This window comes from Chanodichthys erythropterus, chromosome 3, assembly GCF_024489055.1.
Source record: "Chanodichthys erythropterus isolate Z2021 chromosome 3, ASM2448905v1, whole genome shotgun sequence".
NCBI lineage: Eukaryota > Metazoa > Chordata > Actinopteri > Cypriniformes > Xenocyprididae > Chanodichthys > Chanodichthys erythropterus.
In genome coordinates, this window is record NC_090223.1 from 2,993,986 (window position 1) to 3,066,074 (window position 72,089).

At 38.8% G+C, this 72,089-nt stretch overlaps 3 protein-coding genes and 1 long non-coding RNA gene across 6 annotated transcripts in view; all 4 read left to right on the forward strand.

The window, feature by feature from the left end:
• The window catches only part of LOC137015788 (uncharacterized), a 9,167-nt gene extending 1,278 nt beyond the window's left edge, over positions 1-7,889 (forward strand). The window contains exons 2-7 of the mRNA XM_067380729.1: positions 1,450-1,501; positions 1,819-1,836; positions 2,226-2,272; positions 4,715-5,100; positions 5,505-5,621; positions 5,764-7,889. Of these exons, the coding sequence (XP_067236830.1) occupies positions 1,826-1,836; positions 2,226-2,272; positions 4,715-5,100; positions 5,505-5,621; positions 5,764-5,931 (729 nt within the window). The 5' untranslated portion in view covers positions 1,450-1,501; positions 1,819-1,825 and the 3' untranslated portion in view covers positions 5,932-7,889. The remainder of the gene's footprint in view (positions 1-1,449; positions 1,502-1,818; positions 1,837-2,225; positions 2,273-4,714; positions 5,101-5,504; positions 5,622-5,763) is intronic.
• Positions 7,890-13,168: 5,279 nt separating this feature from the next.
• On the forward strand, positions 13,169-18,077 carry LOC137002497 (GTPase IMAP family member 9-like). Its single transcript, XM_067362200.1, has 3 exons — positions 13,169-13,222; positions 13,314-13,370; positions 17,245-18,077. The coding sequence occupies exons 1-3, from the start codon at positions 13,210-13,212 to the stop codon at positions 18,075-18,077; spliced, it is 903 nt and encodes a 300-aa protein (XP_067218301.1). The 5' UTR covers positions 13,169-13,209.
• A 6,846-nt stretch (positions 18,078-24,923) lies between these two features.
• LOC137015830 (uncharacterized) lies at positions 24,924-52,601 on the forward strand. Of its 3 annotated transcripts, none has more exons than XR_010894059.1 (10): positions 24,924-24,982; positions 25,101-25,828; positions 29,245-29,390; positions 38,760-38,888; positions 39,830-39,964; positions 40,151-40,175; positions 41,834-41,884; positions 42,042-42,129; positions 51,363-51,752; positions 52,573-52,601. XR_010894059.1 is itself a non-coding variant. In XM_067380732.1 (10 exons), exons 3-10 carry the CDS (start codon positions 29,265-29,267, stop codon positions 42,616-42,618), a joined length of 711 nt encoding a protein of 236 aa, XP_067236833.1. In that variant the 5' UTR covers positions 24,924-24,982; positions 25,101-25,828; positions 29,245-29,264; the 3' UTR covers positions 42,619-43,022. The 3 variants fall into 3 exon arrangements, 2 of the variants coding, with proteins under 2 accessions (XP_067236833.1, XP_067236834.1); XM_067380732.1 differs by lacking the exons at positions 51,363-51,752; positions 52,573-52,601 and adding exons at positions 42,330-42,383; positions 42,516-43,022; XM_067380733.1 differs by lacking the exons at positions 24,924-24,982; positions 25,101-25,828; positions 51,363-51,752; positions 52,573-52,601 and adding exons at positions 32,019-32,069; positions 42,330-42,383; positions 42,516-43,022 and having other exon boundaries at positions 29,254-29,390.
• Positions 52,602-63,522: 10,921 nt separating this feature from the next.
• On the forward strand, positions 63,523-64,297 carry LOC137016960 (uncharacterized). Its single transcript, XR_010894522.1, has 4 exons — positions 63,523-63,557; positions 63,720-63,798; positions 63,952-63,993; positions 64,176-64,297. It is a non-coding gene; the product is annotated as an uncharacterized lncRNA (long non-coding RNA).
• The last annotated feature ends 7,792 nt before the right edge of the window (positions 64,298-72,089 follow it).

Sequence of the window (72,089 nt, forward strand, 5' to 3'; positions counted from 1 at the left end):
ATAAACAAGTAATGATGCAATCCTTTAAATCTTAATTCTTGAGTGTAGCAGAATTCAGTGAATGTAAATTTATTATCATGTCACATATGACATATTTTATTTAATGTGACAGATAAAAAACAGTAACACCAGTGACACAATCAATCACCAGTGACGTATATGTAAGACCAAATATCCTTATTCTTCAACTATAATTCGGTAGATGAGACTAAATTTTTACATCTGGTATACTATCATTGACACTTAGTGAAAGCAGTCAGAAAAAGATCATAAACAACATTTAAAAACTGCCTGTAAAATACACTGTCCGTAAAATCACTGCTCTGAATTTACCCATATCTGCCCAAAGGAGGATTAACAATGAGAAAGAAAAGTTAGAATCATGTCATCTTAGTGCAATTTTTACAAAATAACTTAATGAATAGCTTTGAATAAAGTTTATCTGTAAACCGGTAACACCAGTGACAATTTTCATGAAAAATGCATTTTACAAAATGGCTGCTGCAAGGAATCAATCCACATGTTGTAAGTCATGATATATTCACTAAATCAAGTAATTTAATCCATATTCTAGTTTTTTTTTTTTTTTTTTAATTCCCTAACAATAAAGTAGGTCACACCAGTGACTTCAACTAAAAGATTCATATGAAATTATGATTTTCATATTAAAATTTCTGATAACTGAAAAGAGATGGCAGATTTTCCATTGGCCTTTCTTCACTGATCTTCAGGAAACAGGAAGAAGGAAATTCTGCCACACTCAAGAATTCAGATGTAAAGGATTGCATCATTACTTGTTTATAACTGTTTTTCAAATATTTTCATTGTTATATCAAATACATGGTATGTGTCATAATGACATATGTGTCATTTTTTATTTCAAAATAAGATATTTTTGTTAAAGGTAACACCAGTGACACAACTCCAGGGGGCCACTACATTCATTATATATTTTATAATATTTATTCAGTATTTGTTTTGTTTTTTTAATGTCATTTACATCATATATTTGATAGTTATGTATAATTATTGTATTTGAAATGGTAGAAAGCCTGTTTCTGAGCTCAAAATAAAGCACTTTCCCTCTGTACATGACTGTGGGGACGAGCACTTCTGAGAATTTTTATAATTAATTAAAAAACAAATATTGCCACATTGATGCTCAAGAAGGTTTAATTGTTCAATAACATATTGTTTCATATTAAAATATATAAAAAATTATAATCCTAAAGTGTTTTTCAAGTGTAATATTTCTGTAAAGTCTAGGGACAGAAAAGTGGACACAGCTACTGTATACGCTCTGTGGTATCAGAGCATTTTAATGAGTACGAGTACACAAGTACATCTCTACTTTGTTATTATGAGTTTTCACAACATGTCACCGTTAAAAAAAAAAATAATAATATAAAAATAATAATAATAATTGTGTTGTTGTTTCTGTTATTGCAGGACTGTGCCCATCTTTCCAGTTCACTGCGTCCATTTCCGCCCTCTCAGCCAGGTAATGTTTGCTCCTGTTTATTTCAAATTATTTATAGTACAACTCAAGTCATTTTGTTTAATGTTGATCATGTTAATTATTTGCTAAAGAAATTGCATATGCAATTAAAATTTTAAAACAAGTAATATCTTAAATCTTCTTTTATATTATATGTGCACATATCATGAGTGAAATGTAGGCCTAATAAAATAAAATTGCGCCAGGCTAAGATTTATTGATGTGATAAAAATATATTGCAAATTTTTACTTTTTTTTTTTTTTTTTTTTTTACCATGTACCTCAACTTTTGAAAACTTGAACAACTTGAACGACTTCAGTCGAACTATGATAACCAAGTAAGTGTATTTCCATAACAATATTACACAAAAACATGAGCCATCACTATTCATCTGCAGGACCATCAGACAGCAAGCTAACTGGTGTACAGGGATCTCTTCTTGTACTATAAACAAGTCAAAGTTTCAAAACAAATAATGAGATGCTTATGCAAAAGTATTTTAGCTTATGGAATTCAGATGGAAGATACCTTTTAGTTCTCTTATAGTTTTTGTTTTATGGCTATAACCTCTGTATTGGTAATTACACTCTGCAATGCAAAATCAACAAAGATAATAGCTAATAAAAATAAATGATCAAGAATTATTATATTAACATAAATATACAGTATATCATGAATATTCAATTATGACTGTTAAAAAATGTCATCCCACCCTTTTTCCATCAGATCCCCAGACAGAATCAAGGAGGAATTTCTGTCGTTCATTAAAGAAGGTAAGGACAAGTTAAAAATGTCTGAGCTTGGATAAACTGTTACATGCCTGGTTTTACCAGCGTAATCTTTCTTTGAATGTCTAAGGAAAGAAAATACAAACCCGATTCCAAAAAAGTTGGGACACTGTACAAATTGTGAATAAAAAATGAATGCACTAATTTACAAATCTCATAAAATTCATAAACTATTTTATTCACAATAGAATATAGATAACATATCAAATGTTGAAAGTGAGACATTTTGAAATGTCATGCCAAATATTGGCTCATTTTGGATTTCATGAGAGCTACACATTCCAAAAAAGTTGGGACAGGTAGCAATAAGAGGCTGGAAAAGTTAAATGTACATATAAGAAACAGCTGGAGGACCAATTTACAACGTATTAGGTCAATTGGCAACATGATTGGGTATAAAAAGAGCCTCTCAGAGTGGCAGTGTCTCTCAGAAGTCAAGATGGGCAGAGGATCACCAATTCCCCCAATGCTGCGGCCAAAAATAGTGGACCAATATCAGAAAGGAGTTTCTCAGAGAAAAATTGCAAAGAGTTTGAAGTTATCATCATCTACAGTGCATAATATCATCCAAAGATTCAGAGAATCTGGAACAATCTCTGTGCGTAAGAGTCAAGGCTGGAAAACCATACTGTTCTGTGGTCAGACGAATCAAAATTTGAAGTTCTTTTTGGAAAACTGGGACGCCATGTCATCCGGACTAAAGAGGACAAGGACAACCCAAGTTGTTATCAGCGCTCAGTTCAGAAGCCTGCATCTCTGATGGTATGGGGTTGCATGAGTGCATGTGGCATGGGCAGCTTACACATCTGGAAAGGCACCATCAATGCTGAAAGGTATATCCAAGTTCTAGAACAACATATGCTCCCATCCAGACGTCGTCTCTTTCAGGGAAGACCTTGCATTTTCCAACATGACAATGCCAGACCACATACTGCATCAATTACAACATCATGGTTGCGTAGAAGAAGGATCCGGGTACTGAAATGGCCAGCCTGCAGTCCAGATCTTTCACCCATAGAAAACATTTGGCGCATCATAAAGAGGAAGATGCGACAAAGAAGACCTAAGACAGTTGAGCAACTAGAAGCCTGTATTAGACAAGAATGGGACAACATTCCTATTCCTAAACTTGAGCAACTTGTCTCCTCAGTCCCCAGACGTTTGCAGACTGTTATAAAAAGAAGAGGGGATGCCTTTTCTCAGTTTAAACATTTGATATGTCATTATGTTGTATTCTGAATAAAATATTGAAATTTGAAAATTCCACATCATTGCATTCTGTTTTTATTCACAATTTGTACAGTGTCCCAACTTTTTTTGGAATCAGGTTTGTATAAACATTAAACTCTTTTAAGATGGCTAGTTGTAACAGAAGGATTCATGAGATTTCAAGCTGCCATTACTCTCAGTGTTTGAAGCTGTAATGGAGCATGTGCTGTTCACTGACAGACACACTGCGTTAAAGAAAGAATCGCCCGCTGATCGACGACAATGTTGTCATGTTTTGGAGACTGCCATTTTGTAGTAATGGGACTGTGTAGAGCACGTGCGCAAATACTGAAAGCAGATCTTGACCAGTAACAAGATCTGTGGCATTTGCACAGAGCGTCTATACAGAGTATTACTGTAAATTGAGAGAGATTCCCAAACATGCCTCTTACATTCGGAAGAACCTGCGATCACAGCAAACCTCGGCTAGAGAAGACGCGTCCCACATGGATCAGCACTTGGACGAACGTGAGTTTCTCCAACAAATCTTCATAAAGAGACCAAGGCATCAAATGGCTCAAGTGGAAGAAAGGTGACCCTCAGTACACTTAATATAAATGACTGACGTCAGAAACACACAAAGCATCATATTCACAAATGAATTTAAACACCACATACGGTTTTAGTATAATTCCCTGTCTATTCGCTCAAATGCTGTTCAGTCAGATGTGTCAAGTGGTTCAATTCTAGAAAGAAAAGTAACAAATGAATTTCAAATTGGAGAGCAAGAATAGGATCTGTCCCTGTTCATGGAGAGGGAAATGCGGATGAGAAGACATTGCACAAATCTCGTGAATATCATGATGTGTTCTGGACTTATTCACTGGCAGATCCATCAGGATTCAAGCGAGAGTGTGAAGACTTCTCTTATGTGGGACGAAGAGTCACAATCAAGACAACGAGCGTGAGATGATTTATGATATGGTTAATAGGATTCATCCGTACCTCTTATTCCTGGACACTTTACAAAACTTGAAATAAAATTGATTGATAGAGATTCATGAAATCTGTGTGTAATTTACATTCTGTGTGCAAAAGTTGAAATAAACTCACTGTTGCACACTTGCTGCATACTATAACACCTCATAAATGTCCTTGTCTGCATGTTATTTCTCTTCATTTCTAATCTGTTATTAACTACTAATAATTTGGCTTTAGATGCCGTGGACCTCAGTGGGATTGCAAACTTTGTAAAGCGTAATCGTGACTTGAAGATCCCACTCCTGAAACCAAGAGGTTCTGCTCTGAGAATTTGTGGGCAGGAAGGAACCGTGTACGAAGGGGATGAAGAACAGCTTGAAGCCTGGAAAGATTATTACCTGCCAGAACGGACGGAAATGGAGGTGATTGGTGCCATTGATGACTTCCCATGTGACGCGTTTGGTCTGCAGTTGGTGCTTCTGTTGGGTGAAGATGGAAGGGTCTTTGCCTACGAGGATGAGCTTTTGCACCTCGTAGCCGTGAATTTGAGGGACCTGCTCCAATGCCAGATGGTTTTCCCTGGAATGGAGACCTTCAAGCTTGGAGAATGTTTTGAAGAGCCGGTGAGGTCATACGCTGTACCAACATACATTTATAACATTTCAGTGAAGAAGAGGTTTGAGTAACTATGTCTCTGAGCAACAGTGAATTCATAGATTGTCACCTACATCTGAATTTGAGATTCATTGACTCCCTCATAAAACAGTTACTTGATGCTAAAAAGTGTGTAAAGCACAGATAAAAACTATGATATGAGTTGTGACACAAACACTGAACAGTCCTGGTGCTGCTGGACTGTACTGGAACAGCCAATCAAATTCAAGTGTCACTCAGATCAAGTCATAAGATGAAACCATAATGATGAACATTCATGTTCCAGATATTTTGAAGTGGTTAGATAGTCAGTATCTATATATCATGTTGATTATATTCAATTTTTAAACATATTCATACGTTTGTTTCACAGACTGCAGAAGAATACCATGAAATGATGGAAAGTGACGAGGTCAAAGAAATGAAGAAATTACACAAGGAGTTCAGACAATCTCTGGAGCATGAGTTTCTAAACACACAGAGCTGTAATGTAAGATTACAGATTGTTCTTTTACAAAAATTGTTCTTTTTATTTATTGTCATGAATACATGTTGTGTAATAATAGTAGCCTAATATACAAAATATAAAGATATTTGCTAAGTTTAACCAACCCTCCTTTTTTGGAAAACAGGTTCATAAGCAAAATCAAGTGTGTTCAGACGATTTCACTTCAAGCCCAAAACAAAGAATTCAAGAACATTCTTTAAAATGCAATTGCAAGCTGGAGAATGGAGACAAGTTCCAGTGTCCTTACAGGACTTTTCACCAGTCAAGTTATGGGCTTATTTTGTCAAGTTAAATGAATCCTGTTCAAATGAAGCCTCATTATCTGCCCTATAGCTTTCAAATCACATTCACAGTTCTGCCTTATTTATCTTTTAAAAGGATAGTTCACAAAAAAATGAAAATTCTGTCATCATTTACCTCACACTCAAGTTGTTTCAAACCTGTGTTCATTTCTGCTAAACACAAAAGGAGGTTTTTGGAAGAATGTTTGTAATCAAACAAAATAACTGTACAAAATTGTATTTTTGGGGTGAACTATCCCGTCATTTTTTTCCTTTTAAATATCAGAGGATGTAAACAACACTTAATTAGGACATATTTCTTAATGTCTTTTAAAGTTTATTATTATGGAACTGTACTTCTTTGATTAGCTGAAGATATTTGATCAAAGTGGCTTCATCACGTGCTGCACATTTCCTGTGACGAGTTTACATGCAGCAAATTAGCCAACAAGCAATGACTGTGAATACTGACAAAGTGGGACAATTACACTTAATCAGCTTCATCATAATGTAGGCTATTCTTTATGTGTATATATTACAAAAAATGCATGTGATGATAAATGAGACATTGTGTAAATTGTAAATGTGATGTATTTTGATAAGGCATATAATAGCGAATCTGATGTTTTTATTTCACATTATTAATTGTTATGCAGCTTTGATACAGTCTCATTTAACCACAGTGCATTGGCAAACTGAAAAGGTATATTACTGGTAAATTATTAAAGCCATGTATGTATACATTTCTGTTTAGCATTTGCCTGTCATAAATATACAATTATTTAGTTCAGCACATAAGGTTAAAGAAATAGTTCACCCAAAAATGAAAATTTGTTTATCTGCTTACCCCCAGTGCATCCAAGATGTAGGTGACATTTTTTCTTCAGTAGAACACAAATGATGATTTTTAACTCCAACCGTTGTCGTCTGTCAGTCAAATAATGCATGTCAATGGGAACTCCATCTATAAGAGTCAAAAAAACATGCTTAGACAAGTCCAAATTAAACCCTGCGGCTCGTGACGACACATTGATGTCCTAAGACAAGAAACAATCAGTTTGTGCGAGAAACCGAATTATTTATATAATTTTTTACCTCTAATACACCACTATGTCCAACTGCATTCAGCACTCGCTTAGTGAGTTCTGATCGCGCTCTGACAGCGGAAATTATCTCTCACACTCATTGAAGTATATGCGCGAGACATCACTTCAGAACGTGTTTTCTGACCTCACACACCGGATGTGCAGGGTAGCTAGACATAGTGGTGTTTTGGAGATAAAGAAATATATAAATACTGTTTGGTTTCTCGTACAAACCAATCGTTCTGTGTCTTAGGATATCAATGTGCCGTCATGAGCTCCAGGATTTAATTTGGACTTGTCTGTGCATGGTTTTTTTTGACTCTTATAGATGGAGTTCCCATTGACATTATAAGACTGACAGACGGCAACACTTAATATAATTAATTCAGCCACATAAAAAGACAAAAAAAGAAATAAAGTTGTTGTCCTTATGAATTGCCAGTCCATGTTTCCAGTCCTGAGTTTGTAGAACTCATAAATGTAGAACCCAGTAGATTGCAGTGACTCCCTCTGATCTTTACATTTGGGTTCCTCTTTGTATTCTTTATTTTTTCTTCTGTTCTACTGTCAATGTACAATAATGTACATAAACTTTGTTCAGATTTTTTTACTCTTCACCTGGAATGAATATAAACGAGATGTAATTAAATTTTTCCTCACATTGTTATTACTTTTGTTGTAATAAACTTAAACTGTGCTCAGTTTAACTGTAACACATTGCAGTTTACATTTATTGTAAAACATACAGAAAATGAATATTGTTACCTTCAATAACTTAAATGGTTACTTCACCCAAAAATTAAAACAATGGCATTAATTACTCACCATCATGTCGTTCCACACCCGTGAGACCTTTGATCATCTTCAGAACACAAATTAAGATATTTTTGATGAAATCTTATGGCTCAGTGAGGATTCTATTGACAGCAACTTTCAGATGCCCAGAAAGCTACTAAAGACATACTGTATTTAAAACAGTTTAACATTCCAGGATTTTTCATGGAAAGGTGTCATTAAAACATATTGTAATAATGTCAAATTTACCGTCACATTTACCTCAGAAAAGCCCTTCAATGTCCAAAAACGCATCAGTCAGCTACAAAAATGAACTTCGAGAGGAGCATTTTGCTAAATATATGCACTATTGCATATTTATTGTATTTGTGCTTAACATGTGCTTCAATATTGAATGTATAAATCTGTTTTATGACAGCCACCATTTAAATGTTTAGGTCTATATAAAAATGAGTAGAAATATAATTGTCATAATTTTGTTTTTATTATAACGTTATTATAAAAACTGTGTAATTTATATGTAAGTAGCTTACAAATAAATTCATCTTTAATATAATAGTGATGTAGGCTACCAGCTGTGGTTCCCTGTATAGTTTACAGTGTTGAGAGAGATTTTTTTCTTTGAGGAAATTTGCTGTACCTGACGGGCCCCAAATTAGTCAATAATGAATCAAGAAAATCAAATCAAAATCAAACCACAAGCTTCAGAATCAAAATCAAATCCACTGGTGAAATTGGTGTCAATGCCCAGCCGTCAATAATTGTTTTGTTTGTTTTGTTTTTACTTAAAGCAAATGTTGTTTTTTCCAATTATTTTCTTGTCAGAGTGCACCAGAATGCGTCTTTAAAATCCCGAAAATGGGGGAGGATACTCCCAGACCCCCCTACAACAATTCACTTTGTCCGGTTGCACATTAATCGGACAATAAATATGGCACACCCAGTTTTTCTGATGCACACCCAGAGTCACTTTTCTGGCTACGCTGCTGACACACACACAGTTAATTTAACTTAGTGAAGACTCTCACAAGACTCTCTACAAATACTTTGAAAAAAAAAAATTGCAAAATGATGTTAAAGAATGATTTTAATAAAATTAATGAATGTTGCAACCGTCCCCTCTTATGGGGTCAGGTGAAGAAATCGAAGGAAATGCAAAAAGTGTTGCAACCATCCCCACTCTCCCCTACTTTTAAATTTCCGCTGCTGTTCAATAAATCTTTCTTTTTGCCATTACCACAAACATGCCGCGTAGCTGCTTGAATCTGAGCGTGACACTCGTAGAGTTGCAAACAGCGCTTAACACGCACTATGGCCGGTACAACCTGAAATAGGCTGTCCTATTATTATAAACTTTTCATCAACTTAGGTAAGCTTACAGCAAAGGAAATGCTGATCTCTAGTAATGTTTATTTGATCATTTGTTGGTAAAGGGTGAGGCCTGGTGAGCCACATGATTTTTGTCAAAGAGCCAGGAGTGGCTCGCGAGCCATAGGTTCCCGACCACTGGCCTAGGGGACGAAACAAAACCTCGCCAGAGACATGATGCGCCACAGAAAATGGCATTTTCTATATACAAGGACCTATATATGGAGTCAAATTAATGCCTTAAAGTTTTGCACACAAAAAAAGTTTTGCAAAACAAAAAAAAAACAAAAAAAGAATTGAGCAATAAAAAAAGTTTTGCAAACAAAAGTAAAGAATTGCAAAGGAAAAATAAAGTATTGAGCAGAAAAAAGTTTTGCAAGCAAAATTAATAAATTGCAAAATAAAATAACGTAGTACAAAAATAAACAAAAATAATCAATTACAAAAATCAATGACAGCTGTAATCCTATTTTATCTTTGCCACATATTTTTCATGCTCAAACCTACTAAATCATTTGCAACGCTCATTTTATTCTGCGTTTCAGTCAAGCGTGCGCTCACGATACCGGTTTTCCTTTGCGCTGCACTTTTCTGTGCGGATCTCTTTATGGCACTTGTTTGACGTGGGGGTGGAGTCAAGAAACAGGGGGCACGCCCCCGCGAAACACGTCAACAGATCAAGCATAGAGACAGAGCGCATTTATTATAATCTGAAAACCACGCCCACCGGGGGAAAAACAATTCAACCGTCTCCATTGACTTTGTATTGCGTGAGGCTGCCTTCTTGTCTTTTCTGACTCGGAGGAGGAGGAAGAAAGCCGCTCCAGTCTCTCCAGAGCCCGCTCCAGTCTCTCCTGAGCCCACTCCAGTCTCTCCAGAGCCCGCTCCAGTCTCTCCAGAGCCCGCTCCAGTATCTCCATGCCTAAAAGCTGCTGTGTGACAAGGTGTACAGCGAACAAGCTAAAAAAAACAGAAAATTCCCTTTGCAATTCTTTGTTTTTGTTTGCAAAACATTTTTTTATTGCTCAATTCTTTTTTATGTTTTGCAAAACTTTATTTTTGTGCAAAACTTTAAGGCATTCATTTGACTCCATACCTATATATATATATATATATTGTTACGGGTGGCTGGTAGAGAGATGAGGCAGATCACGGATTTCCACAATCATATACGACTTTAATATAAACAAGGGCAAGAAACACAGACAGACACCTTAACAAAACAGAGAACGGACGAGGAGTGAAGGGAGTGAGTGCAATATATAGGAGTGCTGACAATAGAGTCCTGGTGCAGGTGATGAGTGATGATGAGGAGCTGACGAGGGAAGTGAGTGCAGGTGTGGAGAACAGGAGGATCATGGGATATGGAGTCCAGGGAAACAAGGGATCCGTAACAGTACCTCCCCCTCCCGGTAGGCGCGTCCTCGCGCCGTAGATGTAATAACCGGGAGGGGGGCGGGCGCCCTGGAGACCTCAAACCGGAGCAGAGGGAGGAGTCGACTGGAGTGGAGGTCTCCAGGGCAGGTCCAAAAACCATGGCGGGTCAGGAGCCGTGGGCAGCCATGGCGGGTCAGGAGCCGAAGGCGGCCATGGCGGGTCAGGAGCCGAAGGCGGCCATGGAGGGTCAGGAGCCGAAGGCGGCCATGGAGGGTCAGGGGCCGAAGGCGGCCATGGAGGGTCAGGGGCCGAAGGCGGCCATGGAGGGTCAGGGGCCGAGGGTAGCCATGGCGGGTCAGGGACCGAAGGCAGCCATGGCGGGTCAGGAGCCGAAGGCAGCCATGGCGGGTCAGGGACCGAAGGCAGCCATGGCGGGTCAGGAGCCGAAGGCAGCCATGGCGGGTCAGGAGCCGAAGGCAGCCATGGCGGGTCAGGAGCCGAAGGCGGCCATGGAGGGTCAGGGGCCGAAGGCGGCCATGGAGGGTCAGGGGCCGAAGGCGGCCATGGAGGGTCAGGGGCCGAAGGCGGCCATGGCGGGTCAGGGACCGAAGGCAGCCATGGCGGGTCAGTAGCCGAAGCCTCCACGCCGTCAAGCCCAGTCGGCGCTGAAGGACCGGCGGGAGATGGCGGAAACCAAGGCTCCGCCGACCGAAGCGCAGCCGGTGCTCCAGAAGGCCGCAGTGGAAGACAGACGACATACAACAAAGTGAACACTGGGGAGAGTTAGGAGGCCAACTGGAGCTGAGGGACGGAGTGACGGAGCAAAGATGGAGGAGTGCAGTCCAGAAGTGAGGGCAGGCCGACGAAGGAACAAGGTGTGAACGGGGGCAGGATGGAGACTGGTGACACTAGTGGACTGCTGGACAACGGTGGAGCAGAGGGAGGTTGGAGCCGGGGTGAAGGTAATCGCCCAGAGGTCCGAGGTGGAGATCTGGGCGAGGGGGCTTGAGGTGGAGGTTCAGTGCTGAGACATATGGACGGAGGCGGGAGAGGGAGGCAGGGAGGGAAAACAGTCTTAGGGCTGTATGTTTCAACAACAAAGTTCATCATAATAAAGGGCTCGGTGGAGGTAGGAGCGGCTGGCTCGGCGGCAGCGGCTGGAGCGGCTGGCTCGGCGGCGGCGGCTGGAGCGGCTGGCTCGTAGGCAGCGGCTGGAGCTGAGGGCTCGTAGGCGGCGGCTGGAGCTGAGGGCTCGGTAAAAAAGTCAATAAGCCAGTCCACATCTGGCGGCTCACACAGGGTTGGAGCGGGCTCTGGAGATACAGGAGCGGGCTCTGGAGATACTGGAGCGGGCTCTGGAGATACTGGAGCGGGCTCTGGAGAGACTGGAGCGGGCTCTGGAGAGACTGGAGCGGGCTCTGGAGAGACTGGAGCGGGCTCTGGAGATACTGGAGCGGGCTCTGGTGATACTGGAGCGGGCTCTGGAGATACTGGAGCGGGCTCTGGAGAGACTGGAGTGGGCTCAGGAGAGACTGGAGCGGGCTCTGGAGATACTGGAGCGGCTTTCTTCCTCCTCCTCCGTTTTCTGGGCCCAGTAGAGGAATGTGGGTCCAGCATGGGGCAGGCAGGGAGTTCGCTGGAGGGGCATGCGGAGGAAGACGGAGGTTGGCAGACTGGCCGGGCTGACCGTGTTTTTGGAAGGACTGGACGAGAGGAACACTCAACATTCTGAACCTCTTGGACTAAGAATTCGGAGCAATTTAAATACAAAACTAAATTTATAGCATCAGTTAAGGAAACATAATCGTTAGGTTCAATAAAGCGAATAGTGTTCTCATCCAGTCCATCCAAAAACAGGTCGATCAACTGAGCATCCGACCAATCTGTCAAATAAGCGAGCTCTACGAACTCCTCCACATACCTCTCCAGCGAACGACCCACCTGTAGGAGCCCGATGAGTAGATCGCCAGCAGTTAGAGGTGTTGGAGGAGCAGGAGCCAGGGAGCTGGTCAAAGTCTCCATCCTTGGTTGTGAAAATCCGGGTCAGTTTAAGGTCCGTTCTTCTTTTATGGGTGGCTGGTAGACAGATGAGGCAGATCACGGATTTCCACAATCATATACGACTTTAATATAAACAAGGGCAAGAAACACAGACAGACACCTTAACAAAACAGAGAACGGACGAGGAGTGAAGGGAGTGAGTGCAATATATAGGAGTGCTGACAATAGAGTCCTGGTGCAGGTGATGAGTGATGATGAGGAGCTGACGAGGGAAGTGAGTGCAGGTGTGGAGAACAGGAGGATCATGGGATATGGAGTCCAGGGAAACAAGGGATCCGTAACATATATATATATATATATATATATATATATATATATATAAATTGCCACATACACTGTATTAGTTTTAGTATACCAGTTGGGTTTGTGTACAAAAGGGAAGTACACATACACAGTTTCAGTTCAATCATGATTGGTTTATTCTTACCATATCTCCTTTTATGGACATTAGGGGAGTTTCTACTAAAGCAAGAAACTCCACCCTCCACTCTGCTCCACCCTGTTGTTATAAAGTTGACTTTCAACAGTAAGATAGGGCAGATCATTTACAGTGAAGCTTATACACAACATTCACAACTAAGAAATATCCAAAATAATTCAGAAATGACTGATACGGGTAAGTAATTTATTGACAGTATTTTTTTAAGTGCAATTACATGCAATAAGTATTAACTTTAATCAAGATGTTTTGTTTTGTTTTTCCACAGAGGCATTACTGTCAAGTGACAATTTCAATGTGTTCTATAACTCACATATCGCATTGAGTAAGTGACTTAATTTCCCCCTATTTATTGATTTATTTATTTATTTATTCTGAAAGTGATACTAACAAGTGTAATGATTCTAAGAGGTTTCAGTATTGTTAGGTTTTCATTGTACAATATTATTTACAAGAAATATGTAGACTCTGTATAACACTTTATGAATTTCATTAAAAGGTGGTATTTGATTCCTAGGCTGGTTATCAGTCAGAAGTTTACTGACAGTTCAATTTAAAATGGAAATATTTTCAATATTGCGACGTGGCATTTTTTCTTTATCACCAATTGCTCACAAAATATAGAAAAACTGAATTTCTTTATAAAACCTGACAAAAGGCTTCTCTACACCTTCATACACACACATATTTTTAATGTACAGTTCATGTCATTTTAAATAAGATTACTAAAGCAAATATTCTTTCCTTCTTCTTACACCATCATGTGACCATGTGTCAGAACAGGATGTCCCACCTTTAAATGGTGCTTGATAGTGAGTCCCACACCGTTCTTTGGTACTTTCTCGACCTTTCTAATTGGTTGTAATCATTTAAAAAACAAACAAAAAACAAACAAACAAACAAACAAAAAAACACAAGGCTTAAGAAACTTTCCGTTAAGTGAAAAGGAAATATATTTAAATTGTGATTTTTTAAACACACTTAATGTATTAAAATTATACTATACTAAGTGCATATTAAATGTATTATTTTGAAAAAAAAACAAAAAAACTTTAAGGTCCAGTTCCACAGACAGGGCTTAGACTAAGCCAGGATTAGGCTTTTAAAACGTGCTTAAGCCTTGTCTGTGACAAAGTGTATTTCAAGATGTACTTAAATTCATTTTTAAGCTATTTGCAATATATTACATGAATTGAAACTGTGTTAAAATTGAACCACTTTAAGTACATTTAGTGTAGTTTAAGTGTATTTCTTTAAATACATTTAAAATTACAGTTAGATTATATTTGAAGCATAATTTTTATGTGATAAAGCAATAAAGCAGCATTTAATCTTTTGACCAAAATTCATTAAAAAATAACATTTCAGTTATACCTGTATTACTGAAAAGTACAGAATTCAATGAATAAATTAGAATTACAATGCAATTTTTTGAAAAAAAAGTCACTGAAAAATAAAGTTCAGAAGTGAATATTAGCTTACGTTTTTTTTTTTTTTTTTTTTTTTTTACAAATTTTTAAAAAGAAAAAAAAGAAATAGAAGAGTATAAATGTCACATCTTCATTTTTCGTAGAGTTTATTAGAAACGCTACCTGTCTGATATGCAACGAAAAAGTCGCCGTTCTAAGGGGCAATTCACATTTCACGTCACATAAGCTTTCTCCTTCTTGCCCTCCCGTGGCATCTGTCATTGCTAAGCAACCATGAGCTGCACTCTAATAACAAGATGTTTTCATCTCGCCGCGGCATAGGCGCGCCTGGAAAAACGAGCTTCTGTTATGAGGGCGCTTGCTTAAATTACAGTAAAGCCTCGATTACAGTAAAGAGCGGGAGTTTACACAGGGTGATTATTTTGACTTTATTTTGTATTTGAGCTGCGCGTCTTGGACGCGGCATATGTCAAAAATAGGCTTGGCGCCTATCTTTAGTGAAGCGGCGCAGGGAGCCGTCGAAGAAGAGTGTGTAAAGAACGATTCAAAAATAAGACGAGTAAACTCAAAAGCATACTTTCTCTATCGTTTTGTTGATACCTGTTCTTGGTGTATCTAATGAACTATGTTGCAATGGTGGATGCACTATTTTTCTTCTCCGATCCTGCCCAGCGAGTGTCCCGTTGATGACACGATGTCTGGTCCAAGTATAGAAAAAATTGTACTGCGCATGTGTCGAACTCAGTCATCTGCGCGCATCCGTGGTTTAGTATATTTGAAAGATGCGCGTACGCGACTGCACTGGAGGGCACGGAAAGTGAAGTATACCCGGGGCTTAAGCCTCGTTTACACTGCACACTTGTGCGGCGCGTTACGGCTCCGGCAAGGTTTTGTTCCGTCCTCTATACACTTCAGACGCGTGCAGTGTAAACAAGGCTTAAAAGCACTCGTGCAACCAATAAACGTTACTGATGCTCAAACGGCATCTTGGGCAAATGTGGCTCAGCTGTGTGAGCACAAGCGCTGCAGGTGTCTGGAAAGAAAATAGAATAGTGTACAAATGTATTCAGGGATTGCAATTGTTCAGTACAGTGTTGTTCAGTGCAAGATTTTGATGTTATTTAAGCTAAAATAAAGTATGGGAAAATACTTCCACTAACTGTTAAAAACTAATACTGTATGTAACAATGATAGAGACACTGCTGTTTACATTTTTTGTTAAGTATGGCAAAAAAATATTTTAGAAATGAAATTTGAAGTAAATGAGAAATAATGCAAAGGAAAGTAGTTTTTCATAAATTTTGCATTTTTTTTGTGCTTGAATGTTAAAATGGCCCTCCCATGAGGTGTTAATCACACCAACGGCCCCCAGCCAATTTGAGCTTGAGACCCCTGATTTAAATCATAAAAGAACATTAAACACTAACAGATCTCTCAAGATCTCAGCAGAGGAGGATTAAACAACACAAACAGCATTACCAGCTTCAATTATTACTAACCAGATTGATTTTATTTCTGTCAGATGTCTACAGAAGTTCTTATTGAGAATTAACAGAAGTTGGGATGTTGATGATTTATTGAAAATAATAATAGCAACCATTATGATGATCAGTGTTTGCTTTAGTTGAGTTCTTAACCCTTGACTTCTTAGCTTTAGATCTCTTTTATAGATGCCATCAATGCTTTTACCTTTCTAGATGTAATTACCGAAATCAAAACAGTCCATAAACTATAAATCCTCACGAAAATTTCAGTCAAGCCAGCTCTTGTGTCAACATGAGAAATCAGCCTCCTTACCTAAAAGTGTCAGATTTCTCAATTTATGAATGGACGGTTTGGCTTGATTGATTTATATACCATCAACCTGTCCCAAAATTTTAGCACGCTTTGATCGATTGTTTGGAGATTGCGTGTTTCTCCATTCGAGAGCGCATTTCCTCTTCTTCACATCTGCGACAAAACAGTTGATTATTTACAAACGAAAGCTCACAGGGACCCCTGCTGACCCCCCTGTCCCCCGTGTGAACGGCGCCTGTCAGTGAGGTAACAACGCTTCATTTCCACAGGTCATGTGACAGCCTCATTTCAAGCAATGCTCCAGAACACTGTTTCAGATCACTAGAGTGTTGAAAACTCGAGACGCGTGTCGACACTGAGTGTCAAACTACCCATCCATAATTACAGGCACTTATAATAAAATATTGAAAATGCATTCAATGAAGTAACACACTTTTGATCAGTGATAAACCATGAGATGAGAACACTTCAAATGTCATTTTTTCGATAACAAATGTATTTTACAAACACAGTAGCATCAGTCAGACATAAACTAAAGCTAAAAGGTCAAGGGTCAAGAGCTCAACTAAAGCAAACATTGATCTCCATAACGGTAACTATTATTTTTAGTAAAACATCAACATCTAAACCTCTGTTAATTCTCAAAAAGAACCATTTAATATATTGATCATAAATATATGGAAATATATTTTTGTTCCTCAAGGGACATAAGTTGATACTCTTCAGAAACAGCTGTTTTTGTTTTTATTATTGTTTTAGTATTATGAGAAATTGATTTTCTTGTTTGTAAGAAATATATGTTAAACTGAATTATTTAGATCCTACATTCTATTTAAAGAATTATTTCAAAGCACTGTATTGTTTTTTATGCATATTGGTTATTTACAAATTACCCAAACAGCATTGTCAAATTTCCACATGCTATTTGGAACAAATCCAATTTGAAATATAATGATAGTTGTTCATTTGCAGCATCTGAGGTAAGGATGATTCTGGTGGGAAAGACTGGAACAGGAAAGAGTGCGACAGGAAACACCATCCTGGGACGGGAAGTGTTTTATTCAGAAATTTCACCTAAAGAGGTCACAACAGAGTGCAGTAAACAATGTGCACCGCAAGGAGGAAGAATCATCTCTGTAATTGACATGCCAGGTTTTTGTGGATCATTGACTAAAGAAGACATGAAGGAAAAGATAAAGCAGTGTGTTGATCTGTCAGTTCCTGGTCCTCATGTGTTTCTGCTGGTGATCAATCTGGGTGTGAGATATACAGCAGAGGAGGTGAACACGGTCAAACTGATTCAGGAGAACTTTGGAGGAGATGCTGTGCGCTACACCATCGTTCTGTTCACTCACGCCGATCAGCTGAAACGTAAAACTTTGCAACAGTATGTAGGAGAATGTCAGCCTCTAAAGAGTCTTACTGACAGCTGCGGGGGCAGATACCACGCATTCAACAATGAAGACATGATGAATCGCACTCAGGTCGCTGAACTGATGGAGAAGATTGACAGAATGATAGAAGAAAATGGAGGAAACCATTACACTAATGAAATGTTTAAAGAAGCTCAGAAAAAGATTAAAATAAAAGAGATGAAAAAAAAGGCAGTTGATGTTGCACTGGGTGTTGGATCAGCTGTAGGAACAGGAACAGCAATAGCAGGTGGTGTCATCTTGGGAGTAACAGAGGTTGCTGTGGTTTTACCTGCCACTTTAATTGCAGCTGGTGCTGCAGCTGGAGTGGGAATGGGTGTGAAACTTGCTGTGAACAAGGTCAAGGACCACAGAGAGAAAAAGAACAATTAGGCTAAAAATAGCAACCTCTTTTCAACATGTACCCACTACCCAGCCAACATTGCCATGTAGGCCCCATGTGGATCTTTGATGGGCTGTCACTTGATCCCTGCATGGCCAACCCAAATGGGGCCCATAGAAATTTGTCCATTGGCTCTACATGGGCCCCATGTATGTTAGTCCATAGGTGCACATGATGGCTCCATAGAGGGCTCATTTAGATATTCATTATATGGGCTCACTTGCAGTGGCGGAGCCAGGATTTTTTCATAGGGGTGGCCAGGCAGGGGCCAGCAACCAGTCTGGGGTGGCACAGAAATCTTTATTATTTCAACATAAAAATTAGTCTGATTATAATGTAGCTACTGGACTGTGCCTACAACACAACTGAATACAGTTTGTTTTTAGCCTACTTAATTGTAATTGAGATCATGGAATGCTGAGTGAATTTGACCTTTTTTGTTTGTTTTGTTTTTTTGTTTTTTGCAGGCATATTAATAAAGGGGCTCATACTATAGCTAAATTTCAACTTGTTTAGTCACTTCTGAACCCCCAATAGCTTGTTCTTCATTGTTGCATCTCCATGGATGAGACAGATAACTACATACTGTACTTCATTCAACCTTCATTGAATTTTATGTATAATCAATGAACTCTGAGTTCGTTGAATTCTGATGGATTCCAATGAATTCTGAGTTTGTCTGTTTCAAAAAGTAACCAAAAACGTAAACACTAAATGTTTAACTTTATATATTGTCAAAATAAATAATTGCAACAGTTCTATCATACTTAAAATTAAACTCATTAGGCCTACAAAGAAAAAAAATGTGTTCTCTTTTGAATTCCCATTTGCTGATGCATTTAAATGTGCATTATGTCATTAGCATCTTCTAGTACAAATGCACAGTTCTCACATTTATTTATGCATTAAAAAATTACATATAAGCTTGTGCCTTATATTGTGATCTCACATAGCAGAATATTTTAGTCCAGAGACATGTGACGCATATAAAGGCCTACATGCATGCAGTTTTAACGCAGCTTTAATCGCCTTTTTTGGTTATTTCATGACTTAATAGATGACAAAACTACGACATTGCATTTATAGTGAGTAATATACAGCGCACCATATTTGCGCGTGATTGAGAAGTGCGCGGTCTTGCAGCCCACCAGCTGAGAAACATTTACGTAAGCTATAGCTATATAATGTTCGCCGTTCACTGTTGTTCTGCTGAAGCTCATTTGGCACCAGTATCGTTTCCGCGCGCATTTGACTTGCGCCTGGCGCTGAGATTAAATTGGAGTGCACGTCTGAAAAGTCTCCCGTTTTTTGTGGTCTTAAAGAAACGGTTCTGCGTTTAAATAAACGCAATTCTTGTCAACAACAACAACAACAACAACAACAACAAAACAGTAGACAGAAACAGCAGTTGTGAGCGGGGTGGCCAAAGGGGTGACCAAGCTTAGGCCAAGGGTGGCCACGGCCACCCCTGGCCACCCCCTGGCTCCGCCCCTGCTCACTTGGGTCGCAAATGGGTGCTAATAATGGGGCAGAGGTGGGCTATACACAAAAACCTTATGGAGCCCACATAGGTGATCACACTGGACCCACAAATGGCCTCAATATGGTTTTATTGTGGGATCACAGTGGGTGGAAATTGGGCCCCATTTATTAATTTCTTTAAGGACTTCAGAGGGTCAAGTAAAAAAAAAGTTAAAAACCAACTGTCTTAAATTGGCCAAGTGCCATTTAAGCTTATAAACTAATATTTATAATATGAGCATGTTAAATTTGAGCCCACTAGAAATTATTTATTGAAGTAAAATCAACTGAATTAAAATCATTAAAACTAGAAACACCAAGTGAACTTAAATCTCTTGCAGATAACTGCTAGTTAACAACAGCACACATGCATGTGCGATTGAAATCAGCTAAGAGATTTTCACTGGATCAGCAACTACACAGTTACTGCCATTCAAATGAAGCATTGTGCTGTATAACAGCAGTGTTTTTTTCAATGGTGACCCACAAAACTCAGACAACAGAAACCCTTTAAATCCCAACAGGACATTAAACGCTAACAGATCTCTACTATACCATTATGTGCAAAAACACATAAAATAACACTTCAGTTCAGCATTTACTCTCCTTTTATTAAATTCACATACCTTTTTTTTGCTACTAAATGAAATGAACTTTAACCCTTTTAACCACACAGGAACATATTGTAGTGTCCACACAACAAAGAGTAAAAATAACATTGACATAGTATTACAAGTGAGATAAATAAGTAAATATGTAAGTGATGATCATTAGTGATGAACACCTGCTGTTAACAAGCAGAATCACTGAAGAAAAGAGGAACATTTTTTTTTTTTAGACATTGATGTTTGCTTTAGTTGGGCTCTCGACCCTCAACGTTGTTCTGCTAAAAACCCCTAGACACTCGTAGGACGTGAAAATATACATTGAGCCCATTAAAGTGCCCACTCTGATCCCATGCCCAGATGACGCCCAGATAAAACTCACGTGGGGCCCACATGGACATGCTGGTTGGAGAAATACCCAGATCTACATTACTTCAGCTATTGTTAAAGATTTGTTTTTGTTGCTTAAACTGGGGCTTTGTATTCTGTAAAAAAAAAAAAAAAAAAAAAACTTCTGTAAAAAAGGGAATCATTTATTACAGTTATCCCATTATTATACATTATCTGCAACATAAATGTAGATATATTTCCAGCTATTGTATTATTTAACTTCTTTTCATTTTGAATTGTTATGAGCATTACTTTCCTGTTTGTTTGTTTGGTTTTTTTTTTTTTTGTAATTGATAAATAGGCATTTAAACTCTGAATTTGTACATGTCTTGTTGATGTGAGCCACACCCTGCTTCATTAGGAAATGCAACTTTTCTATTCTACTTGTATCTCTTCTGCTTATAAAGAATAATAATGACAACACAACTGAGATTTGAAGATAAAGAAAAAAGAGATGTTTGACTGTAGAGAAGAAAAGTGATAGCTTTAGACATATTGAGAGGAAGAGACATGCTTGATAACTTGTTTGTGTGTAAACAGCGAAAAAGAGTTATGAGAGATAACTATTTATGAAAAGCAACTAAAAGAGATACATTGGAGAAAAATTCATGTTTGATAACACTGAAAAATGCATTTGTATATGATAACTATTTATTGAGGAAAACAAGATAAATGGGTTTTTATAAAAGTGTTTAATAAGATAATAGCTTATTAAAGAAGACAAGACAACTGGTATTGTAAAAGTACTTTAATAAGAATGTAGTTTATAAAGAAAAGAGACAAAACACAATTGTTGTAAAGCTTTATTAAGAATATGTTTATATAGAAAGACACTACAACTGATGTTTTAAGATTTCAATAAAGCATGTTAGTAGATTAGAAAGGAAATAACATGTATTTAGTAAGAAAGACAATCATGACCGTTGAAGGATGTCTTGATCAGAAGAGCAGGACGCAGCAGAGGAGAAGAGTCCAGAACAAAGAGACGAGCCTCTATATATAGACAGATGAGGGGAATTCCCAAGAAGATGACATCAAGTGGTCAGACAGTCTATAAAAGGCTGGAACATGCATTTTCCGTTTGCATTTTCATTCGGCATAGTATTTACACGCCAAAGTCACATTTGGCATTCACATGGTGCGCAAAACCCTCCCGTTAAACTTCCATTGATGGAAAATGTGTATATTGCACACAGAAATGTATTATAGTAAACGTCGTCATCATCGTCCCGCCCCTTCAATCAAACGAAGATGTGCAGAAATATTCATTTAGATTAGGCCTACTTATTTAGATTTCTTTTTTCATAAACTCATTGAATATGACTTAGGCTACTCATTATCTCTAGTGGGGACGAATGTCGCTACATCTTTTACGCACTGAGGATCAATAATAGGTGATTGTTTTTACAGTTTAACTCTAAACAATCCCTGATGGGGAAAGAAAAATGCTTGCAGAAGCTTACTTAATTCAATGTGAATAATTAATGCTAGTTATAATAATTATATATCTGTCTGATTTATTTAATCTGCTCTCTGCTTTTGTTTTTTGGCTTGTGTTTAATCTTACACGCTTTTTTGTTTGTTTGTTTGTTTGTTTGTGATTTTATCTGTAATAGTAAAAGTACTACTACTACTGCTAATAATAATAATAAATGAACGAATGAATAAATAAAAAGTGCATTTACTCCTTCACTGCTTCAGGAACCACCCACTCCCGCTTGGAAATCAATCAAATGTTTAAAAATCCCAGGATGTCTTTCGAAAACAGTAGGGGTGTAACCCCGACATCCTGGCCACATTTGCCCATTGGCCTCTGTCCATCATGGCCTCCTAATCATCCCCATATTCTGACTGGCTTCATCACTCCTTCTCCTCTCCACCAATCAGCTGCTGTGTGAAGGGCGTTCTGGCTCAATATGGCTGCCGTCACATCATCCAGGTGATGCTGCACATTGGTGGTGGTTGAGGAGATTCCCCCTTCAACATGTAAAGTGTTTTGAGTGTTCAGAAAAGTGCTATATAAATGTAACAAATTATTATTATTATTATTACTATTAACATTAGGAGTCATGCAAACATTACTGTAAGTGCTGAATGAATAATGTGTGGTCAGGTTTCACCTTTCATTTGTCACTCTCACTATGAAACTCACTGGATCTTTTATCAGCTCATTTCTGCCCCCAGGAGCACAGTGATGGAAACTACAAACAACAACATCAAAACATTACTATTATTAACTATTATTATTCGCATTTCTGTGTTTTTATCATAAACATAGAATAAGCTGTTTTCACAATATGAGGGATTGAGGTACAGATTATGAGTTAATTACAATTTTAGGGTGGCTGTAGGCTAAAAAAGGCCTTGCAATTAATATGATTATTGCCAAGCAAATTCATAATGTGCATAGGCTACTACATTTAGTGTTTTAATTTACATTTATGTTTTTTGCTGTTCTGAACTGCATGTATATGCATACTATGTATGAGTATTATGAAATTAAAATTGTCATAAGAAATTGTGTTGGTTCATATGTGTTTCAACTTTAGAGAACTAGAGAGTTACAGACATGAGTGTGTCATTTTGGCAGGAGTGTGTTTTAGCAGCACAGCAGTGTTGCCTGATTGGGTGGTTTTGATTGTGCAGGTCAAAATCTGAACTGCTCTACTGGAAGTGGTTTGTGTACAGATTCCAGAAAGATCTGGAAAAATACTACAATAAAACATTTGAGGGAAGCGGCAAGATCCCATATGGATGGAGAAGATACTCAAAACAGGACGCTATTGAGAGTTTGGATCGATACATGTAATGGAGCAGATGAAGAATGAGACTCTTGCGTCTCCTCTCAGATTCAGATCACAGTCAGAAATGAGTTTCTCTGACATTCATCAGTGAATCTGAGCTCATCTACACCTCAGAAGATCAGAGCTTCATCAAATACACCAGAAGAGATTCAGTTCCTCATACAAGTGTCTGTCAGATGATCAAAACAACATATTTCTGAACATATGCCTCATTGATAAAGCTCAAAATGATTGATGTATATTATAGTTTATTACTAATCTAAACAGCTTAATCTCTATCATGAACTGAAAAAGATCTGTGATAAGGACATTAATGACAGACTGTTGATGAAATATGATTGAAGTGTGTGTTTGTTAAAGCTCAGTGCTGGAATCAGACGATGGAGGAAAGTGTGAGAAATAAACAGATGTGTGAATCAAATCTCTCAGACCTGTCAATCTGATTCATATTGATTCATATTCATATGATTCACTCCACACAAATACTATCAACATCATGAATTTATTGACCTTGTCAAGTGTCCTTTCACACTTGATTAATATTTACTCGTATTATGAGAAACTTTGATTTGACTTTAGAAACCTGAAGATCTCTATAGCAGATTTTCATTCTCTGACAGTATTTCAGTCTTTAATAATAATAATTTCTGACTGACACTGAGACACACAGATCTCTGTGAAGCTGCTTTGAGATATGAAGCAGTCGATCAAGTTCCCATTATTGAGTAAATGGATTTCCACGGACACATCTGCTCCTCCTTCAGCGTCTCCTCATAACCTCTTCCAGCGCTGGTTTTCAGCAGGCGTTTCGTTCCTCCTGCTGCTGTGACTGTGTCTCCACACAGAAGAACAAATATAATCAAGGTCAGGACATTCATTTATCTGTCTTGCTGCTTCCTCCGACTGTTAAATTGTTGACTGTGGTGACGGGACAGTGTTACAGCCCTGCCCCTTTTTCCTTTGATTTTTTTTCTGTTGTGAGATTGCAGGGACAGAGGCTCCTCCTTGATGGGCGGGACTCCAGTGCTGATCATGGGCTGCACCTGTGGCACTCCTATTTAAGAGGCTCATGGATTTGAGCTCACTCTCTCATTTTTGTTTTTGTGTCTTTGTTTGAAGAGTGGGTTGATACTTTAGTGTTCTCATTTGTTTCCTCAACTCCACAAACCCCATTCCCAACAGTTATTTGATTTGTTGTTTCTTTTATTATTCTTTAACATTTTGACCCTAGACATTATTTGATTAACTTGAAATAAACTTATTTTTTCTTTATTGAAACCTATTTTGTTAAGTGTCCTCTTTATGTTGTGACTTTGAGCCGGGTCATAACAGACAGTCTTCCTGAAAACTTCAGACTCTGACTGCAGAGGAACCTCTCTTCTGGTGGATTGATTTGGGGATTTACACAGATATCCTCAAGTTTCTCCAGTTTCTCAGTCCTGGTGTGTGTTGATGTTGTTTTCTGAGTGTCCAGCAGGAGGCGCCAGATATCATTATATTGAGATTTTTAGTGTCAGTGATTCGATCACGTGGAACCGAAAGTGAAAGTACATCTGAACAGCAGCTCCACTCCTGGTGAGATCATATTTCCTCTGTTTTATGCACTTACGTTTCTTTTTAGATCAAATAAATCATTAAGTAGAGGCTTGGTTTAGTTTTTATGTTCTGAATGTGTTTGTTTTCATCTTTATAGGCTCGTCGTGGTCAGATTCAGTAAAAATGGCCGTGAGATGTGAAACACTGATCAAGAAACTGTCTGAGATCCGCTCCAGTCCAGATGATCCAGCGATCCGGATTCTTCTGATGGACAGAAACGCTCATCTGCAAACACTGTACTGGGAGAAAATGGATTTATTATGATGAACAATCGTGAAGCTGGCGTATCTTAGGACTGATTCTGATCTAATGTACTCGACTCCGGAACCGATGCTTGTGGATCGAGTCACTGATGAAGATGAAAGAAAACTGCACCTCACACTTTGAAACTCCTGATCTTCAATGGGATTGAGTAGCAGAGGAACAGAAGGACCAGAACTTTCACAGTAATCGGTTCGACACCTTACACTGAATGTAACGGGACTGGAATATAGTGGACTGGACCGAGGAGGCGCTCGATCTCTGCTTGTGTTCATTATACAGGATCATGTCAGACACACACCTGGAGAACATCTGGAAGTCGCCGTGGCGAGCTGAAATGGCATATTTCATTATGAACCTGCGAACTGGTAGACAACAATGGCCTCCGCGTGCGCGTGATCCTGAAGCATTCTGCTTTCAGAAGTGTGCGTCCTCGATGCGCGCGTCCGCGGAACCTGAAGCGGGATGAAAGCGGCGTTACGTCACACGTCTGGGATAAATGGCTCGTGCAAAAACAGACAGACAGGATTCCTGCACTTACTTTGAGGGAGGACCCGATTTAAGGTATGAAATATTTTTTTTTTTTTTAAATACATTTAATTACGGTTGACCGTGAACCGTTTTTTGTAAGTTTTTTATGATTAGCATGGTTATAGTTATTAATTTGAATCAATTTTTTTTATTATTATTATTATCTGGGGAGGATTTAGGCTGATGAATGAGGAATTTCAGAAAGGACAAACATAACAGAAATAGAAACTTCACTTGTCAGTTTAATCTAATGAAAGTATAACTAAAAAAAATGTTTTTATCGTTGCTGTTTGAATGACGATTCAACTTCAGACACATAACTGTAAAAATACGATCACAATAAGCGATGAAATAGAAAAAAAATGAACTAACATTTAAGAAACAGAGCTAACATAGACAGAATTACAGTAAAATATGTCGAGTTTAAATCTTGAAGAAGTATGATTAGTTTAAGACCCCAAAACAACGAGTGTATGAGTGAATTTATTAGTCAAGAGTGCGTTTTTATTTTGATGAAAATCGCCGCCTCCCTTTGCGCGCTCCCGCTACTACGACTCTCTTCTGCTGCTATCTTTCTATAAAGGCAGGAACACACCAAGCCGATGGTCGGCCGTCGGGCAGTTTTTCTTCGTCGGCCGACTAAGTTTTCTCAGTGTGTTCCGCACCGTCGGCTGAAGTTGGTCCTCGTCGGCTTTTTTTCGGCCGATTCGACATGTTGAATCGGCGTTGGAGCTCGTCGGTCCGTCGGGCCATCTGATCATTCTGATTGGCTGTTCAGCTACTGTTCGGAAAGGCGTTTCATCTCACGCAGGCGCAGAACTGACGTGCTGCTTGGCCGTCGGCTGTTTAGCGTCGGTTTGGTGTGTCAGGGCAACTTTGGACACAGACGCTGCCGACGTGAGCCAACCCCACAGTCTGCTTTCGTCGCCACTAGTTCGTCTGCGTCGGCTTGGTGTGTTCTGGCCATAAGAGCCCAGGCTTTGTTGATGCCCTAGGCGAGATTTTAGATATCTCTGATGCTAATGACAGAAAGTCCACTGAGACACTCTTGGGCCATGATAGACCTCAAGAAGGGTTTTTACTTATTACAACACAGAGAAATATGAGAATGGAATGCCTAAAATAGTCTAACAGACAACAAAGGCAACAAAATAAAGGCTGCATATTGCAATTTATTTAGATTTTAACCAGCAAGCTAGTTAATCCAATTAACATACTTCATTTCCATTTTGTGCATACAGTGGAAAATGGCATACTTAAATTATTTTAATTCATGAATGCTAGATTATAGTCCTAGTCATGGTCTCTTTCAAAAGACATTTAGGGCACTTTTTAGTGAATTAAAAGCAAGCAGTGATGTACCTGACATTAAAACAACATTACAGAAACTTACATTTATTTTGAAGAAAATAAAGTCAAATTAAATAAGCAGTTAACTCAAGCAAAATCGTTCACAGTGTCAGTGTTTCAATTTAAGATCTTTAAAAAAAAAAAAAAAAAACTATTTTTAAAATACTGTATAAACATCACGGGCAATTTTATTTTATTCTAACATTTTAATCAGTTCGATAATCGATCAGTACTAAAATTTTTAATTGTCAGTATTTGCTTAATATATGAGTGTAGGAGCACACGATAGTCACAAGAGGGCGAGAAAAAATAAACTTGTGTGGCGCACCCCAGTCTTTTTTGACCCTAGTCATTTTGTGCCCTAATAGGCAACTGCCTATGTCGCCTATGCCACAGGCCGGTGTGGTGCCGAATTCCTACCCTGAATTCCCTACTTCCTCAATTTATTACCCCCCTAGTATTGGTAGGTTTAGGATTAGCTGTGGGGAGGGGTTAGGAATAGGGGTGGGGTTAGGATGAGGCAATCAGATAGCGACTTAAACGAGGGAGGTAATAATTTGGCAGGGAGTCAAAATTCGGCACAACACCTGCCCTAAGCAGCTTTACAGAAAAAAACATTGCAGAACTAATGTCTTATTTTTCATGAGGTCCTCCTTGATCAGTTATTTCAAGATTTATTGAAGAATAAGAGCCTGGTTTCTGCAAAGATGTTCTTTCTCTTCTTATATTTTTCACTAAATGTTAAAGATAAAGGTATTGATAAAGTTGATTTTGTAAAGCGCTTTATTCAATCCTGCCAGACATCTATCGGTTCATCCAGCAGTGTGTTATTCTCCGATAACAACCGCTGAAAACAGATAACACAGGCTCATCCGGGTAACTGAAGTCAGCAGTGCTATACGCCTGATAGGTGTTCTTCATCAAAGTTTTGTGTTAGGTGAGCTAATAAAATATTAAAACTGTCAAATCCATATTTTGTGTTCAGTTTTTTAATTATGTCATCCAGTAGTGTCGTGGATCTCTCTCTCTCGTTTCATACAAAAGCAGCTGCTGACATTTTGCACTATTGTTTTGTACACTGTTGGATTATAAGAAAACAAACAGGTTCGATTTCAGGTATGATTTTTAAAAGGTTTAATCTCAGATCAATATCTCTTATCCCCATAACTATTCATGTGGTGAAATGTCATTTAATAAGTGGTGTGACTGTACCGTCTCCCTTAAATGTCCGTCTAGTTTGAACTTGCCGCACTAGCAACTGCTCTCTCCGCGGAAGCTTTGCGTTTAAAGAGCTAATAAAATATTTAGACTCAGATCAATATTTCGTATCTAATTATTTACTCATGTGGCAAGTAGCCGTGTAATTATTGGGATAATGTACATCCAGCCGGTTGTTATTGCAGAATAAACCCCCTTCAGGCTGATGCAAGTCCTGATCCCCCTGAGGAGTTTATTCTGAGATAACAATTGGCTGGATGTACATTATCCCTTACTGCTACAGTCTTCTTGATGTAGTTAATCCACTTAAAGGTTTAGTTCACTTGAAAATTAATGAAAATTAGCCCAAGCTTTACTCGCCCTCAAGCCATCCTAGGTGTATATGACTTTTTTGATGAACAGAATCTGAGATATATTAATGAATATCCTGACGCATCCGAGCTTTATAATGGCAGTGAGTGTGACCAACGAGTATGAGCTGAAGAAAGTGTCTCCATCCACATTCATCCATCATAAATGTGCTCCACACGGCTCCGGGGGTTAATAAAGGACTTCTGAAGCGAAGCGATGAGTTTGTGTAAAAAAATATTATGAAGTAAAATATCTAGCGTCTGCTAGACCGCCTTCAAGATGAGTTTTCTGCTCGTATAGCATACTGTGTCTGTGTCCACTGAAAATTGGATCAGCTTGGACAAAGAATTTTTGCATATTGCAGTCGATGCCCCAAATGTCAATGTAATGATAAATTATAGAAGGTGATTCTCTTAACATTTTCACTGTTAAATTACCCTTTCCAGAAATGTTTAAATGTTTATTCTGAGAAAACCCTTGTAATGCAATAGAAATATAATGTAGTAATTTGTTCTGTGATTTTAAAACAGGTTCTTCATTGAGTTGAAAGATGCACAACATCAGTGTGTCGTGTGGAGAGATTGAGAGCGCTGTGGGGTTTGTGTTCGTGATTCTGCCTGTGATTCTGAATCAAACACTCAATGATCCTGACTGTGAGCAGAGCTGGTATACAGAGGTGACTGTTACACACACACACACACACACACACACACACACACATCAGGCTCAGCACCAAGGGGGTTAACTTCCTTAACCTTAACTTCCTTTTCTTAGTGCATTTCACACAAGCTCTAAGCGTGTGCAAGTATGCGCTAAGAGCTATTAATGTTGCTGTCTTTTCACTGTGCTGAAATGTCAATCACTATATCATCGTGGCCTATAACTTTGTCAGGAAAAGACCCAAAAGCGGGGATAAATAGCAGCAAAGGCCAGGCCAACAACTCCAGCAGGGCAGAGAGAGAGAGAGTCAGTCAAAACCTCGTAATATCTTTCCAGAGTGTGTAAGGGAACTCGGATCAATAGAAAACTCAAAGGTAATTAAATTACAGTTAATAAGAACCGAATTAAACCGAATTAAATGCAATTTCTGGATCAACATGCACATTCCCAAATTTCTATATATCCCAATTATTGTTAATATGTAATTCATTATTTCCAGGAGCTCATTGCGTCTACCTTCAGTTAAATTGCTAACAGTGATTGTAAATTAATTGCCTAAATTATTACATTATTAGCTAACTGCAGTCTTTAAATTGTAATGCTGACATGCATTCTCTGTAAAGCTGCTTTGAAACGATATGTATCATAGAAAGCGCTATACAAATAAATGTGAATTGAATTGAATAAAGTTCTGATTACTGATATGAGCAGGTAACAAAATCGAAGTTTAAGGCAGTAATTTGGTAAGCACAGCACAAGACACTGATATATGTGAAAAATCAAAACAAGACTTTATTGAACTACTCTAATACACACAAACTAATCTAAAGAAAACACACACACATTCATACAGTTAAAGGGAAATTTGTGAGATTGTTATTGGAAGGTGAATGGAGTCCCCAATTGTAGCTTTAAACAATATTCTTTAACCACAACCTAAGAGAAATTAATATACTAGCAATTCAACCATATAGTCCGTTTCCGGTTACGCTTTGTTTCTCTGCGTCTCGATGCTGGAAACAAAGGACTTTGATCGAGTCAGTGAAGTTCAGTGAAGGTTCTTGCAGGGAAGTTGATGGGTTTTAGTGAGCTCTTGAAGAGGTCTCATGTGCAGGCAGGATGATGGTCTGTCCGCACACGTCAAGGCAATGCTAAAATACATGACATTTGTTTTTAAACAGGTCTGTTAGCTCCACCCTTCCGAGTGTTTTAACCAATCAGATATGGTTTTGGGCGGGTCCTACGCCCAACTCTCTGGTGTCTCGCGTGTGATTAGCATGTCCACCTGGTCCTTTGTTCTCAAACGTTATGGCTTTTGGTCGGCACTTTAAAGAAATTAATTTCCCTAGTTCAAATATGGTACATCTTACACTAATCATTTTTTATCTTCCTGGAGGTTGTTTCTTTATGGCCTGTGGTGCCTGTGGCCTTGGGATGTCTCTGCAAGCCTGAGTTTCCTGATAAAGATTGCGGATTTACACCTTTACACCCATTCAGGAAAAATTTGCGAGCTACAGTGAACTCCGATTCCACCGGTTCAGTTTTGGTTAATTGCAACAGCGGCTTGATCTTGTTCACGTCCAGAGAAATGGAGCTGTCAGCATTCATGACACACAGAGCCTCTACCAGCTGGGTATTTCTTTCGCTAATGGTGATGAGATTTCCTTCAGCACGACATCCAAAGTGCTAAAGAATATGCGTTTGCACTCTCTTTTGTCTCCATCATGTAGACCCACTGTGCTTTCAACCACATAATCCTGCATGGTTTTGTTAATTTGTTCATTTGAGTCTTTGTCGTTCGCGTGTTGGTGTGGCAAGAGTGCTTGAAACCTGGTGATATTCACATTCACTCCACAGGTTTTCAAACTCTGCATCACATCGTAGATGTTCAATACACTCAAAGGTGCTGCGGACTAGCTGGACACTGGTGTACAGATCAGCAGCCTCAGATTGCAACAGTTTATTTGAAGGATCGAGGAGGCCCAGGATTTTATGGCTCATATAAGCTATGAACCTGAAGCTTGGCTCGGTTGTGGCTGCGGTTATGAGTGAGTGGATTCGATCTCGATTTCACAATGACTGACACTGTAGCGAGGTGCCCAGTCCATCTCTGAACAAGCAGTCTTTTCAGTTTTTCACCAGTGTATTGTGCTGACACAGTGGGTTTCTGAAAAAAAATGTGTAAAGGGAATTGCACTCATTGAAAAAGTCCAGTGCACATATGGCACTTCACAATTTAATTTGTCTTGAAGTAATTTTTGCTTTCCACCATGTTTTCCAGACATATCATTGGCACCGTCGTAACACTGACTTAAAATCTCTTCAAGGCTAAGGACAACATTAGATATTTCAGAGATAACTAGTTCAGTTATGGTCAAGATGTCACATTGTTTGCTTGTAGTCATTTTCAGCAATCACACACGACAACTGTCATCAACAAATCTCAGTATAAACTAAATGTTTTCACACCCAGTTGGGACTTTCGTTCCATCTACTTTAAGGGTGTACCACGAATCACCAATCTCCTTCACAATGTGCTCTGTGACAATCTTACTCATTAGAGATATGAATTGGTTCTGGATGTCATGGGACATATGCGTGGCATTATGTGTAATTGTGCTGAATGCTTTTTGTCCTTTTTCAGCGTGTACTCTAATGAGGCTTAGAACATTCAGCGGAGTGATTCAGAAATCAGGTGAGTGAATCAAAGTGAGAGAAAGAAAGTGGGTTTGACTGAATCACATGATCATTCAGGTTTCAGACTGGCTCTTCAGGTGGCTCTTTTCCACCAGAATGGTTCATGTTCTGGAGCCAGAGTCTGTTCTCGGCCTCAGGGATCCTGAATCTGATCCTGAATCTGCTGTCCAAATGAAGCTCAGATCTGATGAATCTGATTCACTGAATCATTCTGAATCTGAGCAGATCAACGGCTCGTGTCCAGAGGATCATCCTGTCATTACTTGTCTGGCAACATAATACAGCGCTTTTAGTCGTTTCTGCGGATCTGTGTGAGCAGGAATCATCTGATAACTGTACACGAGAAAACTTTTCTGTCTTTAATATATTGTTGTTGTCGTATGAATGCACTCTTTTAACATTTGTACTTTTTTATCATTTACTGTCAAAATAATAGAAAAGAACCAACTGACCACATTAGATTTGTTGTTTTAAATTAAAGGGATAGTTCACCCCAAAAATGAGAAGATGTTGAAGAATGTCAGTAAGCAGACAGTTGACGGTAACCATTGACTAATATAGGTTACCATGTCTGAACTTCCTAGGATAGTAGTTTACGCTGTAGTAACAGAAATGGAAATGGGAATTGTGAATATTTCACTGGTCTCTAAAATATATTCAAGATAATGAATTCATGAGATGAGATTTTAACTTTTTTTAAGAAATCTTCAATGCAAAAATGATGAAAAGCCAATGCAGGTGGACGACCCCATAAAGTGCCTCATTTTGTTTTTTTAATATTCCCTTTCATGCAGTGTGTGATATATGATAATATAATGTATATTGCTGTCTGTGAATAAAAACATTCAGTTGAAAGTGTACAATAAAGTTATTGTCTCTCAAAAGAAAGCAGTAACACGTTTGCAAACCTGGACATATATTGTTTCAAGAATCATGACAGATGATATTATTACAGACACAGAAGCTTTTCTGCAGGGAAACCCTGAATGACCATATATGAACTGAACTTCCGTAGACACACCCATCTTATAGCTATAACAGCAGTGCAGATTCATGCTCTTTCACATTGATTATGTCACTGATACTCTTTCTAAAGGTACATTTAAGAGTGCATGTTAGATGGTACCAAAAGTACACATATTAATACCTTTATAAAGGATCCAGTCCCAGTGACAGATTTAAACATTTATAATCTGACAGTGAACTCAGGTTTGTGTAGGAGGAGGACTAGAAAGTCTAAAGAATGATCTGTATAGTGCTGATATTGACTGATGTGTGTATGATCTGAAAGCTTCGATTGATTTTGAGAACAGCTGATATGGTTTGGGATTTATGGTGTCAGGGGTTTTGTGAATGTAGTCTAAAAATTTGGCTTTGAGAAAATGAGTGAATGTTTATTTTTAAAAAACACTTCTCATGCAGTAATTGGTTTAAGAGGCTTCCTGTTTTCTCTGTTGTTTTCTTTCAGAGGCGAGTGTGTTTCTGTCCTCAAAACATGATTGTCTTTCATTTCCTCAGGCTGGGCATCTCTGTGTTTAAATTTGAATAATTTGAGCTGCAGTTCATCAGGACAATAAACACAATCACGAGTCAATCCTTCATTAGCACTAGCAGTGATGCTAACAGCTGAACAAGTAAAACAAGACTCTGTTCTGTTGAAGCTCATCTCAGATCGTCTCTCTAGAAAGCAGCAAATCTCTGTGGATTCACACATACAGACACATAATGGAGAACAGAGGGAAATCTGATATATGGTCGTTCAAATGTTTTCTAAATCAACTTCAATACGCTTAAGAGTTCAAATGAGGATATTTATGACTAAGACAGGAGACACTGAATTTCAGGAATAACCCATGTTTCACAATCACACAAAACACTTAACTCACATCTGAAGGTGTGAACTTTGGTGGTCTGAGTGTGACTAAACGTGGTTTCAAATGTGAATCTACGTCACCGTTGATTTAGTGACTGTCACTCTTAATGTGTATTATTGAGGACAACATTCTCCAAAACTATGATTTCACAGACATTATCAAGGACTTTCACAGTCAATGTTGATGCTGGGAAATCTGAGGATAGTATTTTTCTGAAGAACAGTGATCAGTTTAACTCACTCATGAACACTCATAACAAAACAGTTTGTCACAATAACAACATCAGTTTACGTCATTCACAGATATCACTTCCCTTTCCTGCAGCTCTGCGAATGTGTGTGTTCAATAAAGACAATATGATTATGATTGTGTGACTTTGATCAGATGACATTTCCTGACAATTAATGCAGAAAACCAGTGAATTCCAAAGATCATCACAATATTAAGCATAACTCTCAGTTTTTATGGGTATAAATAGCAACACCTATAATAGCAGACAGAGCACAATACCTTGCTAACCGTTTAGCCCTTTTTTGGGCATCCCAAGCTGTTGAAGCCCCTTTACTACCAGCCTGTGTGTATGTCCTAAGCTGCCAAATATGAAAACAAGAAATCGAGCCCGATAACCTATCTCTGAAATGATGTTTAAAAGTGGTTGGTATTCAACAGCTTTACTCATAAAGGCTTCCTCCATACTGGAGTCAAAAGTGCAAGCAACCTCCGAAATGAACACTTCTCTAGACTCCTCATTAACCACAACAACATCAGGTGTATTAGCCGACAGATGTGAGAAAGTTTCAAAGTTACTATTGCAATACTGAAACATATATAGTTTGTTCATCCTTCGCTAACTATCAGTAGAGCTGGTGAATGATGGTGTAAAGCCCAAGTATACTTTACAAATGCTGATACTATACAAAGTATAAGCCCAATTTTTGAGACCGCAGAGGGTGCGCGTACAACAGCGCATGCGCAAGTGACTCGAGTGCTTGAAAATCCACTAGACAGCGCTCACGTTTAATATAAAGGCTACTTTGTTAGGCTCGCGCGCCCAACTGTGCGCGAGATGGAGCGGAATTATTTTTACACATCTGTCCTGATACAGCTTTGTTTAATTTGATCTTCTTGATTAAAAACTCCAGCACATGGTGGAGTTGACCAATGACGTTCTTTAAAGTTGCTTCTGATAAAATAAATTGAGAAATAATGTCACACTGCATTTAGTGCAAGTATTCAAGTATTGTGGATCTGATGGGTCAGTCATGGAGTCACTTTAAACAGTCCGTGTTGTTATGACAATGATCAAGAATACTTTCAGTAAGATTAAAATAGCTAGCTGACTAGATCATGTTAAACCAGGAAACAGTGTAAAGTGAAAGCATAACACGATCACAGTCACACACAGCGCTCCTCTCTTCTCATTGGCTATCAGTTTATTACGTTATTTCTCGTGTGTCTCTTCTCATTGGTTATCAGCTTATTACGCAATGTTTCTCGTGTGTTTGGGTTCCCCTCTCTTTGCCCATATTGGCTCATATACCAAACAAGCGGTGCAAGAGGAATTTCTTTCTGCTCTTATCAACTTTGTCCCAGCAGTTCGCTTAAGGTATGACACATGTTCAGTAGCTGATATCCGTTTTAATAGGCAACAGTTTCATTGTCAACTGTTTTATGACTTGTTATATTGTCAAATGATTATATTTATGAACAGTGGCGGACTGGAACAGTAAATCAGGCCGGGAATTTGACTCCACCCCAGGCCACCTCTGCTGCTGCAGTCACCACCACCAAATTCATGTGTCCACCAGCCTGCTAAACTTATAGGGTAACCCTGTTAGTTGATGTAACAGGTAGACTACCATTCATAATATGAATGGATAAATAAATAAACCCTCAAAAACTCACTAGGAATAGACCATCTATACCACACCAAAGACAAATATAAAATTGGCTTACACATTTTAAGAAGGGATAATAAAAGATACATATTCACATGTTAAAATATTTATATTTTATATATTTCCAATGCTCAACTCAAGTATATCAAAAGTATCAGAAACACAAACAAAAACAACACAAACACAAAACAAACGGTTCGGTTTGTTTCATAGTTTTAGAGTCACGGTTTCGGTACCGTTGTTGCTATATTTATGGAAAAACTATACTTTCAAATATATATATATATTTTCTCATATTATTTAGAATATTCTAACTACAAAAAAACAGCACAATTAAATATAATAGATTAAAGATACAAATAAAATAAACTGACTTCAGTTTTTTTTAGGGAGGTCTGGCATTAGTTTTTAGGTACTGAAATTGAATAAAGTAATAATGTAAAACAGCATTGCATTTTGGACTATACATTAAAGATTATTCTTTATTAAAGTTACAAAAGCTTTTTAATCAAGAGCAGTGAGTGATTTCTTCGTTGTTGCTGTTCAATTAATATAATTCTGTCACTTTAAGAGAATGCACTGATACAGTGTTCGTATTTAACAAGAGTGAATGGTTTGTCCACGGTTTTATTTTATTTTTTTCATCACTGTTGTTGTAATGTCTGGGAACCCAGAATGTTCATCCATCAACAGAAACATATATTAACTGAACCCTGATTGTTTTACGTGTTATTTATATTAAACCATATTACAGATGCTTCGTCAGATTTAAGTAGAACAGCGGTCCGAGCGCGTGCCGAACCGAGTGTGGAGAACCGAACCGATCGATTTTTTTCCCCACCATTGGTAAATATTATGTAAATGTAATTCTGACCGACCTGTTCCCTTACCGGCGAACATGGCTGGGATTTTGCAGCAACTTGCTGCGTCTGTGGCCAGGGCTTTTCTCATTTTTATGCGTTCCCTCTCTGCTCCTCCTTTGCGTTTACGCTCCATTTTTTGCACTATTTTTCAAGATAAAGCCTGCCTCTGTATATAGCCAATTACGCAGCGCTTCGCTGATGTTGGGTCATGTGGTGTCATTTTCACTCCGCGATCGCCTGATTCGTAGATTCATAAGTGCGTCAATTAATTCGCAGTTGCATACACGTCAGTCTGATCGACAGCACAGCGGCAGCCGGCAGGCCAGAATAACCATCAGGCCACCGGGAAATGTCCCGGTGCTCCCGACGGCCAGTCCGCCCCTGTTTATGAAGTTCACGTGTAAAATGTTTTCGTGTGCCTTCTTTGACTCGATGCGGCTCTGATTAAGCGCAATGTTTAACTCCTCTGTCAGAAAATCATGGTTTTTATTAGAGTAATATATGTGTCAGTATTTTTGTCTGCTGTAAACCATGATCTGTAGATCTGTCCTTAAAATAATGACTTTAAATTTTTTAAAGCGCGAGGACGTAAAAGTCTAAAATATCTTAAATGGTTCAAAACGTTTGAAATGTCCGTATCCTCTCAAATAATTCATAATCTCGTGGTTTCGTGCAAATAAAATTGTATTATTTACATCAAAGTCTGGGCACAATATGCTTTACATTAAACGAAACGTTTACACACTTTTATGCAAAAATGTTATGTTTTTAAAGTAAGTTTTTTATTGGGATTTTTTTATTGGGATCGGCAGATACCCGTGCCAACACTGACAGTCAAAGGGTTAACACTCAGCGCTTTACCCGTGTGTGTGTGTGTGTGTGTGTGTGTGTGTGTGTGTGTGTGTGTGTGTGTGTGTGCAGCGTAAACTTTCGATTTACTTCAACCAATCACAGTGAAGTGTGTTCGCAGATTGTGTTTATGCGTTTCATTTCAAGCAGACGTCATCGAGCATATCATTTCCAGAAATGCTACGTAATTGTTGGACTTGATCCAGCGCTGCACAGACTGATCGGTGTATGACATCAAAGTACCGCGAGAGCAAAAGCATACGGAGCGTCTGTTCTGTAATCACTCTCGCGGTACTTTGATGTCATACTACGATCGGTCTGTGCAGCGGCGCTTTAGGTCTCCCCTGTGCCAAAATGAAAACACGAGCTGAAGTCCAGCGTGTTTCCGGAAGAAAATATTTCAGTTTTCTGCTCTCGTTACTTATTTTGACTAAGGATCCATCGATTCAGTCTATTCAAATGGTGATACGATAGTCGTGAAGTTATAAAGTTTTAGCAAAGTTATAACTGTTATAAAGTTTTTGCACTTTTATGCTCAGCATTAGTTTTTCACACTTTGATAGTTTTGCGCCATAAAGGATAGGATATTACAAGACTTAAGAATTGTTTAAATGGATTATGATATTTGGAAGTTAGTATGGAAATATTCTAATAACGATGTGAATAAATCGAGTTTCAGTCAGTCAGTGAGATCTGAGCTGATTTACTCACACATTGTTTTTCTGAAACATTTTACATTTTAACATCCTCGTTTCCTCCCAAACTAATTTTTCTACTGTATCCATTTTTTTTTTTTTGCTGACTATTATGAAGGTTCTGTTTAGAATAATTAAGGTTTACTCATTTGTAGCACAAATGGATTTGTATTTTTATTGTTTGTTTGTTGTTGTTGTTGTTAAAGTTGTCCAGATTTTGCAGTAGAGATCTATACTTTCACTTTCATTATTTCATAGTTACAGCGCCCTCTTGTGTCAAACATATAAACGTACTTTAATCTAAAATGTGATGCTTTGTAAGGAAAAGATTAAAATTGAGGTTATTTGTTGAAAACATCATATTTTAAGAGTTATTTTCACTGGTTTAAATGGACATCACTACAGCTTTTCCACATTTGTGTAAATGTTTGTTCTTCAACACGTCATTCAATGTTAATATACTGCAGTCATTTGGTTCTTTGTTTAAAACATTTATCTTCTGTTTTCAGCACTGGAACATGAACACAATCAATAAAACATGTGGAGAGATTCAGACTGAAGAAGGGTTTGAATACAGACTTCTGTCTAATATACTGAATCAAACCAGTGATGACTGTGAGCAGAGCTGGTATTCAAAGGTGAGTGTGTGTTTCTGTCCTCAAACTACACCATGACACACACATATACTTGTATATGTGGATTACGGGGACTCTCCATAGGCGTAATGGTTTTTATACTGTAAAAACTGTACATTATATCTCCCTACACAACCTCTAAACCTATCCATCACAGGAAAATGTATGCGTTTTTGAATTTCAAAACACTCTTTAGTATGTTTTTTGATACAGGAACTGTCCTCATAAACCATGTTTACGTGCTGACGTGAATCACAGAGTGCTGATATTTGATATTGTGATACAACATTTTTTTTTAGTGTGTTATCACTGTATTCTGTGTAGAGCATTATGACAGAGAGATCACCTGAGCGAGAATTTCCTGCATCTGATAAAAAAATCCTGCTTCAAGTCAATATCCATAATATCCATTACAAAAATCAGTTGGAAATCCGCAAAAGAATTTATCTTTGTCCTTTTAACAGTTAAGGGGATTTCACACAGCGCTAAAACAACTTCCTTGTTTAGTGTTATGACATTCGGTAATGGTGCTGGATTCGTTGGTTTTGCTATAACCACGTGATCTGCCTAAAAAATACTCTTAAAACTACATTCGTTATTTGCAAAAATATGGTGGATTTGCTCGACCGCCATGAGAGTCGCTGCAAGCGGAGTGACACAAACGCTGAAACGGTTCCAGTGCTAATAATAAAGTATTGTACAGCTGGAGACGGCTCTCAGCCAATCAGATTCAATGAGTGGGTTTATGGATAGTGTAGTGAAGGAGCATAGTATATCGAGTCATCATTTAGTCTCATAGAAAACATCTTGTTTTTGTGCGGCCTAACTAATTTTACTATCTTTGTAAGGACATTCATTTCTAACCAAAACATTTCTGTCCTTAGACTACACCATCATACTCACTCAGATACATTACTTGATCCTCTTGTGTTTGATTTCTCCAGGACGGGCGTCTGTTAGCAGATCCATCAGATCCACACAAACTGATGTATCCTGTGACGTCTGTAAAATCTGATCGACTCGTCACATCTTACTGTGTGGATGAACTTCATCATGAGATTCAGTGTCATTTTAAAAGAGTAAATCAACTCAATCTCTCTCAACATTCATCTGTTTTCATATTTAAACACAGAAATGATGATCATGTTCTTTTGATTTAATTACGAATCATTAGAGCTGCAGTTCAACATGAACACAAACTCACACAGTAATGAATCCTTCATGAACACTAAACACTGCTCTGATGATTCTTTCTTTCATTTCAGATCACACATGAGACCGTGTTCAGAGGTGAGAGAGACCGAGAGAATCTTACTGTTTTTGGTCCATTAAAATTAAAGTCTTAAGAGGTTTGGAGTGACATGAAGGAGAGGAAATGATGACTGATATTCACTTCTGATACACTTCAAACACATTCATTACTGTGAGAATCTGCCTTGACATTATTACAGACATTCATTAAAGAGACACACACATATATGTCCTGATTCAGATCAGACTCTGTGTTGAAGTGAATCTGTCCTGATTCAGATCAGACTCTGTGTTGAAGTGAATCTGTCCTGATTCAGATCAAACTCTGTGTTGAAGTGAATCTGTCCTGATTCAGATCAAACTCTGTGTTGAAGTGAATCTGTCCTGATTCAGATCAGACTCTGTGTTGAAGTGAATCTGTCCTGATTCAGATCAAACTCAGTTGAAGTGAATCTGTCCTGATTCAGATCAAACTCTGTGTTGAAATAAATCTGTCCTGATTCAGATCAGACTCTGTGTTGAAGTGAATCTGTCCTGATTCAGATCAAACGCTGTGTTGAAGTGAATCTGTCCTGATTCAGATCAGACTCTGTGTTGAAGTGAATCTGTCCTGATTCAGATCAAATGCTGTGTTGAAGAGAATCTGTCCTGATTCAGATCAGACTCTGTGTTGAAGTGAATCTGTCCTGATTCAGATCAAACTCTGTGTTGAAGTGAATCTGTCCTGATTCAGATCAAACTCTGTGTTGAAGTGAATCTGTCCTGATTCAGATCAGACTCTATGTTGAAGTGAATCTGACCTGATTCAGATCAAACGCTCTGTTGAAGAGAATCTGTCCTGATTCAGATCAGACTCTGTGTTGAAGTGAATCTGTCCTGATTCAGATCAAACTCAGTTGAAGTGAATCTGTCCTGATTCAGATCAAACTCTGTGTTGAAATAAATCTGTCCTGATTCAGATCAAACTCTGTGTTGAAGTGAATCTGTCCTGATTCAGATCAAACTCTGTGTTGAAGTGAATCTGTCCTGATTCAGATCAAACTCTGTGTTGAAATAAATCTGTCCTGATTCAGATCAAACGCTGTGTTGAAGTGAATCTGTCCTGATTCAGATCAGACTCTGTTGAAGTGAATCTGTCCTGATTCAGATCAAACGCTGTGTTGAAGAGAATCTGTCCTGATTCAGATCAGACTCTGTGTTGAAGTGAATCTGTCCTGATTCAGATCAAACGCTGTGTTGAAGTGAATCCTGATTCAGATCAGACTCTGTGTTGAAGTGAATCTGTCCTGATTCAGATCAAACTCAGTTGAAGTGAATCTGTCCTGATTCAGATCAAACTCTGTGTTGAAATAAATCTGTCCTGATTCAGATCAAACTCTGTGTTGAAATAAATCTGTCCTGATTCAGATCAAACGCTGTGTTGAAGTGAATCTGTCCTGATTCAGATCAGACTCTGTTGAAGTGAATCTGTCCTGATTCAGATCAAACGCTGTGTTGAAGAGAATCTGTCCTGATTCAGATCAGACTCTGTGTTGAAGTGAATCTGTCCTGATTCAGATCAAACTCAGTTGAAGTGAATCTGTCCTGATTCAGATCAAACTCTGTGTTGAAATAAATCTGTCCTGATTCAGATCAGACTCTGTGTTGAAGTGAATCTTCTGTAAGTGAATCATGATGATTATGAATGTGTTTTTCAGTTTTTAATGACACAGACTCCAGCAGCGGATCGACGCAAACTCCAGATTCACGTGAGTTCAGATGATGAAAGATCACATATAAGAAACACCAAAGTTTAGAGAAAGAGAAGAATTTTTTTTTTAATATATAGTTGATTCATTCAGATGATTGTATTTTGTTGTTGATTGTCTAGATCAGATCTGATTTTATTTTGTATGGCTTGTTTAGATCAGTTCTGGTGGATTTCTGCTCTTTTCTTCATCATGATTGTTCTTCTGCTCTTGATCTGTTTCATGCTGCGTAAAAGGATCTTCAGGTGAGTCACGAGTGATTCATTGTGTTTTGAAATAGTCATGGAAACTAGATTATGAGTCTGACTTTATAAGTGAAAATATTATTTATCATTTTACTTTATCAAACCATGGAATATCTGACATGAAGTCATATTTAATGAAGAAATCAGTGTAGAAAATATTTGAACATAACAGTATATAATCAGATTCAATCTGTTTTCAGCTGTGTTTCGAGAGCAGTGACACGAATCTTCCAGCACAGTGATTCAGAAAACAGGTGAGTGAATCAAACTGACAGAAAGAAAGACTTGAAGTGAGTTTGAATCACATGATCATTTCTGAATCAGATGGATGATGTTTTAAGTGTCAGTTCAGACTCTGTGAATGAATCTGAATGTGTTTCTCTCAGGGATCCTGAAGCTGGAGTCCAGATGAATCTCAGATCTGACGCTCCTGATTCACTGAATCAATCTGAATCTGAGCAGTTAAACGGCTCAGTGTCCAGAGCATGATCAGTGTGAATCAGCTCAGGTCATGATTCACTCAAACTCAGGGCTGAATGTCTTTGACATTATGAGCTTCTCAACTCTGTTCATCCCTCATCTGTTAACGCCGCAACATTTTAAAGACTCGATCTGAGACCCTGCTGATCTTAGACACTCCCATAAATTCTGTTTTTAAATGATATATTCATCATTTCATCTTCATCAGTTGCTCTTCATCATGTCACAGACAGATCAGTGAAACACTTTCAAACATGTTATGGAGATTTTTATGAGCTCAGAAACATTAAAGCATTTGTTCTGTAAACTTACTGACAATGAGAGACACAGATCTCTATTGAAATAATGTGTACTGAGAAAATAATACAAATACATTCATGACACGGGAAACAGAATCCATTTCAACCATTTACAGTCAATCACATTTAAACCACTTTTTCACTCATTCTCATTTACCCATTTATACTATTTATATATTTTGTATTGTTACATTTCTTGCTCTTGTAATGCTTTGTAAGTTGTCTAACTGTAACGAAGGCGGGACTCAGAGTAAGATCCACATGCAAAGCTTTATTAAATGTTGAGCGTGGTCGTACAGGCATGGTCAGACGGGGCGAACAGGAACATCAGAGACAGGCAGAATCGTAGTCAGAGAACAGGCAGAGGTCAAAAGGCAGGCAGCTAACAATCACAGAACTGTAGAACCAGACAGGGATCAGCAACAGGAACCGGAACAGACAGGGAAACAGAAACAACGCTTGGAAATGTCACACAGGGAAAACAAGACCTAGCAGTGAGGTGATGTGTGTAAGAGTCTTTTATAGTCCTGGTAATGAGCTGCAGCTGGGTGTGGTGATTAGTGATTAGTGTTAAGTGTGTGCAGGTGAGTGACAGAGAGGTTGATGGGAGATGTAGTCCGGGAACTGACAGGAACAGACGGTGATCATGACATAACGCCCCCCTCCCGGAAGGCACGTCCTCGCGGCGTAAAAGGAACAGCTAGGGAGGGAGGGTGGGTGCATTGGAGACCTGCATGCAGACAGGAACGGGGTCCCCAATGCAGGTCCAGGAGCCTCGGGCAGCCACGGCGGGTCAGGAGGCTCAGGCGGCCACGGCGGGTCAGGTGGCTCGGGCGGCCACGGCGGGTCAGGAGCCAAGGGCGTGGTGGGTCAGAGTCCATTAGTGACCACAACAAGTTGCAAACCAAAGGTGGCCGGGCATGGTCCCCACCCACAAGCTCCCCACCCTTGGGTATACTGCCCCCCCCCAAAAAGTTCTTGGGGATTTCAGCAGGGTCCTTAGTGGGTTCGTGGACAGAAGGCCTGGGTGGCGCCAGCAGGGCAAAACGCTTGGGCAGCGGCAGCGGCAGGGCAGGCGGCGGCGGCAGGGCTGGCCAAGCATGCTCAGTGGCCATATCAAGGAGAGCGGACAGCTCAGTGATGGCAGCAGGCTCATGCTGGGGCTGCTCTGAGATGACAGCGGGCTGCTCGGGCTGCTCTGGGACGACAGTGGGCTGCTCGGGCTGCTCTGGGACGACAGCGGGCTGCTCGGGCTGCTCTGGGACGACAGCGGGCTGCTCGGGCTGCTCTGGGACGACAGCGGGCTGCTCGGGCTGGCAGACTGCTCCAAAGTCAATAGGGCTCGAGTTCCTCAATGCACGCATGACAGCCAAGACATAAAAAGTGAGCACAGCCCTCTGGGCCAGGACAGGACAGACCAGGAGAGCAGGCTGCGCTGGAGCGGACTCACTGGCTGGAGCGGGCTCACTGGCTGGAGCGGGTTCTGGAGCGGACTCAATGGCTGGGACGACCCCTTCTATTCCAGACACTGAAGGGGCAGCCATCTTGCCCGTGGGCACTGGTGAAACGGCCATCTCGTCCTTCGCATCCAGAGAGTTTGAGTGCGTAGCAACCGGCAGACTCGAGCTTGAGTGCGTTGAAACAGACAAGCTTGAGTGCGTTGAAACAGACGAGCTTGAGTGCGTTGAAACAGACGAGCTTGAGTGCGTTGAAACAGACGAGCTTGAGTGCGTTGAAACAGACGAGCTTGAGTGCGTTGAAACAGACGAGCTTGAGTGCGACGCAGCCGGCGGGCTCGAGAGCGACGCGGCTGGCTGACTTGAGAACGAAGCGGCTGGTGTATGCTTGGGAATACCAGCCGCTCGTGCTGAAATCAGTGGAGGATCGTTCACACTGGACAACAATCCTCTCCGCTGTCGAACGGATCTAGAGACGTGACGGGACTCTGGGCGATCAGCGGAGACGTGACATTGCTCTGGGCGATCAGCGGAGGCGTGACGTTGCTCTGGGCGATCAGCGAAGACGTGACTTGGCTCTGGGAGATCAGTGAAGACGTGATGTGAAGTCGTAGTGCCCGCCATTTTGTGAGTGTTCTCTGATGCTGAAGCGCCGGCCATTACGTGGTTTACTACGGTGTCGCATTTCCCCGCGACACCCACAGTAAAACGTGAACCAACGGTAAGCAGGGCAAAGTCCAAGAATTCCATAAACGTCCCTCGGGGACCATTGGCGATTAAATAACCCTCAAGAGGTTCATTTAGTCCATAAGCAAAAAAGTCAATGAGGGCACAGTCCGGTAAATCAGAAAAATGGGCAATGTCCAGGAATTTCTGGATATGAACCTCCAGGGTGCAGTTACCTTGACGAAGGCTGACCAGATGTGTTGCGGGATCCATGCTGGGACTAGGACGCCCAACAAAGCTGCTGGATCTTGGTGTGGCTAGGTCTTCTGTAACGAAGGCGGGACTCAGAGTAAGATCCACATGCAAAGCTTTATTAAATGTTGAGCGTGGTCGTACAGGCATGGTCAGACGGGGCTAACAGGAACATCAGAGACAGGCAGAATCGTAGTCAGAGAACAGGCAGAGGTCAAAATGCAGGCAGCTAACAATCACAGAACTGTAGAACCAGACAGGGATCAGCAACAGGAACCGGAACAGACAGGGAAACAGAAACAACGCTTGGAAATGTCACACAGGGAAAACAAGACCTAGCAGTGAGGTGATGTGTGTAAGAGTCTTTTATTGTCCTGGTAATGAGCTGCAGCTGGGTGTGGTGATTAGTGATTAGTGTTAAGTGTGTGCAGGTGAGTGACAGAGAGGATGATGGGAGATGTAGTCCGGGAACTGACAGGAACAGACGGTGATCATGACACTAACCTTGTGATTTTCCTTGTCTTCGTGAATGAGATGAAGGAGATCGTCTCCCTCTTTAGGATTTTATAAGATGAACCGTTATGAATTTTGTAATCACTCTTGCTGTACATTATGCTGATCAGATGAAGTCTGAGCAATAAACTATGCTCATTTTTATCATCTCGTCGTCTCCTGCTTCCTATGTGAATTACAAGTCCGACTCTCTAACCATTGGGCTACAACTGACCCTTAGAGCGAACAGAAAGCGACCTGAGACGAGAGGAGAGGAGGTTTTGGTTACCAGACTATTACTAACAGATATTTTAGAATTAGATCTAAAAAAAACAACTCATTTTTTAATGGCACTTTTGTTGCTACTTGGGTACATGCAGATTAAAATAATGTTTTTGTTTGCGTTCCTGAAATTATTTCACTTTCATATTTTGACTTTGAACAGTCATCGTTCAATGCATTCTGATCACTTGGTGAAACAAACACTGGTTTCTCTCCACAGTGAAATTGAGTGAAATATTGAAACATGCAGAGTCTGTAACCTACGGCACACGCACCGATGTTAGTCAAAGAGAGCGTTAGTTATGAGTCTGGTTATTCACACAGTAAACCACAGTGACGCAAACACACACACACACACACACTGAGGACACAATAGGGTCAATCTCTGAATCTGTTATTCAGAGTCTGATTAAAACCTGAAAATACCCTGAAAACCTCAAAAACTGTTTTCCAGATTTTAAGATTCTGCACTGATTGTGTTTCTAAAATAAGCATCTTTGTGATTGATCATGTGCTGCTGTGGAAAAGCATGCAAGTGCTTTGTGTGTGAAAAATAAATGAATTGCTGAAGGTGACTTGTGGCTGCTTTCTTCAGGAAAGAGGAGAATTTGGTCAGCTACAGCAATATTTGTCCAAAAACAATATTGAACCCGTTCCAATCTGCATTCCGATCCGGACACCGCACAGACACTGACAAATGACCTTCTTACTTCTGCTGATACGAGTGTTTGGAACATTTAAGTCCTGCTAGACATCAGTGCTGCTTTTGACACCATATGTCCCATCATCCTCCTTGATAGGTTGTGTGCTTTGTCAGTCATCTCTGGGTTGTGTTTAAATGGTTTAAATATTATCTCTCTGATCGTTTTCAGCATGTTTGCCTGGGAAAAAACAAATGAGTTCAGCAGGGCGTCCCACAGGGGTCAGTACTCGGACCCATTTTGTTTTGCATCTATATGTTGCCTCTTGGTGACATCATTAGAAAGTATGGTCTGGGGTTTCACTGTTACGCTGATAATGAAACGCACGTGAAGTTCACAAAATAAATAACAGAATAGCATCCAAATACATCGCCAATATGGAAACGTTTGGATTCGTGCCGAATAAATTCACTTTAATTGCTTTAGCCTAAATTAATTCATTTAGGCTTGGTTGTACTTACATTTTTAAAATTCTTGTTCTGCTCTGAAAACCGTTAAATTAAAAACAGATTTTTTTGTGGAGAAAAAGGGTAAGTAAAATAGCTGTTTTTAGTGTTTATGTTTGCACATTGTAACATTTTGCTTCATTCACCGGTATTATTTCTGAATTTAATCAAATGTGACACATACATGACTGACTCATATGTTTGTTTGTTTGTTTGTTTGCTCACATGTGTAGCTTTTTTACCATGTAGCAAACTATAGTAGGTTATTTATAAGTTAAAATACTTACTGTTGGTTAATGGTTAACCAGTTACAGTACAGTACACCATACAAAAATCTGTCTTAAAAATAACCCAACCTGCTGGGTTGTTTTATTTAACTCAACTATTGTTTAAAAATTACTGTATTACTTGCTTAAAATGAATCCAAAATAGGTTGGAAATAAACATTTAATAATAAATTGAATAAATAATAGACCATTTGTTATATTGCTTATTAAAAGTAAATATGTGTGGTTTTTAATTTCCACACTTTTTTGGATGCATTTTAAGCCAGCCATATAGTAATATTTTAAATAAATCAGTCTGATTCTGAGTAAAATAAGAGTGAATAAATACATTTATTAAGCATTTCTAATATGTGAGCTTTGAAAATAAATCCCACCACCATGTCCCTTCAAGAGCTCTGTAATATTTCATGTTAGTTAAAAAAATATATAAATAAAAAAAAGGGAAACGGGGCGGAGGGTCGGGCTGGGTAAATGTTGCTGTGCAGCCACATTTCTAGCTCTTCCTGTGGTCTCGTATGGAAGGCCATTTCAGCATAAAAACGTTCCAGCGTTACTCGTCGTAATTATATTTTTACTAGTAACAATTAAATTAAAGAGCTCTATAATTTAATTTGTACTAGTAACAATTGCAATTATAGAGCTCTATAATTCATTTTTTTCTAGTAACAATTATGATTATAGAGCTCTATAATTCATTTTTTACTAACAATTATGATTATAGAGCTCTCTAATTGAATTGTTACTAGTAACAATTACAATTAGAGAGCTCTACAATTCATTTATTACTAGTCATATGTCTCCATTGACTTCCATTCATTTTTAATTATAGAGCTCTGTAATTCAATTGTTACTAGTAACAACTGGGATTATAGAGCTCTCTAATTGAATTACAGAGCTCTCTAATTGAATTGTTACTAGTAAGAATTAAGTTACAGAGCTCCATAATTCAGTTCTTACTAGTAACAATTAGAATTAGAGAGCTCTGTATTCGGCGACATATCATTATGCTAATCGTGCCTTATGCATATTCAACTGGGGTCATTGGCGTAACTTTGTTTTACAAAGTGGGTGGGACAAGAATGTGTATGGGGGGGGGGTATGTTGTATTATTATTACAATAATAATAATAATATGATATTAAAATTATAAATGTGTTCAAATATGATAGTTTTCCTACATCTGCTATAATACAATGTCGTTAGTCTCGAGAGTATGTACATTAGTTAATAAATATGACGATCCGCCTCTGATAATTCAATGTCCTGATGGACTAGTGGCAGTTTCTCTGTTTAGGGTGCAAGAGGTTCCCGGTTCTAATCCAACCATGTGTAAAAAAAAAATTTCTCATTAAAACCAAATATTTTCATCAGTGATTGTATATCAAGAGCAGAGACACGTTTATATGTATTTTGTTTTTTGTGATTTCAACGTATCGAATAGAGAGTCTCCGCAACAGCGATAGATTGAACTGCTAATCCGTGTGCACGAGCGCTGTGAACCCTGTTGCACGCGCCTCTGATAACAGTGACAACGAGCACTCAACAACATAATTTCAAAAACAACACATCCCAGCGCCAAATCGCCTATTATTAACACAAATTGATAATCAACTAGAGGTGTTTATTTTGTATTAGATATCCGCGATAATCATTCTATTATTGCATAACAATACTAAACACTGTAAATATTTAAAAATGAATTTATACTCCTTAATATCAAGTTTGTCAAAACACTTTGGGTGGCTTAGGGCATTTCACCCTATATTATGTCCAGTGACATGGAGTGTTCTTGGCTCTTAGCTTTACCAATATACAAAGGTGAATGAATCCAACGACTAAATATAGGCTTTCATCTCAGGCATCATCTTAATTTTGCTTTAATGTGAACATGATTAATATGTTACCCAAGTCTGTAAAATATTTCAGGATACTTTAGAACCACAGGGCTTTTATTTTGAAACGCACTTTTGTAGGCGGGAAATCTGCAATCTGTTTTGCATCTCATGAATAGGAGTTTTTACTAGTAATAATACAATTATAGAGCTCTGTAATTAGAATTGTTACTAGTAAGAATTGAATTAAAGAGCTCTCTAATTCAGTTTTTACTAGTAACAATTACAATTAGAGAGCTCTATAATTCAGTTTTTACTAGTAACAATTGAATTAGAGAGCTCTCTAGTGGAATTGTAGAGCTCTGCAATTGGATTATTACTAGTAACAATTGAATTACAGAGCTCTGCAATTGAATTCTTACTAGTAATAAATGAATTGTAGAGCTCTCTAATTGGAATTGTTACTAGTAAAAACTGAATTATAGAGCTCTACAATTCAGTTGTTACTAGTAAGAATACAATTGCAGAGCTCTATAATTCAATTAGAGAGCTCTACAATCATAATTGTTACTAGTAAAAATTGAATTATAGAGCTCTATAATTGTAATTGTTGCTAGTACAAATTAAATTATAGAGCTCTTTAATTTAATTGTTACTAGTAAAAATATAATTACGACGAGTAACGCTGGAACGTTTTTATGCTGAAACGGCCTTCCATAGTCTCGTGAATCCCCTACATCAGTGGTTCTCAAACTTTTTTCCCAGTGGGCCGCACAATGGTCCAAGTGCAAGTCTCAAGGTCCGCAAATAATTTACATATGACGTCACCAATGCAAACCAATCAGATTTAATGTTATGGTATTAGCAGATAATACTATTATACCAAGATGTTGCACACAATAAATAACAAATTAAAACTAACTTACTGACATTAGCTTTACAATAATTATCAGTAATGCTCAATGAACACACAAACTGTATCACTTTAACTTGCTATTTAACTCATTATGACTCTCTTCAACAGCATCGCAATAGTCACCAAACAATCACATAAATGCCTTAATAAGCAAATGTTACTCAGCTCTTTTTACAAACAACACTGAGCGCACTGTAGGCTAATTACAATCTCTGACGATATCAAGCATTCTGTCATGTCGCAATCCCTCGCGCAGCATCGGATCCGCGAGCGCGCGCAGAGTTGGGCTCATCCAGCCGCGGGTGCGCTGATGCGGTTATTTTTACTGATTTAAAATACATCAAACAAACACATCGAATTCACAGTTCAGTCTTTTGAAATTGTAGGTTTTGCTTGTCAAGTACTTTACTACAGAGCAAACAGGAAGGCCCATCTCTGATTCTTCCATTCTTCTTACCTTTACTGCTGATACTGCGACTCATCTTGTTTGCATGTGTTCCTTCATTTTATCTTCCACATTTAGCTTTTCTCCTTTAATAACAAATTTGACCATTTTGAGGCTTAAATTTACAAAATCAATGGCTACTGTTTGAATTCTTCCTAAGCGCGCACTTGTGTTTGTTTCTTTAACTGAGTGATTGCGTAATTAGCCTACATTGCCTGATATCTGAAAATAATAAATGCTCACCAAAATTATTTTATATGACAGATAAAGCATTATAGCTCATTTCTATTTATTTAATTTACTTTAATTTAAATTTTAAAACAAAAATAAATTGTATGCTATTTATTATTATTATTATTATTATTATTATTATTATTATTGTGGTCGGCATAGTGTCACGCCCCTACCGTGTTTCACGCATATGTTTTCACGCCCCTACCGTGTTTCACGCCCCTTAACCTTTCCACCAATCACCGACACCGTTAGTCTGCTCAGACTTCTGCCTTGCCACAGTCTGATCTTGGGACTCCCAACCAACGATGTATGTGAACTCAGGTTTATATTACCCCACGATGTAATATAAACAAGTACACACCATCACACACACACACACACACACACACACACACACACATAAACACACAGATATACATTATTTAATCCTCTTAATTTGGAGCAGGATTGGCGTCTGTTAGCAGATCCATCGAATCCACACAAACTGATGTATCCTGTGACGTCTGTATCATCTGATCGACTCGTCACTTCTCGCTGTGTGAATCTGATTCATGAGATCATCTGTGATTCTGCTGATGGAGTAACTTATCTTGATTTGTCTCTCAACACATTTATATTCTCATATTTAAACCAAACAGAAATTATGATGTTCTTACCTGTACAGATGCATCAGAAACATAAACACAATAAACTTTTACAGCATTAGTCAGTTAAGAAACACACAATAAACTCTTACACCATTAATTGATTAATTCCTAATGAACTTTATTAATTAATCTCTAAGTATTTTTTCTTTCATTACAGACTCATTTCAGTTGTGAGAGCATCTTCAGAGGTGAGTAAAAACATCAGACTGTCCTGATTCAGATCAAACTCTGTGTTGAAGTGAATCTGTCCTGATTCAGATCAAACTCTGTGTTGAAGTGAATCTGTCCTGATTCAGATCAGACTCTGTGTTGAAGTGAATCTGTCCTGATTCAGATCAAACTCTGTGTTGAAGTGAATCTGTCCTGATTCAGATCAAACTCTGTGTTGGAGTGAATCTGTCCTGCTTCAGATCAAACTCTGTGTTGAAGTGAATCTGTCCTGATTCAGATCAAACTCTGTGTTGGAGTGAATCTGTCCTGCTTCAGATCAAACTCTGTGTTGAAGTGAATCTGTCCTGATTCAGATCAAACTCTGTGTTGGAGTGAATCTGTCCTGCTTCAGATCAAACTCTGTGTTGGAGTGAATCTGACCTGATTCAGATCAAACTCTGTGTTGAAGTGAATCTGTCCTGATTCAGATCAAACTCTGTGTCGAAGTGAATCTGTCCTGCTTCAGATCAAACTCTGTGTTGAAGTGAATCTGTTCTGATTCAGATCAAACTCTGTGTTGAAGTGAATCTGTCCTGATTCAGATCAAACTCTGTGTTGAAGTGAATCTGTCCTGATTCAGATCAAACTCTGTGTTGAAGTGAATCTGTCCTGATTCAGATCAAACTCTGTGTTGAAGTGAATCTGTCCTGATTCAGATCAAGCTCTGTGTTGAAGTGAATCTGTCCTGCTTCAGATCAAACTCTGTGTTGAAGTGAATCTGTCCTGATTCAGATCAAACTCTGTGTTGAAGTGAATCTTCTGTAAGTGAATCATGATGATTATGAATGTGTTTTTCAGTGAGGAATGAAACTGAAGCGACTCTAAACTCAGGTGAGTTTCAGCTGATAAACAAATTCACTAATAAAGCACTGATTCAGATCTGATTCAGACTCAATCCAGTTTGAATGTGAACAGGCCTTTGTTGTCTGATGTTTGTGATCATTGTGTGTTTTAAAGATGTTCTCGATGAAGTGACTCCGTCTCTCCAGCGCTCAGGTAAAACATCAAGAGCTTTAAACCCTTTAAAATCTAATATTGATTCATCATTGTTATGAATATAATTTCACTGGTTTATGTATTTATGTATTTATTGTCTATATGGCTTGTATAGATCAGTTGTGGTGGATTTCTGTTCTCTTGATATTCCTTCTTCTGGCATTTTTCTGTTTCACGCTGAGGAAAAGGATCTTCAGGTGAGTCCAGAAGCTTTAACTGTGTCAGACAGACTTCAAAATAGATTTTAAAAAGCTCAATTATGATTGATAGAAAGCATGACTAACAATGAGTGAAATGATCATTTTATCAGTAGTCATATTTAATGATGATTAAAGATTTTAAGGCAGTGGCTTAAAATCTTAAAAATCTTCCTGAATAAGTACTTTGGTGAATATAATAATATTTAATAATAAGTGTCAATCTGTTCTCAGATGTTTTTCAAAGGCAGTGCCGTCCGTCTGCAATGATTTAGACAAGAGGTGAGTGAATCAAACTGAGAGAAAGACTGAGACTTTTACTGAATCCCACAGACGGATGATGATTTATTCTGATGTGCTTATGATTATGTGTTTCTATCAGGGATCCTGAATCTGACGGGACTCTGATGAAGATCAAATCTGATTCACTGAATCACTCTGAATCTGATGGGACTCTGATGAAGGTCAGGTCTGATTCACTGAATCACTCTGAATCTGCAGGACTCTGATGAAGGTCAGGTCTGATTCACTGAATCACTCTGAATCTGCAGGACTCTGATGAAGATCATGTCTGATTCACTGAATCACTCTGAATCTGACGGAACTCTGATGAAGGTCAAATCTGATTCACTGAATCAATCTGAATCTGACGGGACTCTGATGAAGGTCAAGTCTGATTCATTGAATCACTCTGAATCTGATGGGACTTTGATGAAGGTCAGGTCTGATTCACTGAATCACTCTGAATCTGATGGGACTCTGATGAAGGTCAGGTCTGATTCACTGAATCACTCTGAATCTGACGGAACTCTGATGAAGGTCAAATCTGATTCACCGAATCAATCTGAATCTGACGGGACTCTGATGAAGGTCAAGTCTGATTCATTGAATCACTCTGAATCTGATGGGACTTTGATGAAGGTCAGGTCTGATTCACTGAATCACTCTGAATCTGATGGGACTCTGATGAAGGTCAGGTCTGATTCACTGAATCACTCTGAATCTGACGGGACTCTGATGAAGGTCAAATCTGATTCACTGAATCAATCTGAATCTGACGGGACTCTGATGAAGGTCAAATCTGATTCACTGAATCACTCTGAATCTGGTTCCTGGCTTTGAATATTTTGTCAAATGTTGCTGAAGTAATTTTTTAGTGATTATTGTTGAAAAATCATGAAATTGTTATTTCTGATCACGCATTGCTAAACAAGCATTCGGTTTTCAATGAATTTATACTCCCCAAAAATGTATACTCCTGGAGATAAAAGACAAAAATAAAAGACTTTAAAAAAACCTCATGAAACAGTATTATTTGTGTCCTAAGAAGATGGAAAATAGCAATAAATTAATTTTCTGACTGCCCTCTTTTTAAGGCATCTGTTTACAAAAAAAAAGTAGGCAGAATATTTTTTACCATTTTTCAGTGTGTTCCAAATTCTATTACTCAATAGCAGTAAGAGTCACAGTGATTCTGACTGCTTATGAACAAACCTCAGAGTGTCCCCTTTCAAAAGATACCAAAACCATGCATATACTGCAAATGGTTCAAGAACAGTAAGCAATTTATTTTGGGTATGCCTTTTTTCAGGCGTTTTAGACAAATTTGACTGGAATGCTAAGGGGTTAACTGACCCACACTGAACTGTGGAAAATCACAATAGTGAAGGATTTCAGGAAGAGTCACCTGATCAAAAATGTACCCTAAAAGATTTCACAAATCAGAAAAGTTATGTTAAGGATGTAGGTAAGGGTTCACTGATAATAAATGTACTATATATGAAAAATGGAAAAAAATAAGAGACCACTTAACATTGATTTCTGAACTTGGAGTGGTCTCTTAATTTTTTCCATAGCTGTATATATACATACAGGGGTTAAATTGGGCCAGGGCTGAGCCCCGGAACATAGGCTTGTGGATTTTTTTGGTTTGAAAGAGAATTTTACTTTCCTGACCAGATAAGTAGCTTGATTAAAATGTCAATAACAACCAAAACACGACAATGATTCATTTAGCTTAAGTGGCGATTGATAGTGGATAGTAATATATCCTAATGTATATTGGTGGTGATAGCCTATTGCGCTGTTGAGGCGCACATAAACTCTTGAGGAGAATTCAAAACAAATGAGCTCGGCTCACACAAAGAAACTCAGTTATCATGTTGCAATAGAAATTGTGGGGGTTTTATAGCTTGCTATTTACGACATATGGCAAAGTTAAGCAGCACACGACCGAAAGTGCTGAATTCCTGAATATCACCTCGATATTGACACTAATTTCATAGAACAGTTCAATAAACAAGTTAACATTAGTCACTTATGTTTTAGGTGCAATATTGCCTGTTTTCTGTTCTATTGTAGCAGTGAAAATAGTTCAAAACAAAGCAGAACCAGCGCATCTCGCAGCTACACTCAGCCGTTTCGAATGATTCAGTGTTTTGAGCGAATCGGTTGAGTGAAGATTCAATGGCCCAATCATAAACAACTGCTTCATTCTTGAATGATTCAGCCTTTTGAATGATTCGTTTGAATAAATGACTCAGTGGCTCACTCATGAAGACGGTCACTTGCCGCCATCTACTGGCGGTTTAATTTCATGTTAAAAAGTATAAATTTCCCACCAAAATTTCTTATTTGTTTATTCAAAAATATTTAAAGAATCTCATAACAATATTGAATGCAGTTGTACTTTTTCAGTGTAAATTATTTAATTTGGTAACAGCCCTATAGTGTCTTACTATTTTAATTTATCAAATGTAAGAATTTGAAATAAACGATAAACTTAAATGTAATTAGACTGGGGGAGGGGAAAATGCCCTTTATAAAGGTTAATTATTATTATTATTAATTAAAGAATTATTATTATTATTATTTTTATGTAAGAAATATTAATACAATACCCCCAGGATAAATAACAAAAATATGCAGATTTAAGTTTATCACTGAAGATAAAACACTGATGAGAATGTTGCTTGTTTCAGAATAAATTATATATTTTTTCCAGGCAAGTTAGTTTTTTACTCTGACAAGTCAATGACCAATTTAGTTGTCCAAAGGACAAGCACAAAACAAGGCTTGATGTCAAACTCTGTATTTTGTGTTTATATTCTCTCCTTTAATGGTAGCATCACTCTTATATTTGATACTGACACAAAGGAGAAGGCACAGGCCTACAGAAAGATGTTATTGTCATCAGATGAAGCTTTTACACTACCAGCATCTATAGTATGATTTTGATCAGCATTTTAGTGTTCATAGCAGAGGGTTCTCTTAACTATATATATTTATATATATATATATATATATATATATATATATATATATATATATATATATATATATATATATATATATATATACAGCTATGGAAAAAATTAAGAGACCACTCCAAGTTCAGAAATCAATGTTAAGTGGTCTCTTATTTTTTTCCATAGCTGTATATATAGCCATACCCAAATGTAATATATGTACATATATGAAATATCAATATTCTGTATGTAATATATGCTCATATAAAGTAAAAACATATCAAACCTATTAGAAATTGGAATGATTTCATATGTTGACATAAATATATCCCATATAACATATATGTATGTGGCAATGTTTCTTGTAAAGAGCAATTTCTGATTGTAGACTGGCAGACTTATACGTGCTGAACTACCACTGAAACTCACATGAAATCTACTTTGTTCAAAAACATATAAAACCACATGAAGGGGGGATCATTTCACCTTTGTCTTCATGTAATCATTATGGTTGTCATTTCCGATCACACTCAAACCACTGCTAGGTGTGCAAGCTGGGTGAGCCCCATTTCCTGAAGACTTGCCGGCTGTGAGAAATTAGGTCAGTGCGCTCAGAAAGACTCAACAGGAAAGAGTAAAGGATGGGGGAAGAGAGAAAAGGGATACCAATGAGAGGGATCAGCAGAAAACTTGGGTCAATGATTATCAAAAAACACATATTTAGTCTACTTGATGTGGTGTTTGCATGATCCATTTTCATAATAGAGCTTAAGAAATCTCACTGTGCTCACTGCACTGATAACTGTGTAATATGAAGAATTATGCTGTTCTCTTATCTCCATCATGGGCCACGGCGTGCAAGGCGAGTTTCATTTCTACAGCTCGCCTAAAACTAAAGTTTCACAGGAAATCAGATGCCAGACAAAGACAGAGAAAACAGACTGTGAACAACCACAACAACAGGTTTCACCTCTTTCAGTCTAGCTAATCCCCAGATGATTTGTGTGCAGACAGTCGATATATACACTGTAGCTGAAAGCAGTAAACAAAAGTGTTAAGCGCTGAATACTGAAAGGCATGTGCTTTATGGTACAAACCACTAAAGCCACACTTGTAGGTTTGGGTTGACCATAATTTCTGCATGTAAATGTTCATTAAGCATTATTTGAAGCTGTATTTCCACACTCAGTTCTGATGTCCTGTAGACTCTGTGTCCTGCCGGATGAGCAGCAGATGCCTCTGATTTCCTGTAGTATATATACCTTCATCCAGCTTATCCTGATATTTGTACTCTGACTAACAGAAGTAAAATACTGATGATTCTACAAGATGATAATGATACCCAGTGAGCCACAAACACCACACCATCCCTACTGTCGGGAATCTGCTGACTCATTTCTAACAATGAGGGAAATAATCAATGGTTGAGTACAACTTCCCTATGAGTCTCTTACATTAAAATGATGTATGAAATCATTCACGAAACAATATTGCTTTTTCTACAATTTCTCAGACTGGCAAAAATAAAAATGGACTGTAAAGCAAAAGCAAAGGAATGTACCCATTAAATAAAGAGCATTTGTGGCATTCGACCTCACTAATAAACCTGTAGAGTTTGTATCATAGAAGGAATATTACTAACAGCAGGCAGTTTGAATTCTGATAGACATTGTCTTTAAATGTATTATTAAATTATCAGTAAATTTACATGCAAACATCATCCAGCAGACTTTTGAAGTTTTGTATTCCCGACCAGTCAGATTGACAGAGGGTCAAAAGTGCATTATGGGTGTTGATATTTTTGGCAAAAGGAAACACCACAGACAATTTTCTCGGCTTTCCCTAGTACTGTAGCAAATAAAAAATATAAAAACACGTTTCAACTGCACAGAAAGCAGTTTTATTATATAAAACGCCTTTACCCTTCAAGACCTGAAGGCTTTTTTAGAGATTTTTTTCTGAGCGACACAAAAGTAAAGACTCATAACTCTTTTAACATCAAGCACGTCCCGCTCTTTATATTCTCATTCATGCATTTCATCACTCTGAAGTGTCAATAGTGCCATACATTTATATATCGATATATGATATAGCAAAGTCTCTAATGATAGACATTTTATTTCGTGGTAACGATATATATCGTAATATCGTCCAGCACTATAAATCAACCACTTTAATGCAATATAGTACAACACTGTCAAAGAGAAAGACTCAAACTGTGTACGGTTTTACTGTCTTGTGATTTAAAGTCAAAATAAAAATGAGTTGTCTGACCACGGTCGTGTTTGTTCGGTGTGATTTATTTAAGGTCAGATTGTTTAATTCATTAAGATGTTCTTCTGCTTCAAAGCCTAGAGAGCTGCCTTCATAAATGACCAGAAAAAACTCTCAGCAATGTCCAATTTCAAACAAAAAAGCTGATAAATATCAAAATAGTTTATTGGCATGACTGTTTACTTTCTATATTTCCCACGCAGCAATAACACAGAATAAAAACAGAGGAACAATGTGACGGTAATTATATGCATGCTAATAAGCAACTAGTTGAAGACCCTAAAATAAAGTGTTTCCACTGTGACACATTATACCCAAAAATTCTTCATACAGTAAAACTGATCTTTGAGCAAGTTTTAAAATGAGTAACACACACACACACACACACATGCATTAGTCATCATAAGGCATTGCACTGGTGGTTACAGTGTTTTGAAATGAGTCATTTCGATTTCCTCTTTTGGTGTTCATGTACACACACACACACACACACACAGTGAGTTTGTCATGATGTCACGATCAACAACAAAACTGCAAGTGAGTTTGATGTAGACTCTGCAGGGCTGGATCTGAGGAACATGTGTCAGTCGATCTTCTCTCTATTCTGTAGAGTTTTCCTCATCACTACTGCAGGAATGTAACGAAATGAAGTGAATCTGTTCTGAGTTCAGTCCTACAGAGTTAATCAAGTTAAACACGCATAAACAAACTGATATAGTGATGGGTCAATTGTGAACGATTCGTTCGTTTTAAACAAATCATATATGAAAACAGGACGTTTCAAATTTCCCCTGTAGATAGTTGTTGAGTGCCTCAAAATAAATCTTATCAAGCTCAGTGACTGGAACTCAGTATCTTTTATTATTCACTCACATCTCATACACTGCTACTTCACTTCTCTATTTCGTCCTCCTCGCTCTCTCCCAAGACCTCCCTCTTGTGGCTTAAACAAGAACACCACAATAGTTTACCACTTGAATGGTGTGTGAGGTCTAACAGAGGTTTCCTCACACAAATACTGCGTGGAAACCCCCAAACCAAAGGATAAGCTCCTCCTCCTACTTGCTCTGTCCTATAAATACTGCAGCAGTCAATCATAGCAAGAGACTGCAGGAGAAGAATCAGCTCCTTCACTTCCACAGACTTACAGGTATGAATTTAGTATTTGATTATGGGATGTTTCACAAACAACAAAAACAAGAATAAGACAAAAGAGGGCATGTATATTTAATATTACATATTTGCACTGCAGAAAAATATAGATGTGAAGGTACATAGGTTGTGCAGCACTGAATTGTTTCATTGTAAATTAACTGTTCAATTTCCATTTTATTACATGAGAAAGTTAGATTGATTTGACATGATTTTGATAACTAAAATGTAATTAATCCATTTAATGTAATTATATAATATGTATATAATTATATAATAATGTAATATATATATATATATATATATATATATATATATATATATATATATATATATATAAATAAATATATATTACAATTGAACTTCAGAAAGAAAAATCGAATTTGGTGTTAACAAATTATCTTACTTTCTATATATATACAGTCAAAACAAAATTTATTCAGACACCTTGAACATTTCATTCATTAATACAGTTTATTTGCTATAGTTTAAAAAATTAGTTTAAAAGATCTCAAAGTTAAACTGTGTCAGAAAAAAAAAAAAATCTTAATTATGTCAGATAACACTTAAACAAAACATGGTCAGGTCAAAGGTCAATTTTACTGTATGAAGAAGCTTTGGTCCCACTTTATATTAAGTGGCCTTAACTACTATGTACTTACATCAAAAATAAGTACAATGTACTTATTGGGTTCATATTGAATTGCAAAACACTTTTGCTGTTATTGATGTGGGATACAGGTAAGGTTAGGGAAAGCTTTGGTGGTATGGTTAGGTTTAAGGGTAGGGTTAAGGGTTAAGGGATGGGTCAACAGTGTAATTATAAATGTAATTACAGAAATTAATTACAGATGTAATTACATGCAGGTGTTTTAAAATATAAGTACAATGTAAAAACATGTATGTACACAATAAGTGCATTGTATCAAATTATTAATTTGTAGTAGTTGAGGCCACTTAATATAAAGTGGGACCGAAGCTTTTAACTAGTTGCTTATTAGCATGCATATTACTAGAATATTAGCTTTTTATTGGCACTTATTAAGCAAATTTATTAATGCCTTATTCTACATTCTTAAAGGTGATTCTTCATTTTTGGGTGAACTATCCCTTTAATCCTACCTAATACCTAAACTTAACAAGCTTAGGATTAGGAGTTTATTGAGGGAAAAATCACACTTAATAGTTTATATTCCCTATACTAAAGTGTTACCACTTCTGTTGGAAAATTGTATGTTTCTAAACAATTCCTTCAGAGAAATGTATCAAAATTGAGTGAGATTAATGCTTTTCTCAAGCAAAAACACCTGCCACTCAGTTATGAAAATAAACCTGATTTGTTTTGACCCCTTTTAATCTCTTTAATCAAACTTGATCTTTCTGACCCAACTGGCAGATGCTTTGCTTGTTTTCAGCATAAAGCTTAAATTCTGACACAATTCTAGATTGATAATTTGTTCTCTGCTTTAACCCATCCAAGTTAGTGCATGAGGAGAAGTGAGCAGTGAACACACACACACACACACACACACACACACACACACACACACTTTGGTGCCCAGGGAGTGATTGGGTCACTCAGTCATTTTCCGTCTGCAATGAGAATCGAACCCACAACCTTCATGTTACCATTGGCTTACGACTGCCCCATAATGTATGTTGTATATTGTAATATTTGACCTAAAAACTAAAAAAAAAAATACTGAGTAGCAATATGATTTTTGTTGCTTAATTCGGACTTCAAGTAGATTGCATTTTATTAATGTAGATGCAGCCAGACACAGTTATGAATTTTTTAAAGCTGTCAGATGGTCATAAGGGCTCAAGAGCTGGCACTGGACACACTGTATATCTGCACATTTTAGTCATGTGACCTGAACAGCTGGATGTGACAGTTGTGCCCTGCTGATAATGGGGGAATGTGATGCAGAAAGTTGTTGTGTGTTGATCGTTGATGAAGACATATATCACTACTCTGACTACACACTGGTTGCATGCTGAAAATTATGTCATCCTTTATTGTTTTAAAACAGGTTGTTAGTTTAAATTGAAAGATGTACAACATCAGTGTGTCGTGTGCAGAGATTCAGTCCTCAGTGGGGTTTGTGTTCGTGATTCTGCCTGTGATTCTGAATCAAACACTCAATGATCCTGACTGTGAACAGAGCTGGTATACAGAGGTGACTGTTACACACACACACACACACACACACACACACACTGACTGTGAGCAGAGCTGGTAGAGCTGTTACACACAGACATACATACACACACACACAATACATCATCCTCTTGTGTTTGATTTGTTCAGGACGGGCGTCTGTTAGCAGATCCATCAGATCCACACAAACTGATGTATCCTGTGACGTCTGTATCATCTGATCGACTCGTCACGTCTTACTGTGTGAATCTGATTCATGAGATCATCTGTGACGAATCAAGAGTAAATCAACTCAATCATTCATCTGTTTTCATATTTAATCCTTCATTAACTATATAAGTTGCTCTAACTCTTCTTTCTTTCATTACAGCTCAGACTTGAGATCATGTTCAGAGGTGAGAGAGATTCAGATCAAACTCTGTGTTGAAGTGAATCTGTCCTGATTCAGATCAAACTCTGTGTTGAAGTGAATCTGTCCTGATTCAGATCAAACTCTGTGTTGAAGTGAATCTGTCCTGATTCAGATCAAACTCTGTGTTGAAGTGAATCTGTCCTGATTCAGATCAAACTCTGTGTTGAAGTGAATCTGTCCTGATTCAGATCAAACTCTTTGTTGAAGTGAATCTGTCCTGATTCAGATCAGACTCTGTGTTGAAGTGAATCTGTCCTGATTCAGATCAAACTCTGTGTTGAAGTGAATCTGTCCTGATTCAGATCAAACTCTGTGTTGAAGTGAATCTGTCCTGATTCAGATCAAACTCTGTGTTGAAGTGAATCAGTCCTGATTCAGACCAAACTCTGTGTTGAAGTGAATCTGTCCTGATTCAGATCAAACTCTGTGTTGAAGTGAATCTGTCCTGATTCAGATCAAACTCTGTGTTGAAGTGAATCTGTCCTGATTCAGATCAAACTGTGTTGAAGCGAATCTGTCCTGATTCAGATCAAACTCTGTGTTGAAGTGAATCTGTCCTGATTCAGATCAGACTCTGTGTTGAAGTGAATCTGTCCTGATTCAGATCAAACTCTGTGTTGAAGTGAATCTGTCCTGATTCAGATCAAACTCTGTGTTGAAGTGAATCTGTCCTGATTCAGATCAAACTCTGTGTTGAAGTGAATCTGTCCTGATTCAGATCAAACTCTGTGTTGAAGTGAATCTGTCCTGATTCAGATCAAACTCTGTGTTGAAGTGAATCTGTCCTGATTCAGATCAAACTCTGTGTTGAAGTGAATCAGTCCTGATTCAGATCAAACTCTGTGTTGAAGTGAATCAGTCCTGATTCAGATCAAACTCTGTGTTGAAGTGAATCTGTCCTGATTCAGATCAAACTCTGTGTTGAAGTGAATCTGTCCTGATTCAGATCAAACTCTGTGTTGAAGTGAATCTGTCCTGATTCAGATCAAACTCTGTGTTGAAGTGAATCTGTCCTGATTCAGATCAAACTCTGTGTTGAAGTGAATCTGTCCTGATTCAGATCAAACTATGTGTTGGAGAGAATCTTCTGTAAGTGAATTATGATGATTGTGAATGTGTTTTTCAGTGAGGAATGAAACTGCAGCGACTCTAAACTCAGGTGAGTTTCAGCTGATAATCGTGTGTCTAATTCACTAATAAAGCACTGATTCAGCTCTGATTCAGACTAAACCCAGTTTGAATGTGAACAGGCCTTTGTTTTCTGTCATATTGTCTGATATTTGTGATCATTGTGTGTTTTAAAGATGTTTTGGATGAAGTGACTCCGTCTCTCCAGCTCTCAGGTCAAACATCAAGAGTTTTAAACCCTTTAAATTCTAATATTGATTCATCATTGTTAGTGATCATCTGATTTCATTGGTTTATTATTGGAGTGGATCAGATGATTGTGTTGTGTTGTTGTTTGTGTCGATCAGATCTGATTTTATATCATATGGCTTGTTTAGATAATTTGTGGTGGATTTTGGCTCTTTTCTTCATCATGGTTGTTCTGATGTGTTTCGTGCTGCGTAAGAGGATGTTCAGGTGAGTCTGATCTCAGATCAGTCAGTAATTCTCAAGAAGCTCATGTCATCAATCACATTTAGCTTAATTTCAGCCTCAGTCATCCGTTCGCAGGATCTTCACCATCTAAAGCTGTCTGATAATATGTAATAATCAGATTCAATTTGTTCACAGATGTTTTCAGAGGGAAATGCATTAGGATGATCCAGAAATCAAGTGAGTGAATCCTAACAAACAGTAGAGGGTGCTGTAGACACAGATCAAATGTGCAGAACTGTTGTTGATCTTAAAGTGAGGGAAATAAAGGCTGAATCACATGATCATTTCAGAAGTGAAACAGACAGAAGATATTCTCTGACTGAAGCTTGATCTGCTGAAACTGCATGTGTTTCTCTCAGGGATCCTGAAGCTGGATTCAACTGAAGGTCAGATCTGATGAGCCTCATTCACTGCAGTTCAACGGCTTTGTGTCCAGAGGATGATCTTCATCATCATCATGGTTCATTTACTCAAACTCAGGGATTTTTGTTTCATTCTGAACTCCTCAACACTTATTTTCATTCCTGCATCTGTTCTCTGTTTTATTAATGCATTACATTCTTAAAGACTCGATCTGAAACCCTGCTGTGTTTCTGCTGATCTCACCTGAACTCTGTTTTTAAATGCTGGATTCATCACGTCATCTTTATCAGATGCTCTTCAGGTATTTAATGTTGTTTATGTGCAGACTAATTCACTAAACACTTCCAGCTCTTTAACCTTCATTTGAATTGTAATGTGAAAATAATAATAAATGCATGCCTTCTCCTCTGTCTCCATATTTCTTCACATTCACACTGTTTTAAAGAATATAATCTTTTTTTAGCACCAAATCTTCATTCAAACTCTCACAGTTGACATTTCATCTTCTGCTTCTGTGCAGCGCATGTGTGGAGTATCAGAACAATAAAGCCAAAATCAACAAAAACACTGACCCACGGTTTCACAGACAAGGCTGAATCTAGTCCCAGACTGAAATGCTGATGTTTTGTCTCAAGATTCACACCAGTAATGTTTTTCTTCTTCTAAGGCATGTTTATGAAAGGTGTCCTAATTGAACGAAGGCCTAATCCTGGATTAATCTAAATCCTGTCTGTGAAACCGGGCCTAAGACATGATCATCATGTCTGGAAACGCAGGTCCAGGTGTGGAAATATGAATGTATTACTCATTATTTAATATGGCAAAAGTGTTTTTGTTGGATCACAGCTGATTCAGTTTGTTTAATAACCAGGTTAAACAGCTGAACTTTAGTCTATTTATCTACATGTGTTCCTGATATCAAAGATTAGTTTCATTGTTCTGTTAACATGACTTTTATGATTATGAAAAATAGCATTACACCTCGTTCCAAATTATTATTTAAGTGACATATCAGTAAGATTTCAGTAGAATAAACATTCAGATTTTAGTTTTTCTAAGAAAGTGTTTGTTTGTTTATGTATCCATGTCTTTTTAGATAACTGGTATCAATCTCAGACAAAATAATTTGCCAGGTCTATGGAAACCCTATTGAGAGGTTGTTCCACATTATTAAGCAAGTCTCAGTTCTCATGCAATATGAGGAGGAAGAAAGATCTTTCTGAAGATGAAAAGCATGAAATGGTGCAATGTTGTGCAAAAGGCATGAAAACAACTAATATTGTGTGAAACTGAATGGAGATTATCGAATTATCATAAGATTTGTGAGTGATTTAGAGCACAGCAGAACTCGGTCAGATAAAGGTTGATAAAGGTTTATTAAGGAAATTTCCTGTCAAAAAAAAATAATAATTGTATTAAAAGGGCAGCTATAAAAAAAAAAAAAAAAAAAAAAATGGCCAGCAGCAAACAGGTATTTTCAGGCTGACAGTTGTGCGTAAAGATGCATTTTAGACACCACTAACCAAACCTCACAAAGAGAAACATTTGGGCAGAGAGGCATTTGGGTTGGTTATATAATTCATACTGGCAAGCAGCCTTTGGAATATCGTCATTGGCAGCTGCCAAGCCACTCCCTAGCAACCAAATAGAGTAGCCTAGCAACTGTTTAACTTGCTATCTATATCTATACCTATATCTCTGCATCAGAACATCCTATAGACATGGGGGTCGATGAGTCTTTTGATGCTAGCAAAGAGGACATTGAACATGCTAATAGTGACTAGCTAGGTTCTAAAGCATGTTAAAAATGCTAAATATTATTAACATGACAAAACAAGTAAAAATGTGCTTGCATAATGCTAACATGTTAAATCATGCTAGATTTGCCTAGCTATGTGCTATAACGTGCTAAGAACATGCTTTAAACCCTATAATAACCATCTGTGACAACTAGCATCTGCCTAGCAATACCCTTTCAACCACCCAGAACATCCAATCAACCGCTTAGCTACTTTTTAGCAAGACCCTCACAACCACTCAGACCACCCTAGCAACCGCCCAGGACATCCTAACTACTGCCTAGAGACACCCGAGCAACCGAGTGCCAAGTTTTTGTAGGAACTATGGACGAACCAGACAAATGAATCATTCAGATGATTCTTTCAAACATAATTCTAATTCAGAATCAAGGTTCCGACTCCAGCTTGTCTACTGAGAGAACCAATACTGATTAATTTTACGACACCCCATGCCTCCTGACAGCAGGAGAAGTGACAAACCAAATGGTCACCCAGGAAGATAAATAGTCTTTGATCTTCAGATCAGAAGAAACAGAGAAAACAATGCAGGCCCCATTTGTTTCCCTACAGGACCTAACTTCACAGAAAACTCAACAGAGACTGTTATACAACTAAAACTGCATCAAAATTGTTCCAAACAATTTTAAATGGACTTATCAAACATCTTTTAACTACATACATTTTACATTATGTGTTCACAAATAGTTATGCTTTAAAACACTCAACAATTCATGTAAATGTGCTCATTTTTGACTGAATGACTGAAAGTATGCTTTATTTGGACTTAATTTGTCTCTTTCACCCTTTCCTATATCCTGACTTGAATGAAATCTGTTTAAAATGTATTGTATTCCATTTAATAGAAATTATGTTAAAATGGCACTCTGCTAAAGCAGAGACAGACCAGGATGTAACACCCATGTTTTATTGGGGGCAGAGGAAGGCCCTCTTGAAACAGGACAATATCTGATTGGCCAAGACTCCTCTGAGGTGTGAAAACAACTAAGTTTAAAGAGTCAAACAGAGAAGTTTTTGATATATGTTGATGTATTGTTGTTAAGTTAGGACTATTCAAGAAAACAACACAGAAGAAAGAACCGGTCAGCCATGACCAGAGTAAGCAGAACCATGGAGTAACAAGAAGAAAAGACAAGCCGCTCATTCAAGCCATTCATTTTTCACTCACTTTTCTTTTCTTTGCTTTTACTTAATTTTCTTTTCCGTTGAAAGTCTCGTGTTCTAAGTATTACCGCAAAGTTCAACCAATGACTTTTGCTGCGTCAACTCCAACGACAAAGAGACTTCCTCTCAGTTGTTCCACACGGACCAAAACGAACATGGACCGACAAATCATCGACCCTTCTCTGCCCGACGAGGGAAACTCACATTTAAAGTCGACGCAAGCAAGTACCTCCAGATGAAAACTGAACTGGTGCATTTAAATTAATGATTCATGGTTCGTTCAGGTCAGATCTTTCAAAGTGAATAATTTGCTAGGAATCATCATATATCTCTCTCTCTCTCTCTCTCCCCTAAAACTCTTTCTCTCTCACTTCCTGTCTTACTGTAACGTGTATGAATGAATGTGTGTATGTGCGTGTGTTTGTGTTAGATTAGTTTGTGTTAGAATAAATAAAATCTCTTGTAGATTTTAAAAGGAAAGTGTCTTGTATTATGTGCTTCTATGATTTAATGTCTTAAACTGTCGATCTGAAGTTACCGTGCTCTAATCAGTGTTTTCACGATTGTTGGATATTTATATCCGTCAGAAGAGCTTACGGCTCGAGCAAATGAACGCTGGACGAATCAGTTGCTCGGTCGTAAACTTACAACTCTTTATAATTCCCTGATAAATTATTTAATTTGAGCTAATCTTACTTCCTAGGGTGTGTTTGCCCTACATTTTCTTCAGAAAATTCATAATGTTTCTACATTTTCTTCAGAAAATGTACATGTCTAACCGACAACATCAATCATTTAAGTTCTATAAACATGTACTTGTACACTAGCACTAGGACAAATGGTGATAAACAGGTGAAACTCTAGTACTGCACTGGTTACTCATCACCCACACGGCACAATATAGTGATCAAACACAAGTCATTTTATACGGTGGAAGTGTCAGCTCAGTTTCTTCTAGCTCAGCACAGAGTAATGATGTTCACACATGTGGCCTGCGCTCAAGTGGACTGGGCTGAAGCCAAACTAAACAAAGAGCCCAGCGTTCATTATAGTACGTCTCATTTGTGTGTTTTTATGGTACATAACAAATGGATAAATGTGTAACTTAGACTCTGCTAGAAACAAAACACTAGGACTAAAAGAAGGAAGTGGGGCACATGTGTTTGTGTTTCAGTGAAATGAAAACATTGCAGAACCTCGGCTCAAATGTGTGGGATGAGATCAGTCACTCCTCTCTCTGGTCAGCTTCAGTTGCAGCTCAGAGTTTCAAGCCTCTGGTGCCTCAAGCTACTGCCTGTTGTCATTGTCTGCTGCAACCCCATCCACTTCCTTGGTTCTCCAGCCTAGCTTTGCCTGGGTCTGATCTCACCTGTCTTACCATCATCATCCTCTGTTAGACTGCTGTGTCTTGTTAGTTGCTGTGCAGCCTTGTCTGGTACCTCTTTTTAAGTAAAATTGATTTGATATAATACTGCTAGTTATGACCGATGCTGTTGGTGTATTATAGAGTGTTTTAATGCAGCTGATGATATGATTTAAAAGTCCTCTCAAGTCAAATCTTTTTCATTTATATAGCGCTTTTCACAATACATATTGGCTGCTTAAATGACACCTTTCCTACTGAAAACTGAATACCTTTAATGCATTCTAATGATTTATTAACAACAGTCGTGAGGAGCAGGTTCAGATAATTAACCTAATTAGCACAGGTGGAGGAATAAATACTCTGGGTTTGGGCCAGTATTCCGAGCTCAGATCCCTCCTCCCGGACAGCACACCAAATACTCATAACTTTTATTCTATTGAATTATATGTACATGTGAACTTGTGAAATGCATTTAAAACCAAATTGAGTGCAGTGGAAAAACAAGGACCATTCTACCCCATCAAAGGCCTTTTCTGCATTTACATATACAGTTATAAATGGTGGTTTGTGTGTTGGATGAATTGTTATAGAAATCAACTATATTTATTAACCTTCTAGTCTTTTCTGAGGAGAGTCAAGTCACCTTTATTTATACAGCGATTTTTACAATGCAGATTGTGTCAAAGCAGCTTTACAGATATACTAAACAACTGCTATAAAATATTACAAGAAGTTTTATGCCTTTTTATAAATTAATTATGCTTCCTGAATCTTCCCATGAATGAGGTTCACTAATCTTTAAATTTTTTTAAAAAAACATTACAGACAAATCCCATGTTTCTGTAGAGAGAGCTATTACATATATTTGATCAATGACACAATTATCTAATGTGATATTAACATTAACTTTTAGATTTTATTTTACTAAAAATGTTTTAGTTATTAAGGGCCGGTCACACTAGACTTTTCCTTCCATTGACTTCCATTCATACGCATGTGAATGTGGGACCCCAGAAACACAAGATCAAGTGAATATCACTGCGAAAACAAACGTCTCGGTTACGTATGTAACCCTCGTTCCCTGAAGGAGGGAATGGAGACGTACGTCAATAGTGACCGACGAATTGGGATATCGCTTAGAGAGCCCTATCATCTTCGTGTAAACTAAAACAAGCCAATGGAATTGGTGTGCGATATTTGCATAATGCGCACCGCCCCCGACAGGTGTATATAAATAGGAAGCAGATGCAATCGCACTCTGTTTTTCGCTGAGGAGACAACTGGTGTCCACACTACAGCGAGGGTACAGAAACTGTGGCGACGGGACGTACGTCTCCGTTCCCTCCTTCAGGGAACGAGGGTTACATATGTAACCGAGACGTTCCCTTTCAGTCGGTCACGTTCGACGTACGTCAGTAGTGACCGACGAATTGGGATCCCAACTAAAGTGCCACAGTTACGAAACCCCTTCCAGTGCCCAGCACAAGCTCAGCCGCCCATAGCACCGGCTGGCGGTGAAGGGGGCGAGCTTACACCGAGAGAGTCTACTGCTGTCTAACCATTACCAACTAAGTAAACTAGACACACTGGGGAAGCGAACCCGTAAGGGACGCTGCGGAGACCACTACCTACCCAATGGGGGAGGAGTTTACGTGGGGAATACACACATGGACTGGCCCGGGGGGCAGTACGCATATGGAGTCCCTGGGATGGCTCCACCTGGTAGGGGGAGACTCATCTGACAGGTGACAGCAGAGCTGGCTCTGCTAAGGGAAAGACACGGACTCGGCCCGTAGGAAGTTTTAAACCGTGGAAAATACACATATGGGACCGCTCACGTAGAGGGGTCACGACATATGGGCCCCAGCCAACAGACAGCGTCAGCGACGGATGTAGGCCTGGCATCAGACACTCCGCAATGTCCGAGCCGAAGGGGGAGGCAGAGGAACTCGACAGGGTTCGCCAAGCGGGGGACACGACTGGAGTGAAAGTATGCACGTATCCGGCCAGTGGCGGGAATGGCATTGCAAGCCGACACTTAGAGTGGGTACAACACGTCTACCGACTAGTGGATGCAAGTACACGTGAGGATACCGGCTCTACACGTAGGCTATAAAACCTAGCGAACGTGTTTGGTGTCGCCCAGCCCGCAGCTCTACAGATATCTGTCAGCGAGGCGCCATGAGCCAGCGCCCAGGAAGAGGCTACCCCTCTGGTGAAGTGGGCACTCAACCCGAGCGGGCAAGGCACGCCCTGGGATTCGTACGCCAAGGCGATGGCATCCACTATCCAGTGGGCCATCCTCTGCTTGGAGACAGCCTTTCCCTTCTGCTGGCCTCCGTAACAGATGAAGAGCTGATCTGAGGTCCTGAAGCTTCGCGTTCTGTCCACGCGGACGGGACAGAGCAAAGCTAGGGCTGGGTCTGCCTCCTCCGAGGGCAGCGCTTGCAGGTTCACTACCTGATCTCTGAAGGGAGTGGTAGGAACCTTGGGCACGTATCCAGGCCGTGGTCTCAGGATGACGTGAGAAACACCGGGCCCGAATTCTAGGCACGTTTCGTCGACCAAAAATGCATGCAGATCCCCTACCCTCTTCAGGGAAGCCAATGCAACCAGAAGAACCGTCTTAAGAGACATTAGTTTCAGGTCGACTGATTGCAAAGGTTCAAAGGGATGACCCCGGAGAGCTGTGAGAACCAGGGTCAAATCCCAAGAGGGTACGGAGGAAGGGCGAGGAGGATTGAATCTCCTGGCCCCCCTCAGGAATCTGACGATCAGATCGTGTTTCCCCAGGGACTTACCCTCAACTGCATGGTGATGTGCGGCAATAGCGGCAACATACACCTTGAGGGTGGAGGGAGACAGCCTTCGCTCCAACCCATCTTGCAGAAAGGAAAGCACGGATCCGACCGAACATGATCGGGGGTCCTCTCGGCGAGAGGCGCACCATTCGACGAACAGGTTCCACTTCAACGCATAGAGATTCCTAGTGGAAGGAGCTCTAGCGGAAGTGATGGTGTCTACGACCGCTTGCGGGAGATCACTCAGAACCTCCGCATCCCGTCCAGGGACCACATGTGGAGGTTCCACAGATCGGGACGCGGGTGCCACAGGGTGCCCCGTCTCTGAGTCAGGGGTCCTTCCTCAGAGGAATCGGCCAGGGAGGTGCTGTCGCGAGGAGAATGAGGTCTGAGAACCAGGTCCGAGTGGGCCAGTACGGAGCCACTAACAGAACCTGCTCCCCGTCCTCCTTGACCTTGCACATGAGTTGTGCGAGAAGGCTCACTGGGGGAAACGCATGTTTGCGCAGACCCGGGGGCCAGCTGTGTGCCAGGGCATCCGTGCCGAGCGTGCCGCCGGTCAGGGAATAAAACCACTGGCAGAGGGCAGTTTCCGGGGAGGCAAACAGGACTACCTGGGCCTCGCCGAAACGCTGCCAAATCAGCTGGACCGCCTGGGGGTGGAGCCGCCACTCGCCCACAAGTAGATGCTGCCGTGACAACTCGTCGGCTGCACGGTTGAGCACACCTGAGACACGAGTGGCCCGAAGGGACCTCAGATCC

Coding starts and splice junctions, on each gene's coding strand:
- LOC137002497 (XM_067362200.1), top strand. Junction 13,371..17,244: donor TAACTCACATATCGCATTGA/GTAAGTGACTTA, acceptor GTTCATTTGCAG/CATCTGAGGTAAGGATGATT.
- LOC137015830 (XM_067380732.1), top strand. CDS start 29,265: ATGCACAACATCAGTGTGTCGTGTGGAGAGATTGAGAGCGCTGTGGGG. Junction 38,889..39,829: donor AGCAGAGCTGGTATTCAAAG/GTGAGTGTGTGT, acceptor TGATTTCTCCAG/GACGGGCGTCTGTTAGCAGA. Junction 42,130..42,329: donor CTGCGTAAAAGGATCTTCAG/GTGAGTCACGAG, acceptor ATCTGTTTTCAG/CTGTGTTTCGAGAGCAGTGA.